This window comes from Chiloscyllium punctatum, chromosome 11, assembly GCF_047496795.1.
Source record: "Chiloscyllium punctatum isolate Juve2018m chromosome 11, sChiPun1.3, whole genome shotgun sequence".
NCBI lineage: Eukaryota > Metazoa > Chordata > Chondrichthyes > Orectolobiformes > Hemiscylliidae > Chiloscyllium > Chiloscyllium punctatum.
In genome coordinates, this window is record NC_092749.1 from 96,822,989 (window position 1) to 96,895,077 (window position 72,089).

General features: G+C 40.8%; 1 protein-coding gene across 9 annotated transcripts; it reads left to right on the forward strand.

Annotated features, from left to right (window-relative positions):
• Positions 1–22,004: 22,004 nt before the first annotated feature.
• Positions 22,005–59,721, forward strand: tab2 (TGF-beta activated kinase 1 (MAP3K7) binding protein 2). 9 transcript variants are annotated; one of them, XM_072581329.1, is made up of 9 exons: positions 22,005–22,161; positions 35,460–35,539; positions 44,104–44,270; positions 46,087–46,279; positions 49,581–51,177; positions 52,389–52,549; positions 53,006–53,099; positions 57,396–57,476; positions 57,914–59,721. In XM_072581329.1, exons 4-9 carry the CDS (start codon positions 46,178–46,180, stop codon positions 58,057–58,059), a joined length of 2,181 nt encoding a protein of 726 aa, XP_072437430.1. In that variant the 5' UTR covers positions 22,005–22,161; positions 35,460–35,539; positions 44,104–44,270; positions 46,087–46,177; the 3' UTR covers positions 58,060–59,721. The 9 variants fall into 9 exon arrangements, with proteins under 9 accessions (XP_072437430.1, XP_072437433.1, XP_072437428.1 ...); XM_072581327.1 differs by having other exon boundaries at positions 22,006–22,161; positions 35,456–35,539; XM_072581334.1 differs by having other exon boundaries at positions 22,006–22,161; positions 35,456–35,539; positions 46,087–46,186.
• Positions 59,722–72,089: the final 12,368 nt, after the last annotated feature.

Here is a 72,089-nt window from a genome sequence, read left to right on the forward strand (position 1 = left end):
AAATTTTTGTGATCCATCTGAAGTAGAATGAAACCTAGTTCCCAGTGGAAAGGATTTAGATAAGATTGTAAATTAATAAGATGAGAGTGGGAGAGTACTGAATGAAGTATGTTCAAAAGCTGAGCCTGGCAAAAAAGTCTTGGATAACAGTCAAATGTCTGCAGTTGTTAGCAGAGCACCAGTGAGGAAAGCAGATGAACCATAAAGAGTTGATGTCAAAGATGTTTACATGAAAATGGTTACACAGCAGCCAGAAGGACATGGCTGAAAGAAAAGGCAAAGGTAGAAGGTACAGTTTTGTAAAGGACAGTCTAAAGTATAAATAGTTATTACAGTTCTGTTGGAAGGAAAGTCGTGCATTGGTATAAAAGGGGCAGATGAATGAGTGGATTGCCTTATTCTGAAAAGCTAGAAAGGCTAGGCCTGTAACTTCTGAAGTTTAGAAAAGTTAGAGGTGACTTAATTGAAACATATAAGATCTTGAGGGCAATTGACAGCATGGATGTTGAAAAGATACTTCTTATGGAAGAATCTAAAACTAGGGGCAGTAATTTAAAAGCAAGAAGGTGCAGCATTTAAAACAGACAAGGAAACATTTTATTCTCAGAGTGTTGTGAGTCTTTGGAATTCTCTTCCTCAAAAGGCAGTAGATGCAGAATCTTTAAATATTGTTATAGCAGCATTCGGTAGATCCTTGATTACCAAGAGGATGAAAGATTATCAGGGATGTGTAAGAATTAGAGTAAAATCAGATCAGATATGATCTTATTGAATGGCTTAGCAGGTTCAAGGGCCAATTGGCCTAGTCTTGTTGCTTTTCCATATGTTCAGATCTTGTCAGCTATGAGGTGATCAGATAAAGAAACTGTAGCAACAATATTGCACCTAACTTAATGGATCAGATCCAAATGCATCAAGTACACACCCTGTAGTTTGTGAAGAGATGGAACCAGAAATACTGATTAGTGAATAAACATGCAATTAAGAAGCTGGAGAAGGCCAAAGTGGTAAGGAAAGACAAAATGGCTGCTGAAGCTGAAAAGATTGGAGAAGCAGTGCAGCCAAAACTAGGAAATAAATTGTTGATCTGATCTGGAGAAGTGAAATTTGCACAGATGATTGGCTAGTTTCAGAAGTGGTGATATTGCCAACAATTCTTGACGCCCAAAACTACACAAAGCATAGAACAATTAATCCGACAGTCAATGAAAGAGAAGTGCTCCTAAAGATTTAAGGGCTTTCATATTTCATCACAACAGAAATTGTTAGGGAACTGTTCAGTTATACTACATGCAAAGGGACTTGCAGATACCATTCTAGTGTTGCGCAATATAATTGAGAAGTGTAGGCAAAAGTGAGTACTGCAGATGCTGGAGATCAGAGTCAAGATTAGAATGGTGCTGGAAAAGCACAGCAGGTCAGGGAGCATCTGAGGAGCAGGAAAATCGATGTTTCAGGCAAAAACCCTTCATCAGGAATCATTGAGAAGTGTGTCAAGCAGGTAAAATAAAGATAGAGTCGTAGATTCATACAGCACGGAAACAGACCCTTCGCTCCAATTCATCCCCGCCAACCATAAATCCCAATCAGACCTAATCCTATTTGCCAGCATTTGATTCATATCCCTTCCTATTCATATACCCATCTAGATGACTTTAAATGTTGTAATTATACCCACCTCCACTAATTCCACTGGCAGCTCCTTTATACACACACTATCCTCTGCGTGAAAATGTTACCTCTCAGGTCTTTTTTATATCTTTCCCCTCTCACCTTAAACCTATGCTTTCTAGTTTTAGATTCCCCCACCCTGGAAAAAAGGCCTTTACTATTCACCCTATACGTGTCCCCCGTGATTTTACAAACCTCTATAAAGTCAGGCCTCAGCCTCTGACCTTCCAGTGAAAAAAGCCCCAGCCTAATCAGCCTCTCCCTAAAGCTCAAACCCTCCAGTCCCTGCAATTTCTTGTAAATATTTTCTGCACTCTCTCAACTTTAACAACATCCCTCCTATAGAAGTGCAACCAGAATTGTACACAGTATTCTAAAAGTGGCCTCACCTACGTGCTTTACTGCCATAACATGACAGCTCAACTCCTATACTCAATCTTCTGACCAATGAAGGCAAGCATTCTTCACTGCTCTGTCCACCTGCAACTCCAGTTTCAAGGAACTATGCACCTGCACCCCTAGGTCACTTTGTTCTGCAACACTCACCAGTGCCCTTCTGTTAACTGTATAAATCCTGCCATGGTTTGCCTTTCCAAAATGCACCATCTCAGATTTATCTAAATTAAACTCCATCTGCCACTTCTCAGCCCATTGGCCCATCTGATCAAGGTCCCATTGTGATCGGAGGTAACCTTCACTGTCCACCCTCCATTTTGGTGCCATCTGCAAACCTACTAACCATGCCTCCTATATTCACATCCAAATCATTTATATAAATGACAAAAAGCAGTGGACCTAGCACTGATCCTCGTGGCACACTCGTGGCAACAGGCCTCCAGGCCAAAAAGCAACCCTCTACCATTATCCTCTCTCTCCTACCTTCAAACCATTTTGTATCCGTAGAATCCCCCTGGATTCCATGTGTTCTAACCTTGCTAACCAGTTTACCATGCAGAACCTTGTTCATTGCTTTGCTAAAGTACATATAGACATCTACTGCTCTGCCTTTATCAATCTTCTTTGTCACCTCTTCAAAAATCTCAATCAAATTTGCGAGCTTGTTCAAGTTAGTGAACAAAATGTTGGTATTCTTTGTACAGTATGCAAAGGCTTTTGATTCAGTCTATCATGTAGAGCCATGGAAAGGTTTCAGTGAATTTGGCTACTAAATCACTTAACCTGGCTCATTCTGAGACTTTATGAACAGACAACAATTGTGCACTGGTTGGAGGTAAAACAGAACCATTCAGTTTTGATGAAAATTGACAAGGATGTTTGCTTTCACCAATACATTTCAATGCCGTAGCAGAAAAGATCATGAGAGATATCAGCTCTGCTTTCCCAGAAAAAGTCAAAACAACAGCAGTTTAAAAGGGAGAAGAGCAGACAAAGGAAGCACATGGTGAGGACAGTGCAGGAGAGAGAGAGAGAGAGAGAAAACCTGCACAGTTACCGCCTTTGCTGTTTGAATTTGTGTATCGCTGGACATCGGAGTGCATCTGGGAAAATTAACAAACAGTGAAATTCACAACTAATCTTGGAGGAACTGTTGGGCGAAGTTCACAGCACAGAATCAGTTAATTGTTGTTTTAAGTCTGTCCAAGAGAAAGGCTGCACGAGTGGGTACGGTGGATTCTTTCTTGATTATATGTTTTTGGAGATAAGTCTCTTGATTAAACTTAAAATAGCTATTAATTTAATCTGGGGCAGTGTTTGTAGAGAAATAAGACGGTGTTATTTTCTCGGTCTGTAGATTGTGAAAGAGCAAAAATGGCCTTTGCAGTGATATGTACTTCTTGTCACATGTGGGAGTGTAAAGAGAGTTAGATTAGATTACTTACAGTGTGGAAACAGGCCCTTCGGCCCAACAAGTCCACACCGCCCCGCAGAAGTGCAACCCACCCACACCCCTACATTTACCCCTTACCTAACACTACGGGCAATTTTACCATGGCCAATTCACCTGAACTTTAAGGGTTACTGCGGATTATATCTGCCACAAATGCTGTTGGATGCGAATCTTATCAGATTGAATGGATCGGTTGGAGAGACAGATAGAAGCGATGAGGAATTTGTAACAGCAGATGTGATGGATGGCAGTTACAGAAAGAGGGGGAAAGTCTCAGACACAGTCACATAGATGGGTTAATTCCAGGAAGGGTAAGAGAGGTAGGCAGCTAGAGCAGGAGTCTTTTGTGGATATACCCATTTCAAACATGCTGTTTTGGAAAGTGTAGGGGGTGATGGATTCTCAGGGGAATGTAGCACAAACAGCCAAGTTTCTGGTATTGAGACCGGCTCTAATGCAACAAGGGGTATGTCGGCTTCCATGAGATCAATTGTATTAGGGAATTCTGTAGTCAGAGGTACAGACAGACATTTCTGTGACCAGCAGAGAAAAAGCAGAATGGTGTGTTGTTTCCCTGGTGCCAGGATCAAGGATGTCTCAGAGAGGGTGCAGAATGTTCTCACGGGGCAGAGGGGCCAGCAGGTGCTCATTGTCCACATTGGAAGGGAAAAGGTTGAGACTCTGAAGGGAGATTAGAGAGAGTTAGGTAGAAATTTAAAAAGGAGGTCCTCAAGGGTAGTAATATCTGGATTACTCCCAATGCTACGAGCTAGTGAGGGCAGGAATAGGAGGGTAGAGCAGATGAATGCATGGCTGAGGAGCTGGTGTATGGGAGAAGGATTCACATTTTTGGATCATTGGAATCTCTTCTGGGGTAGAAGTGACCTGTACAAGAAGGACAGATTGCACCTAAATTGGAAGGGGACTAATATACTGGCAGGGAAATTTGCTAGAACTGCTTGGGAGAATTTAAACTAGTAAAGTGGGGGGGTGGGACCCAGGGAGATAGTGAGGAAAGAGATCAATCTGAGACGGGTACAGTTGAGAACAGAAGTGAGTCAAACAGTCAGGGCAGGCAGGGACAAGGTAGGACTAACAAATTAAACTGCATTTATTTCAATGCAAGGGGCCTAACAGGGAAGGCAGATGAACTCAGGGCATGGTTAGGAACATGGGACTGGGATATCATAGCAATTATGGAAACATGACTCAGGAATAGGCAGGACTGGCAGCTGAATATTCCAGAATACAAATGCTACAGGAAGGATAGAAAGGGAGGCAAAAGAGGAGGGAGAGTAGCATTTTTGAAAGGGGATAGTATTACAGCTGTGCTGAGGGATGATATTCCCAGAAATACATCCAGGGAAGTTATTTGGGTGGAACTGAGAAATAAGAAAGGGATGATCACCTTATTAGGATTGTATTATAGACTCCCCAATAGTCAGAGGGAAATTGAGAAAGAAACTTGAAAGGAGATCTCAGCTATCTTTAAGAATAATAGGGTAGTTATGGGAGGGGATTTTAACTTTCCAAACATCGACTGGGACTGCCATAGTGTTAAAGGTCTAGATGGAGAAGAATTTTCTGATTCAGTATGTGGATGGACCGACTAGAGAAGGTGCAAAACTTGACCTACTCTTGGGAAATAAGGCAGGGCAGGTGACTGAGGTGTCAGTGAGAGAGCACATTGGGCCAGCGACCATAATTCTATTTGTTTTAAAATAGTGATGCAAAAGGATAGACCAGATCTAAAAGCTGAAGTTCTAAATTGGAGATAGGCCAATTTTGACAATATTAGGCAAGAACATTTGAAAGCTGATTAGAGGTAGATGTTCGCAGGTAAACGGACGGCTGGAAAATGGGAAGCCTTCAGAAATGAGATAACAAGAATCCAGAGAAAGTATATTCCTGTCAGGGTGAAAGGGAAGGCTGGTAGGTATAGGGAATGCCGGATGACTAAAGAAATTGAGGGTTTTGTTCAGAAAAAGAAGGAAACATATGTCAGGTACAGACAGGATAGATCAAGTGAATCCTTAGAAGAGTATAAAGAAAGTAGGAGTATACTTAAGAGGGAAATCATAGGGCAAAACGGGGACATGAGATAGCTTTGGCAAATAGAATTAAGGAGAATCCAAAGGGCTTTTACAATATATTAAGGACAAAAGGGTAACTAGGGAGAGAACAGGGCCCCTCAAAGATCAGCAAGGCGGCCTTTATGTGGAGCCACAGAAAATGGGGGAGATACTAAATGAATATTTTGCATCAGTATTTACTGTGGAAAAGGATATGGAAGATATGGACTGTAGGGAAATAGATGGTGACATCTTGCAAAATGTCCAGATTACAGAGGAGGAAGTGCTGGATGTCTTGAAACGGTTAAAGGTGGATAAATCCCCAGGACCTGATCAGGTGTACCCGAGAACTCTGTGGGAAGCTACAGAAGTGATTGCTGGGCCTCTTGCTGAGATATTTGTATCATCGATAGTCACAGGTGAGGTGCCGGAAAACTGGAGGTTGGCAAACGTGGTGCCACTGTTTAAGAAGGGTGGTAAAGACAAGCCAGGGAACTATAGATCGGTGAGCCTGATCTCAGTGGTGGGCATGTTGTTGGAGGGACTCCTGAGGAACAGGATGTACACATATTTGGAAAGGCAAGGACTGATTCGGGATAGTCAACATGGCTTTGTGGTGGGAGATCATGTCTTACAAACTTGATTGAGTTTTTTGAAGAAGTATAAAAGAAGATTGATGAGGGCAGAGCAGTAAATGTAATCTATATGGACTTCAGTAAGGCATTTGACAAGGTTCCCCATGGGAGACTGATTAGCAAGGTTAGATCTCACGGAATACAGGGAGAACTAGCCATTTGGATACAGAACTGGCTCAAAGGTAGAAGACAGAGGGTGGTGGTGGAGGATTGTTTTTTTCAGACTGGAGGCCTGTGACCAGTGGAGTGCCACAAGGATCGGTGCTGGGTCCTCTACTTTTTGTCATTTACATAAATGATTTGAATGCAAGCATAAGAGGTACAGTTAGTAAGTTTGCAGATGACACCAAAATTGGAGGTCTAGTGGACAGCGAAGAGGGTTACCTCAGATTACAACAGGATCCAGACCAGATGGGCCAATGGGCTGAGAAGTGGCAGATGGAGTTTAATTCAGATAAATGCGAGGTGCTGCATTTTGGGAAAGCAAATCTTAGCAGGACTTATACACTTAATGGTAAGGTCCTCGGGAGTGTTGCTGAACAAAGAGACCTTGGAGTGCAGGTTCATAGCTCCTTGAAAGTGGAGTCGCAGGTAGATAGGATAGTGAAGAAGGCGTTTGGTTTGCTTTCCTTTATTGGTCAGAGTATTGAGGACAGGAGTTGGGATGTCTTGTTGCGGCTGTACAGACCATTGGCTAGGCCACTGTTGGAATATTGTGTGCAATTCTGTTCTCCTTCCTATCGGAAAGATGTTGTGAAACTTGAAAGGGTTCAGAAAAGATTTACAAGGATGTTGCCAGGGTTGGAGGATCTGAGCTACAGAGAGAGGCTGAACAGGCTGTGGCTGTTTTCCCTGGAGCGTTGAAGGCTGAGGGGTGACCTTATAGAGGTTTACAAAATTATGAGGGGCATGGATAGGATAAATAGGCAAAGTCTTTTCCCTGGGATGGGGGAGTCCAGAACTAGAGGGCATAGGTTTAGGGTGAGAGGGGAAAGATACAAAAGAGACCTAAGGGGCAACTTTTTCACGCAGAGGGTGGTACGTGTATGGAATGAACTGCCAGAAGATGTGGTGGAGGCTGGTACAATTGCAACATTTAAGAGGCATTTGGATGGGTATATGAATAGGACAGGTTTGGAGGGATATGGGCCGGGCGCTGGCAGGTGGGACTAGATTGGGTCGAGATATCTGGCTGGCATGGACGGGTTGGACCATGCTGTACATCTCTATGACTCCTAAGATTCTGGAGCCAGTATTGATGGTCACAATATCTGGTAAAATCGTCTATGCCAATGACAATACTCTAAGTGCCAAAGACAATCAAGAACTCTCCATAAAGGCTCAAGAATTGAGAAAATTGAAACTCATGTTTGTGTTAAGATCAGCTATAATACAGGCTCAATTGAATTCAAGGTGACAGCAGTGTCAATTCAGCCTGCAATCATTGTGAAGTGTACATTTAATTTCAATTTCTGGAATAAAAAGGGATCACAAATGGGGAGAACAGAACTGAAATCAACACAAAGATAGTATCTGATTGCTCTACAACTTGTCAGTTGCATAGAGTGCATCAAGTATTGACCAGCAATGAAGAACACTGCACTCTATAGATACAGGGGTTGAATATATGGTTTCCTTAATATAAGGTTTATAAGAAGATATGTTACAACTTTTAAAATTTGGCTATGGCAAAGAGTCCTTTGAATCAGCTAGAAACAGCATAGAACCAGTTATTTTTTCAAAAGGAAAATCAAAGTCCTGGTACCTCACTGTCTTTTAGTTAAAATTAAATGGGAATTACTAAAGTATAGCTAACAAAAAAGGCAAGGTAGGGTATATCACTGAAGACATAAAATGTGAGAAAAGAACAGGACAGGTCAGAGAAGGATTGGTAGGTGGACAATCTCAGACACTGGATGGAGAGAGATTGAAAGGTGGTGTGCAGAACTGCAGGAAAGAAGCAGAAATGCATACAGTCCCTCATGGACTGTGCCTAATTATGATATGGACAGTGGGGACTTGGTCAAAACAGCATAAGCCTGAAGATGAAAGGCATAACAGTTGTGATTAAAGATCATACCAAACTATGGAATAAGGATGGTTTACTTTAATACTTGCAGAACAATAAGTATAAAATGGCTATTAAACTGATTAGAAGTTATCTAAAATAAATCAGTTGTCCTTCAAAAAGTCTTGGGCATTGGACCCCACCATTATTGCAAACTTTCATCACATTTCCAATCTCCCATCTCATTCCAAAGTCCTTGAACATGTTTTCACTTCTCAAATCTGTTCCCTGCATTCCCAGAATTTTATACTTGAACCTAATCTACGATGGGTAAGTTAGTTGAGAAGATTCTGAGATAAGCTATACATACATTTCAAAAGACAGGGTTTGATTAGGAGTAGTCAGCATGGCTTTGTGAGTGAAAGTTCATGCCTCACAAATTCGTTAGAGTTCTTTGATGAAATGACTAGAAAGGTTGATGAGGGCAGGGCGGGTAGATATAGTCTATCTGAATTTCAGTAAGACCTTTGATAAGGTTCCAAATGCTGCTCTGGAAGGTTAGATTGAATGGAAAACTGGATACAAAATTGGCTTGATGGTAGGAAGCAGATGGTAATAATGGAAGGAGGCTTGTTGTACTGGAGGCCTCAGGAGTCGGTGCTGGGCCGATTGCTATTTGTTATCTACACCAATGATTTGGATGAGAATGTACAAGGCATGACTAGTAAGTTTGCTGATAATACTAAAATAGGTGGTATCTTTGGACAGTGAGGAAAGTTATCGGAAATTGCAATACGACCTTGATCAGCTGAAGAAATGTGCCGAGAAATGACAAATGGGGTTTAATATAGTTAAGTGTGAAGTCTTGCATTTTGGAAAGTCAAATCAAGCTGAGTTTCATGGTGAATGGTAGGGCCTTAAGGAGTGTAGTGGAACAAAGGGATCTTGGAACCCAGGTTCCAGTTCTCTAAACGTGGAGACACAGGTTGACAAGGCAGTGAAGGCTTTTGGAACACTGGCCTTCATCGTTCACAGCACTGAGTATAGAAGTTGGGAAGTTTTGTTGCATTTGTATAGGGTGTTGGTGAGCTCGCATTTGGAGTACGGTGTTCAGTTTTGGTCACCTTGTTATAAGAAGGATATTATTAAACTGGAAAGAGTGCAGATGAAATTTATAAGCATGTTGCCTGGACTCAACGGCCTGACTTATAGGGAGAGGTTGGATAAGCTAGGACTTTTTCTTTTGAGCATAGGAGACAGAAGGGAGATCTTATAGAGGTGTATAAGATCATGAGAAGCCTGGATAGGGTGAATGAACTCAGTCTTTTTCCCAGGATTGGGGAAATCAAGGACTAGAGGGCATCAGTTTAAAGTTAGACAGGAAAGAATAAAAGGAAACCTGAGGGGGATCTTTTTTAGTGGAATGAGCTGCCAGTGGAAGTGGTTGAGACGGGTATGTTAATAACATTTAAAAGGCATTTGGATAAAGACATGAATAGGAAAGGATTAGAAGGACATGGGCCAAATGTGGGGAAATGGGGTTAGCGTGGACAGACATTTTCATTGGCATGGACCAGTTTGGGCCAAAGGGCCTGTCTCTGTGCTGTAGGTTTCAATGACTCTATGACTGTCTTGTTAAGTTTCCACTTCTGCCACTGTATAGAAATAGCTTTTACTAAAGACACAAATTATATCCTATATGATCATGACATTGACAGATTTTTCATCCTCATCATTCTCACTCTGTCTGCAGCGTTTCTCACAGATGACCACACCATCCACCTCCAACCCTCTCCATTGTCATCCCACTGGGGAGGATCACTCTCGCCTGGTTCCATTCTTATCTATTTAATGGTTTCTCTTAAAAACATTTCCTCTTCTCCCACACCTCATTTTTGGCATGCCTCATGCTGCTCCTGTCATGACTTCTTGCAAACTTTATTGAACCAGAGTTGAGCCCCCAGTTGGATAGTAGAGTAGGGGATATGCTGGGACATAAGGTTACACAATGATTCTGTTACTGATGGTGGCCAACAGTGCCTCATGGATACCCAGTCTTGAGTTGCTAGGCTTGTTCAAACCTGTCCCAGCATGGTGATAGTGCCACCCAACACAATCTGAAGTGTTCTCAATGTGAATGTGTGAATTAGTCTACTTAAGAACAATGCAGTGATCACTCTTACTAATACAGTCACGATCAAATGCATCTGTGGGGACAGATTGGTGAAAAGAAAGTCAAGCATTTTTTTCATCCTTAGGGTCACTCACTACCTGCCATACCATCCAGTAGCACAATCTTTTCAGACCTCACCAGCTCCATCAGTAGTGCTGCCAATGAACCACTCTTGGTGGTGGACACTGAAATCCTCACCCAGAGTACATTCACTGCGCTACCACACTCAGTGCTTCTTCCATGTGTTGTTCAAGAATGGAAGAGCATAATGTCATTAACTGAGGGAGGACAGAATGTGATAATCAGCAGGAACCCATGTCTGAGAGTCCAGAGTCAGAGTCAATGATGAAACTTCCAAGACAATTCCTGTATACCACTGCCTCGCCTGCTAGTAGGACAGGACATATTCAGGGATGATGGTATCTAGACATTGTCATATTCATGGCTTGAGACCTTATTGGCAATGTCAGGCATTTGATTGGAGTCACATGTAGACCAGACCAGGTAAGGTTAGCAGATTTCCTTCCCTGAAGAACATTAGCAAACCAGATGGGTCTTTATGACAATCGACAGTGGTTTCAGTAGTCACTGTTAATTCCAGATATTTATTGTATTCAGCATCTGCTGTGGCAGAATTCAAACCTGGGTTCCCAGAACATTTCTTGAGTCTCTGGATTAATAGTCTAATGATAATACCACTTGGCCATCGCCTCCCCACGTATTCGATTCTGGTCACCAAACCTCAAGAATTATGTCAAGATCTTGGAAGAAGTATGGAAATAATTTATTAAAATGAGATCAAGAAAGAGGCACTTCAGTTACAATGGAGTGACTTGAGAAGCTGGACTTGTTCCCTTGTGCCAAATAAAGAGTAAAAAGAGTTTGCTAAAAGTGTTCATTATTGTGATTTGTTCAATATAAATGAGGAGAAGCTACTTCCAGTGGACACAAGCTTCAACTGAGTGGCAAAGAACCAGAGGCAACATGAGGAAATATTTTGTTTACAATGAGTTTCTTTGATCTAGAATCCACGACATAAGGAGATGGAAAAGCCTACTCAATAGTAAAATCAAAACAAAAAAGACCGTGTAAGTACTTGAAAGGAACAAATCAGAACGCAACAAGGAAATAGCAGAGATTAATTATACAGCTCTATGAAAGAGCTGACAAAGGCATTTCACTGAATGGCCTTCTTCTCTGGGTGTATTTTTTTTATTTCTATGAAAGGACTTCCAGTAAAGATTTACTCTCTTCAGTCTCCAAGTTGTGTCTGAAAATGTTTGTGGTTCCTGGTCCAGCTTCAGGAGAAGTAAGGCAGCATGCCTGAATTTCCAATTAGATCTCCATCCTTCAAGTCAACCAAATATTGAATTTTGCAGCCTACCCACTGTGTTTGTAGATGTTTAAGGTTACTAACTAAGTCTTTATTCCCTGCAACTTAATTTCAAATCGAAAAACCATGTGGAACTTCACTGTATCCATTAATGGAAATACTAGATGCTGAATTTGCATTACCCAAATTATGTAGCATCAAATACTACAAATGATATTAACATTTACATTACACTGCTGACTTCCTATGAGGAGACACAAGATACTGAGAAAATTAACATCTTGCTGAAGAGAAACAGAACGTCAAGCCATGGTATCATGATCATAATTTCTTCTTAGTTAACACATTTAAATAATATTAAGAGTTTGTTCCTTCAGTTTACAGGAGTTAATAAAATTGCATCTTGCTGAACTGGAAGTTGAAACATTTGTTGTCTTCTTTCTTTCTGGGCTCTTGCGATTGCTGCACAAATATTGGCCCAGCAAATCTCAAAGTTTTCCTTCCGTTTTCTGATGCTTGATGTTCAAAATCAGTTTTGCTGCTTTTCTGGGTAACTTTTACAGGCAAATGATTCACTAAATTATTTGTCTAGCAAATAGGAGTCAGCGTTCAGCCCAAAGCATGTTTCATCATTTAATTAGATCACATCCAATCTGTACTTACATTGAAACCTTGGACACATACATCCTCAAAATAAAATCACAAATAGAACAGAATTGCAAGATACATGGCTAATTACTAGCACCCAGGATTGGCTGCACACTGATAGGCTCCTTTGATCTGCAACTTAAAGACATAAAGTTTTGCTTGAAACACAACAAGGCAAAAATCACAAGGTACTAGCTGCTTTGAAGATCACACTAAACGTCACCGCAGACAACAAGTACCTTGTGGATCAGAAAAGGTGAAACCACAAGGTTCAAAACTGGAACCTGTTCTATCCCATGACCAGTTCCATGCAGAAGGACAAGTGCACCAGATATATGGGAACACCTCTACCTGCAAGTTCTCCTCCAAGTCACTCAGCATCCTGACTCGGAAATATAAGCACCATTCCTTCATTGTTGCCAAGTTAAAATCCTGGAATTCTCTCCCTAATTGCAATGTGGACAACACATGGACTACAGCAGTTCACCACCACTTTCTCAAAGGCAAATATGAAACAAGCAATAAATGCTAAACCAGTCATTAACACACGCATCGCACAATTAATAACTTAGGTCAATGGTAAGGCACATCATAAGCATTTCTCTCTCTCTCTCTTTCTTTCTCACACTAGTTTCTTTTAAAGAGATGCAGTGATTATATCGTTTGAGGCGTATTAACCCACATCAAGCATGGACAAGGTCAAGTATCAAGCATCATTACAAAGTCTCAGTAAAGAAATGAAACCAGACAAACCAGCTGACAATAACCTAGGCACCGAAAAAGACAATAATAGAAACAGTCCTGTCAACCCTACAAACCTCCTTACTAACACCTGGGGACTAGTGTCAAAATTGGGAGAGTTGTTTCACAGCTTAGTCAAGCGTCAGCCTGACACAGTCACACTCACAGAATCATTGCTAACAGACAATGTCCCAGACACCAGCATCACCATCTCTAGATATGTCCTGTCTCACAAGCAGGAAGGGTCCTGCAGAGGTGGTGGCACAGTGGTATACGGTCGGAGGGAGTTATCCTGGAAGTATTCAACATTAACCCTGGGATCCCATGCAGTCTTATGGCTTCAGGTTAAACATGGGCAAGGCAGCCTCCTGCTGATTACCATGTGCTGTCCTCCCTCATTTGATTAATTAGTACTTGAGGAAGTAATAAGCAGGATAGATAAAGAAGCAGCATTGGTGTAACAGTTTTGGATTTTCAGAAGATGTGATTAGGTACCACATATTAGATTACTTAATAAGAACGCATGGCGTTATAGGTAATATATATTAAAGTGGCTAAATTAATAGAAAACGAAAAGTTGTGAAAAAGAAGCCATTTTCAGGATAGTAACTAATGGAATGCCACAGAGATGAGTGATAGAGCCACAATTATTTACATTATATATTTATGACTCAGATAAAACAGTTCATGTACTATAACTGAGTTTGCAGATGATACAAACTAGATGGGAAGGCAAGTGCTGAGGATGACATGAACAGTCTGCAGAAAGATACAGACAGGTTAATTGAGTGGGTAAAAAATCTGGAAGATGGAACAATATATGAAGTAATGTGAGGTTATGTACTTTGGCAGGAAGAATAGAGGAACTGAACATTACTTAAATGGAGAAAGCTCCAGAAAAAAGGGATTTGGGATTCTTCATCCATGAATTCAAAAATCCAGCATCTAAATTCAGCAGGTAATATGGGAAGGCCTATATTTCAAAGGGAATGGAATATAAAAGTGGGTTAGTTTTGCTAAATCTATTCAATGCATTAATCAGACCACAGCTGGAATACTGTAAGCAGTTTTGGACCTTTATCTAAGATATACTGGCAGTGGAAGCAGTCCAGATAAGGTTACTAGCCTGATAGCAACACTGTCTTATGAGAAGAGGTTGAATTGGTTGGGCTTGTACTCACTGAAATATAGATTAATGAGAAACAACCTTATCAAAGCATGCAAGATTCTGTGGGGACTTTACAAATGTGGAAAGGTTGTTTCCCCTTGTGGGAGAGTCTCGAACGAGACGGCATAATCTCAGAATAAGAGGTTGCATATTTAAAATAGAGGAAGAATTTCTCTTCTCAGAGAACAGTGGGTCTTTGGAATTCGTTTCTGCAGAGGGCTGTCGTGGCTGGATTATTAAGTACATTCAAGGCTGAGATAGACAGATTTTTAATTAGTAAGGGAATAACAATAAGTTATAGGGAAAGAGCAGCAGAATGGAGCCAAAATCTCAATGAATAGTTTAGCAGATTCAATGAGCTAAATGGCCTCTTGCTGCTTCTATAGCTTTCTCCTATATTTTTCTAATCAACTTGTTCAGAAATGTTACTACATACATATGGAACAGGTTGAACCCAGGTCTCTCAGTCCAGGATAGGGTCACAAGAGGGCCATCTCCTTCTGCTTCTATGGCTTATGACCTTAAATGGGGATCAGTAACTCACCTATAAATTTCCCTCAAATGATCAATTAAAAGCCAGAGCACAACTCTGTCAATCAATTAAAGATATCAGATAGGCTTGAAGCTTGAGGGCCAATTAGGGGCCTCTCCACTCGAAGGATGCAGCAAGATCCCACAGCAGGTAAGTGAGAAACAGGGAGCAGCCTAAACCAGAGCCCTTCTAAATTTGAAAGTATGTCGGTGGTGCACAGAATAGTCAACAAGTAGCCCACACTTGCATGCATTTGACCACTTGTGTGTTTTGTTTCACAAAAACAAAAACACTCAGAGTACAACTACTTATTATTGATGGTAAGTCACTTGGTAATTACTTATTGTTGGTAGTGGAAAGCCACAAACAACAGATTGGTGAGCCTGATATCAGTGGTGGATAAGTTATCGGAGGGTATTCTGAGGGACAGGATTTACATTTATTTGGAAGGGCAAGGACTGGTTAGGGATAGCTAAAATGGCTTTGTGCATGGGAAATCTTGTCTCACTGACTTGATTGAGTTATTTAAACAAGTGACAAAGAAGATTGATGTGCTGTAAGGATTGGTGCTGAGTACACGGCTTTTTGTCATTTATATAAATTATTTGGATGTGCATATAGATGGAACGGTTATAAAGTATGTAGATGATACAAGTGGTGGTGTAGTGCACAGTGGAGAGACCTTGATCAGTTGGGTTGATGGACCAAGAAGTTCCAGATGGTACAACAAATCAGGGCAAGACTTATACACTTAATGGTAAGGTCCTGGGGAGTGTTGCTGAACAAAGAAACCTTGGGATGCAGGTTCCTTCAAAGTGGAGTCACAGGTAGACAGGATAGCGAAGAAGGTGTTTGGTATGCTTGCTTTTATTGGTCAGTACACCGAGTATAGGAGTTGGGGTGTTATGTTGCAACTGTCCAGGACATTGGTTAGGCGACTTTTTGGAATACTGTGTTCAGTACTGGTCTCCCTGCTTTGGAAAGATGTTGCGAAACTTGAAAGGTCGCAATAAAGCTTTACAAGGATGTTGCTGGGTTTGAGATATAGAGAGGCTGAGGCTATTTTCCCTGGAACATTTGGAGGCTGAGGAGTGACCTTACAGAGGTTTATCAAATCATGAGGGGCCTGGATAGGATGGATACCCAAGGTATTTTTTTTTCAGGATAATGGAGTTTAAAACTACAGGGCATAGGTTTAAGGTGGGGGGAATGATTTAAAAAGGACCCAAGGGGCAACAGTTTCACGCAGAGTGTGTTGCGTGTATGGAATGAGCTGCCAGAAGAAGTGGTGGAGGCTGGTACAAACATAACACTTAAAAGGCATCTGGATGGGTATATGAATAGGAAGGATTTAGAGGGATATGGGCCAAATGCTGCCAAACGGGACGAGATTAATTTAGGATATCTGGTCAGCATGGATGAGTTGGACCGAAGGGTCTGTTTCTGTGCTGTACAACTCTATGACTCAACTTTGTGCTTTTTGTCTAAAGATGTTCAGTACTGACACAATGGGAAATTGAAAAATGGGCTGTACTTATACTCCGAGCTATCTGCTCATTCACAGCTACTGAGGAGTCCTTTTTCAAAAGCCTGAATTGCTTATGTAGGTCATCGTTAAAAAGAGGTCTACTGAATTTACCATCTTTAGACGGGCATGGGAAGAAACTATTTAATATTCTTGCATACTATGCATGGAAAAATATTCTGATGAACTGGGTGTCTGAGAACCTGCCGGGTTTGCTGGGATGGCAGAAATTAATTATGAAGCACATTCCCTTGGACGCGTTTACAAACAGGGTGCATCACGTAACAGACCATTTTTATAAGACATGGCAACCCTATTTGAGTTATTTTGGATATAGATTTGTCAGCTATCGTAACGAAGGTGTTTGTTTAACCAAGATGGTTAGGTTTATCAAGCCCTGGGCCTTGGAGGGGATCTTCTGATTTAGTACGGGTATATATACAATGCTTCCGTTCCTTTGTTTGAGAGCACTGTGCCGAGCATAGCTGTTCTGTGTTTTTTTTAATCTATTAAATATTTACTTATTTATTGGTGTTGCTTTGCACAGTGTTCGGGTTTGTTTTGTATTATAGGGTAGGTTAGTAGTTAGACAGTAGTTGTATTGTAATTTGTTTTTCTTTTATTATACTGACAATTGTTATTGTATTTTACAATAATTTTATGTTTGTAAAGTTAAAAAAATTTGCTAATAAACATATTTCCAAAAAACAGAATTGTGCACATTTTTGTGACCTTTCTAAAATGAACTGACTACACATTACAGGTTTACAATCATTTGTTCCTGGCGCTAATTCAGATTGTCACAGCAACTGCCACCTACACCACCTAATGTAAACCTTACCACTTGACGTATGTCATTGTTCACGCAATCAGATTTTGTCGCATACATTTAATTTCAAACTGTGTTTCTGCTTGCTATGCCTTGTTATTCTTTGATGTTTGAAATAATCACACTTTTTAATATATGCTAGAGCTTAGTTTAAATGTATTTTTCACTTCTCTCCATGCATGTGGCAAAATGATAGTATATTGTTTTGGCTTACTAACTAGTGCAGTAATGAGTGATGCAGTATTGTGTATATACATACTTTTGACAATAGAGTTCCTAAGTTGTCTGCTTTCATAAGAACATAGGAAATTGGAGCAGGAGTAGAATATTCAGCACCTCAAGCCTGCTGTCTTGCACCTTAAAGATCCTGGCTGATCTGCTCAGAACTCAAGTCCTCTTTCATGTCAATTCCAAACAGCCAGCCACTAGTCCACATTTCAAAAATCTATCTATCTTTTCAAGTTATTTCCATAAATCTCTGGGGTACAGAATTCAAGACATTCACTACTTTCTGAGAAAAGAGATTCCTTTTGCTTCTTAAATGAGTGTTCCTTCTTACTGTATCTACATCCATTAATTTGAGTTTCCACATCTTCTCAACATTTACCCTCTCAAATCTTCTGAGAACAATGTATGTTTCAATACGATCACCCTGATTCTTCTAAATTATAATGAATATTTGCATATTTTGTTTAGCCATTCTTGAATCATTCCAGGAATCAGCCCAGTGAATTGCTTTTGAACTACTTCCAATACCAGCATATCCTTTCTTTAAAACAGGGACCAAAACTGTACACTGTACTCCAGGTGTGGCCTCACCAACACCCTGTACCGTTTTGTCAAGACATCCTGTTTTTAAACTTGAATTATATTTCTATTTACTCTCTGTACTTAAATGGCACTCAGTTCCCTCATTCTCCCCCTATCTATGCCCTTTCCCACACAGGGAGCAAGTCCTTGTACCTACTAGATAGGGCATTGATTGAGGTTTCTCCAAAGCTAAATTCTACAACCAACTACCTGAGTTGCTCGCAGTCAAAGCTTCCTTTCCCTGATCATGGAGAAAATTGGATGCAATTAATCTAAGGGGTGTGATTTCTCCCAAAATCCAGGGAGCTCTCTTGTCCCACGCTGATGTGTTGCAATGTCCATAGCTTGGACTCCAGCTCACCAACTGGAAGGTTACGGGCGGCACAGTGGTTAGCACTGCTGCCTCACAGCGCCAGAGACCCGGGTTCAATTCCCGCCTCAGGCGACTGACTGTGTGGAGTTTGCACGTTCTCCCAGTGTCTGTGGGTTTCCTCCAGGTGCTCCGGTTTCCTCCCACAGTCCAAAGATGTGCAGGCCAGGTGAATTGGCCATGCTAAATTGCCTGTAGTGTTAGGTAAGGGGTAAATGTAGGGGTATCGGTGGGTTGCGCTTCGGCGGTTCGGTGTGGACTTGTTGGGCCGAAGGGCCTGTTTCTACACTGTAAGTAATCTAATCTAATCTAAAACTCTGATCTGAGGTTCCTCAAATAGCCAACACTTGCTGCAATTGTGATTACCACATACACACCAATGTCCATCAGCTCCTACATACTATATCTGCATCACATCATCTGCCCAGCCATCTCTATTCTGTTTAATATGCCAAAAGTAGATTCCTAATTGTATTCTACAGCTGTAACAATGTATTCTGATTTAGAACACTTGACCAATCAAAAGAGACATGGGGAAAAAAATACCACTCTAACACTTTTTTCCTGTGATGTTGCAATTCGAGTCTGACAGGTTGAAAGCACTTTCTGAACAGAGTTCTTATCTCCTGCCATCGCTACCCTTCTCATGTAGGCCTTTTCCTCCAGATTGCTTCACAGTGATGTTTACTTGCTGCACACTCCTCCCAGTTGATCTTATAGTGTCGCTGACTCACTGCATACTCACCCAGTCCTGTTTTACTTGAGGTAATCACTTTGTTGGTTGATTACCTTTCTCCATCTTTTCCTGCGAATCAACCATTCCTCTTCCAATCCCACAGTGATTAAATCTTTCATCACATCCCTCCATATTTTCTTTATCCTTTCTCCTCTTCTTGACATCACTCACCTCACTCCATTTACTTCTCCTTTTATGCAACAGATGACTACACAATTTCAATGTCTTCTTGGTTACTTTCTTTGCTCCTTTAATTGTCATTAACACTTCCTGGTTACTTGTTATTGATACTATCCTACATCACAGATGTAAGTTTGCTCACTGAGCTGGAAGGTTCACTTTCAGACATTTCTTCACCATACTAGGTAACATCTTCAGTGAGCCTCCAAACGAAGCACTCCTGAAGTTTACTGCTTTCAATTTATACGTTTGGGTTTCTTTGGGTTGATGTCATTTCCTGTTCTTTTTTCTCAGGGGTGGTAAAAGGGGTCTAAGTCAATGTGTTTTTTTGATAGAGTGGTAAGCGGACCCCATTTACCACCCCTGAGAAAAAGAACAGGAAATGACATCAACCCAAAGAAACCCAAACGTATAAACAAAGCAGGAAACATCAGGGGTGCTTTGTTCGGAGGCTCACTGAAGATGTTACCTAATATGGTGACAAAACATCTGAAAATGAATCTTCCAGCTCAGCGAGCAAACCTACATCCAGAACCTCCTACCTGAGCTACAAATCTTCTCAAAACCTGCTGTCCTACATCATTACTGCAACATCCATCTCAGCATTCACATCACAGTAGTTATTGCCCCTCCATTCTTCACACTGTCTCAAACACACCACTTTTACTCTTCCCCACATTGCCTAATACTTTCATCTCACATTCTTTCTTCATGACCTGTAATAGATGTACGCACTTGGTAGGGATTCCATCAATTCCAGCAAATTTCCAGACTTCACCTGAGGCATCTGGTCATAAGCCTGCTCCACATTAATGCAAACAGTCTTCATGTCATATTGGCCTTGCTGACAAGGCCCTATTGATTGCCTTAAATGGTATCAGTGGTGCTTCCTCGAGGCATGAATTTAAACTGACCTTCATGGATTTTCACTATTTTTCTCAAACTCTGGTCGGTGACTCTCTCCTATACTTAGAAGGTAATGCAGTAGGACATAAATTCCTCAATAATTTGATAATGGATTATATCATCTCTAAGTCATTTTTGAATAATAGCACAGCACAATACTGTGCCTTTCTACCCTGGATTTGTTTTGAGGAACAGTAGCCATTTGGTGAGATCATTTGTTATGAAATTAAGTGGACGTCAGAAGGAAGAAACAGGATAATTTGTTGATTTTTAAAGAAATGTTCGGACATCTCAATAGGATATATGGGACCATCAGTTTAAAAATAGGACATATGATCACCTGAATTCACTGAGATTGGCGAGTGTGTCCATGCTGCACAGTAAGGTAAAGAAATCGGTCCTTTTCTGACAGCTTGTTCTATTATAGCCAACTTAACCAAAACAAACACCTGATCTACCATAGTTTAAAAATTAATATTCAAAGGCTCCTCTGGCTTACACCAGCTCAGAGAAGATGATGGCATCTTGGTAACATCACCAAATTAGTAATCGTGAGACACAGCCCAGTGCTCTATGTAAATATAAGCAAAGTATGGTGGAAATTCAGTATATCTGTCAGCATCTGTGGTGACAAAAACAGAGTTAACTTTCAATTCCAATGACTCACTTTCAGAACTGAAGATGGTGTAATCAGAATGGATGCCAGCATGCATTACTGGGATGTTGTTGGACATGAATCCTAAAGACAATAAATTACCAAAGCAGAAATTGATATGCTGCATTGTTCCAGCTTGCATTGAGCTTTAAACAAAGTTTAGCTTGGAAGCAAAATGATGCATTGAAATAGCAAACCCCAGCCAACATAGAGGAACCTACATTGTACTTCTTTCAATCTAGTCTACAATACACAAACTACTGCTTCATCTATAAAATGTCTTTGGGATAGTGAGGAGGTAGAAAGTAAGTGTTACACCTTTTGTAATTGCATGAAAGATGCCAATGGATGGGCAAGGATAAAGTGTTAGATGTTGTACAGAAGTAGACCAGAATACCATCACCAAACATATCTTTCCCTCTCTGCTGTCAGCATTCAGGGAATGTCAGAAACATTCTTGCCCCCCTCCTCAAACCCTGGTCCACCATCCTTTACTCAGGCATTCCTGCCTTGTTTGCATAACTTTCCTCTCAACAGAGCTCTCCTATTGTCTTTTACACCAATCAATTTTGCACCTACATTATTCGTTTGCTACAATTAGCAGTCCTTCTTTGTTTTGCACTGGGCATCCTCCCTGTTCACGAAGACCATTAAAAACGATTATTGTCCACTCCTCCCTTCAGTTCTGAAGAAGTCACTGGCCTCGGAAAAAAAGGTTAACACTATTTATCTCTCCACAGACGCTCTTGGTTTCTGGATTTTTTTTTCAATGCTCTGGGGACATGGCAACTAGAAGAATTCAAATAAATAAACTGGATTTTTAAGAAACAAAATACTACTATCATCGATTGTTGTAAATGGAAAGCCATCTCCTTCATTTTAGGGAAAGGAATCTGTCTTTCTTACCTGTATCTGGCCTACAAAGTGACTCCATAGAAAAATACTGACTCTTAACTATCCTCTGAGGCCCCGTAGGCAGCAAGCCAACAAATGTTGAATTTATAATGACACTCGGATCCCATGAAATAATTGTTTTAAAATGATACGTTTCACGCAGGGAGAGTGATTTGAAAGGCCTCTCTTTGATGGGACATGTTTACACCTGAAAGGAGTCCACCTGCCCCTTATCGCGCGCATGTTGCCCAGTCACCTCTCGCGAGAAGCCGCTACTCTCGCGAGGCCTGGCGCCTGCCCCGCCATGTTGTGCTGGTATTTTGGTTTCGCTTGGATCGGTGACGGCCGCGGGTAGGAGCGGCCCGGCCGAGTGGGTGGAGCCGGCCGCTATCCGATTGGAGACGCGGGGGAGGAGCGGCGGTGACGGTAAGGGAAGTGGGGGGGGGAAAGAAGGAAAAAAAGAAACCGGGGTTGATGGTGTGGCACCGCATCCCGCGCAACCCGGAGCGGTCGCCCGAGGAGGCGGGCCGGAGACCGACCCCCTGCAGCGGGGCCCTGGAATCCGGGACTGTCCGAGCGGAGCAACCTGGCTGTCAGAGGGTGGCCAGCTCTCACTGGGGGTTATTGCTGCCATCACCAGGTATAGGCCCTCGTGCTCCCTTTAATGTCGGTCAGCTCCAAGGCCCCCTCAAACAGTGTGGTCAGCTCCAGGCCCCCTGAGCAGTATGGTCAGCTCTGGGTCCCTGACAGTTTGATCTGGATGTACAACACCAGATCTTTGTCACTGTGGCCTGAGGGATCTGCCCTTGGTCTACTGTCACTGTTGCCTGAAGATCCTGCCCCAGGTCCCCTGTTAGTGTGGCTCGAGGGTCTGACCCTGGATCCATGTTAACTGTGGCCTGAGGGTCTTGCTCCATGTTCACCCTCTCCCCAACATTGGTCTGAGCATCATGCCCCATGCCCTGCAATGTGGTCTGGACTTCCAGTTGATGTGGTCTAAGCCCCCTCCTTGGACCCCTGTTGGTGTGGTTCGAGCACCCTATCCCAACTCACTCGTCATTTTAGACCAATGCTCTGCCCCTGGTGTGAGTCGTGCACTGTGGGCCTTGCCACAGGCATTATTAATGAGTATCTTGACTTGTCATGATGACAGGCTTTGGATTGTTCCTAGGATTGGGTGGGTGCAATTTGTAATTATTTGTACTTGAAATAGATCAAAATTCTCTTGTCTAACAATATTACTTAAGAACTGACAAATTTCCAATCTCATTACTCCATTGCCTGAAAACTACTATTGAATTAGTTTCCATTTTCAGTATCGCAATTATTGATCATTTTGTTTTGGTTCCTGTGTTTCTTATCTTTGAATATGTACTATAATTGCTGTAGCCTTTGTAGGAATTTCCATGTTGGGAATGGTGAATGATAACTTGTGTTTTTAAGCCATGTTGATTGCCAACCCATTTCAGCACTTTGTTTTGTTGTATTTACTTAGAATTTAGTGATATTTAAAAACAAATTTTTTTAAAAAAAGCTTGTATCTATATAACACCTTTTCTGCATGTTCCAAAGCGCTTAACCAATGATGCAATGTAATCACTGTTGTAGAAAATCTGGTAGTTAAGGTACATGTGGCATGTTCCCTCAAATGCTATTGATTGATAAGATAACACATTTTCTAGAAGCTTAATTGAGAGAGAAATATTGGCTAGGCCACCAGGGATAACTGCCCAATTCATCTTTGAAATAGTTCTTGGGATCTTTTTATCCATCTGAGAGGACAGATTAAGCCATGGTCTAACATCTCATTTGAAAAGTGACACTCCCAGCAGTGTTGCACTGCATTGGAGTGTTATCCAGGATTCAGTGCTGAAGTGTCTGGACTTCAAGAGTAATGTGCTAATGCTGAGCATAAGCAGCATTTGGCTAGACTGTTCTTTCTGTGAACCTTAAACCTAATCTCAGTGTGAGAGGGCCAGTAGCCCTGGCATTTTGTGAGAGGCGAACCTTGGAAGTACATATGTGCAGTGTTTTGTAAAATTGTTTTTTGGCCAGATTATTTTGGGAAATTATTCCTGCATGTTGCAAACTAGTGAACATGTTTCTGACATTAGTCTTTTGGTTTATCATAGAATGTTTGAAATAACAACTGAGCATTCAACCTTTGGAATATGTTACACTGACTTGTTCCACAGTGAACTACCTAGAACAATCCCACTGTCCTTTCTCAGACTTCTTTTTGTTTTTCCATTATCAGCAATTGTCTAATTTGATTTTTTTCTTTAAGACAATTTAATTCCTTTGATCACAGTTTAGAGTTATAGAGATGCACAATATGGAAACAAACCCTTCTGTCCAATTCGTCCATGTCGACCAGACATCCTAAATTAATCTAGTCCCATTTGCCAGCATTTGGCCCAATTCTCGTTAAGCCCTTCTTATTCATATACTCATCCAGATGCCTTTTAAAAGTTGTAATTGTACCAGCCGCCTCCACTTCCTCTGGCAGCTCGTTTCATACACAGACCACCCTCTGCACAAAAACATTGCCCCTTTGGTCCCTGTCTTTCCCCTCTCATCTTAAACCTATGCTGTCTAGTTTTGGACTCCCTTACCCTGGGAAAAAGACCTTGACTGTTCACCTTATCCATGCCCTTCGTGATTTTATAAACTTAAGCTCATTCCTTAGGCTCTGACGCTACAGGGAAAATAGCCTCCGTCTATTCAGCCTTTCCCTATAGCACAAACCCTCCAACCCTGGCAACATCCTTGTAAATCTTTTCTGTACCCTTTCAAGTTTTGTAATATCCTTCCTATAGCTCGGAGATCAGAATTAAACGCAGTATTCCAAAAGTGGACTAACCAATGTCCTGTACAGCCAACCCCTGTGCTCCATGCACTGATCAATGAAGGCAAGCGTACCAAATGCTGCCTTCACTATCTTGTCTACCTGTGACTCCACTTTCAAGAAGCTATGAATCTGCACTCCCAAGGTCTCTTTATTCGACAACACTCCTCAGGACCTTACCAACATGCAGCACCTCACATTTATCTAAACTAAATTCCATCTGCCGCCCATTGGCCCATCTGGTTGTGCTCAGAGGTAACCTTCTTCACAGACCACCAATTTAGGTGTCATCTGTAAAATTTTCTAACCATACCTCCTATATTCACATCCAGGTCATTGATATAAATGACAAAAAGCAGAGGGCCCAGCACCAATCCTTGTGGCACACTCTGGTCACAGTCTGAAAAGCAACCCTCCACGACCACCCTCTGTCTCCTGCATTCGAGCCAGTTACCTATCGAAATGGCATATCTCTCTTCCATATGATCTAACCTTGTTAACCAGTCTACCATGCAGAATCTTGTCAAATGCTTTTCTGAAGTCCATATGGATCACGGCCACTGCTCTGCCTTAACCAATCCTCTTCTTCAATTCCTCAAAAGTCCAATCAAGTTAGTGAGACACGATTTCCCACACACGAAGCCACGTTGATTATCCCTAATCAGTCATTGTCTTTCCAATTGCATGTAAATCCCATCCCTCAATCCCCCCTGTAGCTTGCCCACCATAGGTTCAGACCTATAGTTCCCTGTTTTTCCTTACCACCTTTCTTAAATAATGGCACCATATTAGCCAACCTCCAGTCTTCCAGCATCTCACCTGTGGCCATCAATGATACAAAAATCTCAGCAAGGGCCAGCGATCAGTTCCCCAGCTTCCCACACAGTTCTTGGGTACACATGATCCAGTCCCAGGGATTTATCCACCTTTTATGCATTTTAAGATATCCAGCATCACCACCTCTGTATATGGAAACTTTTCAAGATATTGCTATTTATTCCCCCAAATTCTCAAGTTTTTATATCCTTCTCCACAGTAAACACTGATGCAAAATACTTGTTTACTATCTCACTCATCTCCTGCCGTTCCACAGTAGATGGCCTTGTTAATCTTTGAGGGGCGAGTGTGTGGTGCTGGAAAAGCACAGCAAGTCAGGCAGCATCCAAGGAGCAGGAGAATTGGCGTTTTGGGCATAGGCCCTTCATCAGGATTCCTAATGAAGGGCTTATGCCCGAAACTTTGATTTTCCTGCTCCTCGGATGCTGCCTGACCTGCTGTGCCTTTCCATCACCACACTCGCAACTCTGATCTCCAGCATCTGCAGTCCTCACTTTCTCCTAATCTTTAAGGGGCCCTATTCTATCCCTAGTTACCCTTTTGCCCTTAATGTATTTGTAGAACCCCTTTGGAATCTTCTTAACCCTAGTTGCCAAAGGTATCTCATGTCCCTTTTTCTGTCCTCCTGATTACCCTCTTGAGTTATTATCGAAAGAATGAAGGGCAGATAATTCAGTTTCCATGTTAAATTTTTTTTTCTCATCTCCCTTTTTAATTATCTCTGTGGGTATTTAGTGCTGTATTGATGTTGTCACTGGATTAGTAATCCAAAGGCCTAACATTGCTCCAAATCCCACCATAGAGTTGGTGATTGAAAGTTCAATTCCAGTTAAATAAATTGATTTAATAAAAGTTCTGGATGGAAAACTGGTTTTGTTTCATGCACCATTATCATTGAGTAGATCTGTGCTGTCTTCACCTAATAAGACCTTTTTGTGACCTTGGACTTTTCAGACTACTATTTATTTTCTGAAATGGGCAAGCAAACTACCCAGGTTTAGCAAAATCTTAGAGAAGAGTCAAAAAGAATTCATGCTAGACAGACCACTCATTAATGCATCAGAAGCAATTATGGAAAACTCGGCCTTGTCAACCTTGCAAAGTCTTCCCTATTGGCCTTTGGGGACCTGTTCCAAAAATGGGAGAATTGTCTTTCAGACTACTCGAACAACAACCAGACATAATCTGGACAACCATAAGACATTGTGGGCTGTCAGAGGAAACAACCTCAACATATAAACTTGTGGCTCGGCATATCCTTTGCACTGCCATTCCCATCAGCCAAGGAGATCAACCCTGCTTCAATGAAGAGTGAAGGGCAGGAGACTAGGAGTAACACCGGTCATACCTAGAAATGAAGTGTCAATCTGATGAAGCTACAACATATTACAACTTACATGTCAAACAGGCTATAGACAGAGCTAAGTGATCCCAACAGATCATATCAGAGCTTTGTGGTTCTTCCACGTTTGATCCCGAATGGTGATGGACAATGAAAGAACTCGCAGGAAGAGGAAGCTGCACAGATATCATGATCATCAGTGATATGGTGGCCCAGCCCACCAGTGCAGTAGACAAGGCAGAAGTTTTGCAGCTATCATCAGCTAGACATGTAGAGTTTTGCTCTTGTCCTGAGGTTCACAGATGTCATTTTTAAGCCAATTTAATTCACCGTATGTTATCAAGAAACAGCTGAAGGTATTGGATACTTTGAAAGCTATGGCCCTGGCAACATAATAAGTTGTGCTTCAGGATGAGTTGAGCCTTTCATTAAGCTATCTCAGTATGGCTACAAAACTGGTGTCTGCTTGGTGATGTGGAATATTGCCCATGTATATCCTGTTCCTATAAAGCAGAGTAAATCCAATGTGGACAATTAATGCATTGTCAGTTTCCCCTCAGTCTTCAGCAAAATGATGCAAGCTGACATCAACTGTGCTGGCAAATGGCTCTTGCACTTCAATAATCTGCTCACATGATGCTCAGTTTGGGTTCTATCAGAACCATCCAGCTCTTGACCTCATCACAGCCTTGGTCCCAACAGGGACAAAAGAACTGAATTCGAGAGCTGAAGTGAGAGGGAATGCAGGATAGCATTTGATCAAATGTGGTAACAAACTTAATCCTCTGTCACAGAATGAACAGTCCAGAGCCATGCTAAGCTTTTTTGTGGATATGGATTTGAATCATTCCATGGCATTTTGATAAATTTGAATTCATTAAATATTTTGAATTATTTTAAACTGCTACTCCACTGACAACCATTAACAGTTGTTGTAAAATCCCATCTGGTTCATTAATGTCCTTTTAGGGAAGCAAATCTGGCTTCGTCTGGTCAACATGTGACTCTAAACTCTCAGCAGTGTGATTAACTGTTAAGTACCCTATGAAATGGCTGATAAAACTACAACAAAATCTTTTAAAAAGGAATAAAACTGGATGAACTACACAGCATCTGCCTTGGCATCAGAAGCATGAATGGCTGATACAGCCATGTTGATTCTGTGAAGTCATCTTACCAAAATCTGGGAGTTTGTCAAATTTAGGAGAGTTGACCTACAGACTAGTAAAACAAACACCTCACGTGGTCGTACTCATAGAAACATACTTTACAGACACTGTCCCTAACACAATTATCACCATCCCTGGGTTTCATGTCTCACTGGTGGGTCAGACCCACTAGAGTTAACAGCGCCATGGTATGTGGTTGGAAAGGAAATTCACTGGGAGTCCTCAACATTGACTCCAGATTCTGTGAACTCCTATGGCATCAGATCTTTGACAAATAGAATTAAGGAGAATCCAAAGAGTTTCTACAAATACGTTCAGGACAAAAGGGTAACTAGGGAGAGAATAGGGCCCCTCAAAGATCAGCAAGGCGGCCTTTATGTGGAGCCACAGAAAATGGGGGAGATACTAAATGAATATTTTGCATCAGTATTTACTGTGGAAAAGGATATGGAAGATATGGACTGTAGGGAAATAGATGGTGACATCTTGCAAAATGTCCAGATTACAGAGGAGGAAGTGCTGGATGTCTTGAAATAGGTAAAGGTGGATAGATCCCCAGGACCTGATCAGGTGTACCCTAGAACTCTGTGGGAAGCTAGAGAAGTGATTGCTGGGCCTCTTGCTGAGATATTTGTATCATCGATAGTCACAGGTGAGGTGCCAGAAGACTGAAGGTTGGCTAATGTGGTGCCACTGTTTAAGAAGGGTGCTAAGGACAAGCCAGGGGACTGTAGCTCAGTGAGCCTGAGGTCGGTGGTGGGCAAGTTGTTGGAGGGAATCCTGAGGAACAGGATGTCCATGTATTTGGAAAGGCAAGGGCTGATTAGGGATAGTCAACATGGCTTTGTGGGAAATCATATCTCACAAACTTGATTGAGTTTTTTGAAGAAGTAACAAAGAGGATTGATGAGGGCAGAGCAGTAGATGTGATCTATATGGACTTCAGTAAGGCGTTCGACAAGGTTCCCCATGGGAGACTGATTAGCAAGGTTAGATCTCACGGAATGCAGGGAAAACTGTTTGGATACAGAACTGGCTCAAAGATAGAAGACAGAGGGTGGTGGTGGAGGGTTGTTTTTCATACTGGAGGCCTGTGACCAGTGGAGTGCCACAAGGATTGGTTTTGGCTCCTCTACTTTTTGTGATTTGGATGCGAGCATAAGAGGTACAGTTAGTAAGTTTGCAAATGACACCAAAATTGGAGGTGTAATGGACAGCGATGAGGGTTACCTCTGATTACAATAGGGTCTTGACCAGATGGGCCAATGGGCTGAGAAGTGGCAGATGGAGTTTAGTTCAGGTAATTGCGAGGTGCTGCATTTTGGAAAAGCAAATCTGAGCAGGATTTATACACTTTACGGTAAGGTCCTAGGGAGTGTTGCTGAACAAAGAGACCTTGGAGTGTAGGTTTATAACTCTTGAAAGTGGAGTCTCAGGTAGGTAAAATAGTGAAGAAGGCATTTCGTATGCTTTCCTTTATTGGTCAGAGTATTAAGTACAGTAGTTGAGAAGTCATGTTGCGGCTGTACAGGACATTGGTTAGGCCACTTGGAATATTGCGTACAATTCTGGTCTCCTTCCTATTGGAAAGATGTTGTGAAACTTGAAAGGGCTCAGAAAAGATTGACAAGGATGTTGCCAGGGTTGGAGGATTTGAGCTATAGGGAGAGGCTGAACAGGCTGGGGCTGACATTATAGTAGTTTACAAAATTATGAGGGGCATGGATAGGGTAAATAGGCAAAGTTTCTTTCCCTGGGGTCGGGGAATCCAGAACGAGAGGCCATAGATTTAGGATGAGAGGGGGAAGATATAAAAGGGACCTAAGGGGCAACTTTTTCACGCAGAGGGTGGTACATGTATGGAATGAGCTGCCAGAGGAAGTGATGGAGGCTGGTACAGTTGCAACATTTAAAAGGCATTTGGATGGGTATATGAATAGGAAGGATTTGGGGGGATGTGGGCCGGGTGCTGACAGGTGGGACAAGATGGGGTTGGGATATCTGGTGGGCATGGACGGGTTGGGCCGAAGGGTCTGTTTCCATGCTGTACGTCTCTATGACTCTCGGTCAAACATTGACAAAGAAACCACTTCTGCATTCCCGTCAGTTAATAAATCAATACACTCTTCCATGTTGAACATCACTTGAAAGAAGCATTGAGGATAGCAAAGGTGCAAAATGTCCTCTGGTTCGGGATCTCCTATATCCATTACCAAGACTGGCTCACTGGCACCACTACTAACTGAGATGGATGTATCCTAAATAACATAGCTTCTAGTCTGAAGCTATGGTGAGGGAAAAATGTACTTTATCTTTTTCTCACCAATCTACCTGTTGCTGATGCATCTGTACATAATGGTATCTGTGGGAGTGACCACCGCACAACCCTTGTGGAAACTGTCCCATCTTTGAGGATATCCTGCATTGTATTACGTGGCACTCCATATTACTAAATGGGGCAGACTTCAAAAGGTGTAACAGTTCAAAATTGGTTATCTATGAGCTGCTGTAGGCCATCTGCAGCAGCAGAACTGTATTTAGTCTTTAACCTCATGGCCTGAAATTCTCCTGCCAACCATTACTGACTAGGTCAAATTAAATTAAATTTTGCTGGTATAGTTAGGGAAAAACTGCAACCAGAGGGCACAGATTTTAGGTAAGTTTTTTAAAAATTGTATTCCTTCACAGGAAGAGGGTGTTACTGGCTGGGCCAGCATTATTGCCCACATCTAATTGCTATATAGCAGTTAAGTGTAAACCACATTGCTGTATATCTAGAGACACATTTAGGCCAAATAAAGTAAGAATGGCAGCTTCCTTCCCTAAAGGACCTTAGTAAAACAGATGGGTTTTTCTGACAATTGGCAATGGATTTATGCTCATCATTGGACTCTTAATTCCAGGTTTTTATCGAATTCAAATCCACTTTCTGTCATGGCATGATTCGAACCCAGGTCCCCAGCACATCTAGATCCGTGGACTATACCAGCAATAGTACCAGGTCATCATCTTCTGTGAGGAAAGGAAAAGGAATGGAACTAGTTGATTAGCTCTTTTCAAAGAGCCCAAACAGGCACAGTGGGCAAGATAGATGTCTACTTTGATGTCAAATTCCCTTTGCATGCTAAGCTGCACTGAAGAAGCCTGGACTTCCTCAGTTCCTTTCAATTTAAATCCCTTTACAGGTATTGCTGTCACTATCTACTAATATTTTCTCTCTTGTCTGATAACACTTCCATTGGAGTTCCTTTTTCATTCAGATGCAAACCTAAGAATTTCATTCCAAAACAAAAAGAGCAGAGAAGGGGTCAATGTTAATTTTCTGTAGGTTTTAGTTTTGTATTTTAAGTATGTACTGAGTTTCTAGCAAATAGAAACATTTCCTACATGCAAAGGTTAGTTGAAATTTTATTTATTAGCTATGAGTTCAAAATACGTTGTTAGAAGTCCTTCAGTTAAAATGAGTTGGACTTCTGATGTACCCAAAACTGAAAAGAGGGGACCGTTTTGAACACAACTCCAGAATTAAGAATATTAGATCCAGGAAAGTTCTGTGAGAAAGTGAGGGCTGCAGAATATGGAGATCAGAATCGAAAGTGTGGTGCTGGAAAAGGATTCCTGATACAGGGCTTATGCCTGAAACGTCGATCCTCCTGCTTCTCGGATGCTGCCTGACCTGCTGTGCTTTTCCAGCACCATACTCTTGACCAGGAGATTTCTGGCCTGTTTAAGATGTTAAAGCATCTGCGCTGAGGATGGTTGGAGGATGTTTGAAGGGCCAACCTTGATCGAAGTAAAGGGAAGACTCAGCCCTTAGGTGAATCTTTTGAATACTGTTCTCTGACAAAGTAGTTAATCTTCCGACTTCAGTATTTGTCTTGGGTTGATTAGGATGCATGTCTAATGAGTATGGAAGGCAAGTGGATCTAAACAGTCCAGCTTGATATTGTGTGAAAGTAAAATTGCCAAAGTCTTACCAGACAATAGGGCTGTTCTCTCATTAAAGAGAGATAACTGGTGGTAGTTTACACACCTCGGGCAAGGGGAGAGGTTAAAGAGAGTTCTTCTGCGAACATGGTAGTCTCAGCTGGTGCGGGAATTGAACCCACACTGTTGGCTTCTCTGTGGATCACGAACCAACCATCCAGCCAATTGAGTTAATTAGATTGTTAAGTAACTGAATTCAATGTACTTTTAATATGTTTAATATAATTCTGTTTATAACAGTGCAGGTATGAGGATTCATGATCGTTGATTTGATCACAACCTGAATGAAATAGTATACTACTATTTTGCATAGTACAATTATATTAATTTAAACCATGAATGTTGTACTTTCATTCTTCTAGTAATTACTTGGGTATTTTGATCCTTAAAAAAAAATTAGTTACTGATTTCCATCAAGATCATAACTCTACTGTACTTGAACAGCAATATTTCTTTTTCCTTCAAACCCCTTTTAAAATCTTAGTGTTTCAATTTTATTTATTTTCCTTCTGGCTTTCAAAGTGTATGAAACTTTTTTTCTATCTTGAACTGCAGCTGTCACCTGTCCGCTTATGCTGCCTCTCTATCTTTCATATTTCAAGATCCCCAAGGCTATACCTCTTCATTCTAAGACATCAGCAAATATAAATGCTGATGCCTCAGTTTGTTAGTCCAGATCAGTTATTATTGGGTAATATGAGCAATTCCAACATACAATGAAGTGTTCCACAGAGGTATATCTTGCACTACCCAGGTGTTTCAGTAAATTCCTGATTCCCTTTATTTTCAAGTGACCAAATATTTCCTATGAGTCTCTTCAAGATCATATTCCACAAGCAGTATTTTTTAACCAATGGAGCACATTCACAGCATTTCTGTTCAATTCTTTTGTTATTTCTTCAAATATTTCTAAGGTTGACCAAGTATGACCTACCTTTTGGACTTTTGTGCTGACTAGTTTTGGATTAGCTCATTTTTCGCTATGACCTTAATTTTTTCATATATTCTGGATCCAGTAATTTGGCAGCAACTAAACTGGCACATGTTTCCTTTCCACAGAACTTTGGAAAACTATAGTTATAACCTCCTCAATCAGGATCCTACAATTTAAACCATCAGGTCCCTGCAATTGTCTCATCGTTCTTTGAAAATGCTCTCAACTAATTACCCCTACTTGAATAGCGTACGTTTTTGCTATGAATGACCTAAAGTCTCATTATTGCATTCTGATTGAAATGAATCTTCTCATATTTGTAATTTTGTAATATTTTGCTGTATCCTGGCTTTCTCCAATGTTCGCCCTTTAAGCTTGAGCGCCACAGAAGTTTGCAGCACACAAGGAAGCTATTTGCCTCTGTGTCTGTCTTGGCTCTTTTAGAACAATCTTAGAAACATTCCAGCTATTGTATACGCTCCCCAAATTGCATACTTTGCTTTGCTTCAGATATCAAATTTTAGCTTTTGAGTGGACCCTGTCTCAAACACTTAGCATGGCTAAGTATTCCTTCACACAATGGTGCTAATATCTACTAAATTCTCTCTCGTAACATTGATCTTATCTACTCCCCCTACACCCCCTTCAAACTAGAGGAAATTGTCTTTTACTGTGTACCATATCAAAACTTTCTTTTCAACAAACAACCTGAATGAAATCTCCTGGCCTTTTCTACTCGAGTAGAAGCAATTCCAGCCCCTTGAGTATTTTTCATGGCTGTGGGTTCTTTTTCCCCATTGGCTTATTGGCAAATGTATGCTCTCTCTGGCACCAATGTCCCTTTCTCACAGGATTCCAAAACTGAAATGTTGACTTGTGCATATTTATTATGATGTTGGGGAATGGGGAGGAGATTTAGAATAAGGTTGTCCAAAAGGATCCTATCCAGCAAGTAGACCAATGTTAAAAATTATAGGGAAGCGAAAATGATTGATCCTGCAATGAGCCAGTCCTCCAAATACAGGCTGGTTCTCTGCATGGTTTGCTTCTGGTTGATGTACTAAGAAGAAAATGTTGCATTTGCACGTGGAATTGTGGGGAATAAGCTGCCACTTCAGGAGAGAGGAAGAGGCTGCTGGCTAGGATGGGGAGAGGGTGCAGAGAAATGTCTCTTATCGAGTGAAATGGGGCTGAAAAGGCTCTTAGTGACTTTAGGCAAGACAGGAAAGTGCAATTTAAAAGGCAGCATGCTTCCGGACCCATTTACATGAATTCCTAGCTAAGGCGACCACAGTGTGATTGTTAGTTAAAGCCAACATCTTTGCTAGGCCCTTTCCCTTCTTTAGTGATCAGAATCTACAGTCTAGTTTGACTCTCTCTAATTCTGCTTATTAAGTGAAAAGGCAATAAAAAGTTTTTTTTGTTAGCTGTATTGTTTGATACTTTTTAATGGTCGTGTTTGTTAATTACACTTTTAAATTATAATTTTATTGCTTTGACACTTTTCTTGTTTGATGTTTTCTTCATATTTCCACTTTTTAAAAGAATTCATATTGACTATTATGCTAACCCTAATATTTCTGGAATTTGTTTATCAGCCCTTTGCATGGGCAGAAAAAAAAATCAAATGTGGCCCATCACATGAAAAGGTTACGCACCCCTAATTTAGAAATTGAAAGTAGCAAGAATGAGGAGTTGGCTTTTTTGCTGTGTTACCCACTTAGTATAATGTAGGAGGATAAATATGTTTTTTGCTGAATATGAGGAGCTTAATGGGCATTGTTGAGTTGAATCACTGATTGGAAAACTGTTCATCCAGTGTTTTTTCTCTGATCAGATCTTAATTTTATTAAGTGGTCTCTTACTCATGGTTCTCTAAAAGTGAAGGTTGGAATATTGTGGAATTGAGAGGTTCAATAAAACTTTTAGTGTTGGAGACCCCATAAAGCTGCTTAAATCATGGACATAGTTGAATTATATGAAGACTCAGTAGATTATGTAGACTCAGTAGACCAGGCTGAGGAATGATGTAAAGATAGGTGTGTACATTATTTTTGTCAAACCTAACAATTGATTGTACAGATAGGAAATTGTAAGTAAAAGATAGGGTGAGGTGTTTAAGGTGGCAGTTCTGGAGATGAGTTTCCAGTCTTTAAGTGGAATGGAGTTGTGAGTGAGATGCTGTTGTCCAGTCATCCTAGGTGAACAATGTGATAGGCTTACTATAATTTGCTTCAGCATTTTAGCATGGGCAATATTCTGTTAATGGTTTTGTATGCTTCATAAGAGTGAGTCATTCAGAAAGGTATAGAGTGCTTGTTTTGTTTTAAGCTTTTCTGTCTTTAAATTGTAATGGGAAATTCTGAAAGAAGTTGAGAAAATATTTTTAAAATAGATTTAAGGATTTTAAGATTAATTTATAAATTTTAAAACAAGTTTGAGGAAATGGTGTGATTTTCATATTTGAATTCTTCAAGGCAATGGCAGCGATGAGAAGGAAAGTCAGTTAAATGTTTTTGTAAATGTATACTGTATATATAAAAAAAACGCAAGTTAATCTGACTTAATACATTTCCTAATTCCCCTTTTGATTATCTATGTAGACAGATTTCTTCTGAATCTGGGCGATGCGGTTGAGAGGGCCAAGAGCAGAAGTCAGTAACCTGAGAAGAATGAATCAATCTGAGGTAAATAAAGATGAAAGACAGACTTGCACTTAAAACATCTTTCACAACTTGGAACATTCCAAAAGCTGTACCGCCAATAAAGTGCTTTTGAACTGTAGCCATTATTGTAATGAGAAATGCAGCAAGCATTATACATGCACAGCAAGCTCCTACAAACAAAAATGTGAAATTGATTATGTTGCCTATTTTATTGATTTTGATTAAGCATTGGCCAGCTCACTGGGGAACTTCTCAAAATAGCATGATGGGATCTTTCATGTTCTCTGCAGAGGGCAGACTGAACCTCTGACAATGCAGCATCCCTTCAGTTCTGCACTAGAGTGAGAGTCGTCGATTATGTTCTAAAATTCCTGTAGACTGTCAGGCTAAAAGTAGTGATATTAAGCATGATAGAAAATGTGACAGTGAGTTGCGAAACATTAATAAAGGTTTGCAAAATTTTCAGGATACTTTTAGGAGAGTCATAAAGTCTGCAAGACATTTCATATATGAAAACAGCACACGGACTTGATTTTTGTTCACTGTTTGTGTCATGCTTCCCTTCTACACCTTGGGTCATGCTGCAAAAGCAAGATTGAGTTTCCTGCAGTTGATATTGAGATTTAGTAATTGTGGTCCACTCATAGGGTAACTAATGCAAATAAATGAGAAATTTGAAATAGAATAAAAGTGAGTGGTTATTTCTTTCCATTTCAACCCACTGACTACAGGAACAAAATAAACTTTCTCGTAAATTTCAAAAAAACAAATTTAGCAAGAACAATTTAATTCATATTTTATGTTCAAAGCTTCAGCCTTTGTCATAAGCTTGTGATGCATTCCTGTAAGATCTATCTTTTGTTGAAAGTATTGGTTGCATTATGTATTGCTTTTCATCCTGCATTGCAGATATTCTCTTGAGTAAAAATGAAAGGCTGGTGTCCCCTCATGCAAGTTCAGATATGTCAGTTTATGGAAAAAAAGAAGCATGCAGAAATATGACTAGACAAAGCAAATTTCTAGACAACATTGATATTTAGTGTGCTGTTTTTTGTTCCATTTAAGATGCAACGCTTAGTTTTACGTCTGGTCAATATTTAACACTCAGCTAACTAAACAAATTAAACTGTTTTAGTTACATTGCTGAACACAGGACCTTATGAAAAATTGATGATCACACTTGCTACATTACAATATGATTGCATTTCAAAATTACTTTGTCAGCAGTGAAGCAGTTTGGCCCTGTATATCCAAATCTTTCTTTCTGATTTAGTCAGAGAGAGGGAGAAACAGATGGATGATTCACAGCAATTGGGTTTATTTTCACTCACCATTTAATTATGGAACAATGATTGCAAAAATTGTATTTATTGCAATTTATTTTTCTTAGTGGAATAATTGTTTCTGAGCTCATGATTTCAGGGTTTCTCCTCCGGCCCCAAAATAATTTTAAACTTAGTTGGAAGAGACGTTTGAATCTCTGAGAAGAATGTTTTGCGGGGTGTATTTTCACCTAAGCTTTTAGTTTCTGCCAATTGATTGGTGCGTTCCCACATTAATCATGGCAAAACTCCAATCCTCAGGCACCGAACTGGAAAAAACTGAAATATTTGAGTTATGATCTGTAATGAACTACTTACAAAGGTTCAGGAACCAGGTTCAGTAGTAATAGATTCAAAACAGAATGTCTATCAGGAGGGAAATAGTGCATAGGGAATGAGCAGGGATCTCTGACTAAATAAATAACTTTTTCATAGTCACCACAGCCTATGGGACAAATTGGTGGCTTCTTCTGCAGTAATGGTTTGGAGATGCCGGTGTTGGATTGGGGTGTACAAAGTTAAAAATCATGCAATACCAGGTTATAGTACAACAGGTTTAATTGGAAGCACTAGCTTTCAGAGCGCTGCTCCTTCATAAGTGGTTGTGGAGTACACCACCTGATGAAGGAGCAGCACTCCGAAAGCTAGTGCTTCCAGTTAAACCTGTTGGACTATAACCTGGTGTTGTGAGATTTTTTTTAACTCTTCTGCAGTAAGGTACTTTGGGTGAGATTACTGAATTCTTCTTGACTGAAACCTAAAAACAGTGTAAACCATAAGCTTTGGTACTTTTATCTGAGGTGTATAATCTTATCTGCGCTTGATATAACCAACATAGGCACAAATTATTGTAAATGCTGGAATCTACTGAAAACAATAAATGCTGTACATCACAGCGAATTAGACAGCATCCACAGAGAGGAAGAGCAAGCTAACATTTTGAGTCTGGATGACTTTTCAGAGCTAAAGTGAAGTGTGGAGGGGACAGAAGTTTGAGAGGGGTGGGGGTAGTGGCAGTAGGGTGCTGGTGGAGAAAAATGTTGATAGTTCAGATGTGAGAATGGCAGAACAATGATGTGCCTGTAAATGTAGACTGGGTGACTGCTTTGCGGAACGCTTCTGGTCTATGCGCAAGCAGGACAAATGCAGACTGGTGACCGCTTTGTGGAACATCTCCAGTCTTTGTGCAAGCAGGACCCTGACTTTCCTGCAGCTGATCATCTTAACACAGCATCCTGCTCGAATGCCCATGTGTCTGTCCTCAGCATACTGCAATGTTCCAGTGAATCGCAGCGCAAACTGGAGGAACCACATCTCGTCTTCAAACCTTACAGCCTTCTGGACTTAATATTGAGTTCAACGCCTTTAAATTGTGAACCAACTCCCATTTCTTCTATTTCTTTTAGCTTGCCATCATGGCCCCACCCATTCCACTTTCAAGTCTGGCAGGAGACACATCTTTGCTCTACCATTCTCGCATTCCAATCACTTGATCTCCATTATTAACCTTTTTTCCTCCATCAGCATCCTACACCCTCTACCCACCCTCCACTCCTCCCAAACTATATCTTAAATGCTGTCCCCTCTGCACTTCACTTCAGCTCTGATAAAGAGTCATCTAGACTTGAAACATTAGCTTGCTCTTTCTTTCTGGCTGATATTATGATTATAGAATTGGTGATAAGGCAAGCCATTCAGAGAATTTGCCACTGAAATTTCTAGGCATTGAGCTACTTTCAAAGTAGCCTAAAAAGTGCTGACTGAGTGAAGCAGTTTTGATCTTTTAAGATGGGGTCAGTTTTGATGGTGGTGAAGAATTGACCGCAACAGTAATGTGACGGTCAGGACATGGCATATTCAGCCCTGCTGTTAGCTTTTTATTAGTTTCATTAATAGAATTCCAGCAAAGGAATAGTTTGGAATTTTGCATTTAAATTCAACAAACAAACATTGAAAGTAAACATTGCTTTAACCCCTCATTTACAGTCTCAATTGCAGAACTTTCTCATTTCTATTCATTCATGCACCTTATGCACATAAAAATACGCACATAATCTCACTAACTATTTCACTTTTTCTTTTTCACATTGCTCACAATTACTGCAGAGTCATTAGTTCTTCCACAGCATTCATTCACAATGGAAATAGTATTTTAGTTTGCCCTTAAAAATGTTTTAAAAATTCAGAACAAAGTATTATTCAGGCTCCAACATTTGGAAGACTGGCTTGTGATTATTGCCGTAAAAGAACAAATCGTACAATGTTTGCGGCTCAGACAAGCGTACATTTGGCCCTTTAATCTCCTGTGGGCTCTCTGCCAGAATAGTTTAGCTAGTCTCACTCCTGGCCCTCTTCCTGTAGCCCTGTAAATTTCTTGAAAGCCAAGATTTAATCTGCTTCAACCAACATTTCAAGGAGTGTATTTTGGACCCTAACCACTCACTGCATTTGAAACTAAGTGTTTCCTCATGTCATCTTTTTGGCTTCTTTTGTTTTATACGCCTATCCTGTGGCTATTGATCTTTCCAGTGATGGAAAGAGTTCCTTTCTATCTACTGTCTAGGTCCTTCATCATTTTGAACACCTCTAGTAAATCTCATCTCAAATTACTCTTCTCCGAGGAGATTAAAACAGCTCCTTCAGTATATCTACAAAAATGGGTAATTTTTCATTCTTGTTATTCTTGTTATTTTTTTCTGATTTTTTTCCCATAAACCCTTTTTAAAGCTAGAATCATAGAATTGACACACTACTCCAATTGGGGACAACCAATGTTTAATAAAAGTTCTTCATAACTTTTTTTGGGTGGGGTGCAGAGTGGTAATGACATATGGCAAACTTTGTTTTAACAAGCACCTTATCAACCGACATACTTGATAAACTGGCAAAAATCTATATACATCAAATACCATGATGTCTGAGTATTTGTGCTGTAAATAAAGTATAACAGTGTGTATACCCACAGCATTACATTTTGATTTCTTACTGTGTTTTAATGTTGATTTTTAGGAGGTGTGTTTTTGTGTTTACATAGTTTTTTTTTAAGGGATGTTGATGTCTCAAAGGTTTGCTTTACTATGATTGTGTACCTCTTGATTATTTGGACTATTAAGTCAACCAGCATATTCCTGGTTTCATAGGTGCTGGTTCATAAAAGCTTTGCTGTATTTGTATTATTTCTTTCAGTTTGGATTTTAGAATAGTGGCATATGAGGTTAGTTGCTTTTGTGAAGCATTTTTATTTTGAAAACTAGTTTAAACAGTCGTTATGGAACAGTGATGGAATATAATATGTTGTCAAAGAGCAGAGACTGTCTGGAGTGCTAATGGAAGAATGTTTGTACTGTGGAGTGTAAAAACATTCAGGGCCATTGGCTTGTTTATAGATTCAGAATAATCAAGTCCTGATTTTAGTTTAGAAAACCTAGAGATAAATTTGAGCAACTCAGAACAGACCTGACTGGGGTCAAAATATTTCTCTCTTTTCAAATAAAGAATTTAGAACAGTTCTGTAAAAGCACAGTTGCCTCAGTAGAAAAGTTTAGTTTGTACAACTTCCAGAACAGGACTGTTTGGTTAGAAATCCGCAGTTTATATAAAAGTTAAGAGAGTCTCTACTCTCAGTTTTGTACAAATTCACATCAGCAGTATACTTCGCAATACACAGGACAGAACTGGGACAAATCAGCTATGTTACCATTTGAAGCTAAGGAATTGATAGAAATGAGACAGAAAAGAACAAAACTAGCAAATAGAAAAGAAACCAGATGCATGAGAGATTAGGATCGAAAATAGTGGAATTCTGCATTGATTTAAGGGCTGTACAGTGCATAGTGGAAGGATGATGTGTAGTTCCTAGAGTTTCCATTGAGCTTCCTTTGTGCCTTCTAAAAGGGCAATCCAGAAGGAAAGATAGAGAATCGAAAAGACAAGCAGCTCAACGAAACTCTGTCATGAGCAATGAATACAGTATATTAAATAAAAGGATGAGTAAGTCAATATTTTGCCTGAGAGGAGTATTTGGGGTCTTAAGTAATTGGAAGAAGGTATCAGGCAAGTGTTGTGTCTGAAGTGCTTGTGTAGAAAAAAGCTACAGGAAGGGAATTGGTGTTGGCAATGATTTAAAGAGTAGACCAGCGTCTGGGGAGGGAATTGTCTTGTTGGAATACTGGAAAGGGAGGGAAAATGTGTTTGGTGGCATCACAGTGCAGGTGGTGGAAATGACATGAGATGATCCATTGAATAGTGAACCTCATGCTCATTTAATATCACAGCTATGCTATCTACTTGTATGTACACATATCCTTTTCGGTTCCTAATTATTCCCAAGCACCCTCTTATTATCTTAGGTTCACTTTTATGTATGCTGCCACTCTTTTTCTCAAATGTTTTCTTTGTCTTTTTAACCTTTCCCCTATTAACTTCATATAGTCAGCTTAGTTCTTCTTCGTATCAACAATGTGATATGAATCTAACAGCAGCTGCTCTTCCTGCTTCATCTTACTCAATCTCTTTTGCTAATCAGTGAACCCTGGCTTTGAGTTGCCTTTTCATTCTCTTCTCTCTCTTCAGCACCCCCCCCCCCCGCTAAAAAAAGCACAGAACCTAATTTTACCCAAACTATTTCTTCTTTAAAGATGATCCAGTATGGTATGGCTTATCAAGCTTTGATTCCAGTTTATCCATCTCCTTAAATTAGTCTCAGTAGCTGCTTCTTATCCGTAAATGATGTAAACCATAGCTGCTGCTTATCCGTAAATGATGTAAACCATATGGTACATGGGAGTAGTGGAGTTTGGTGTTTGTTGGTAGGCATAGACATGGTGGACTGAAGGACCTGTTTCTATGCTGTATAATGCTTATGATCCCTGACCCCCCAAGTGTTCACAAATAATGCTTGTTTCACTTCACCAAATTCATTTCCTAGTACCAGATCCAGAAACATCTTCCTTATTGGGTTAGAAATGTAGTGCTAAAGAAAATTCTCCTAAACATGCTTCACTAGCACATTTACTGCCTGTACATCATACTGTTATTGCCTCCATTATCACCAATCTTTGGCTTTTGCAATGCTCTGTAATTTCCTTGCATATTTGCACATGCATTTTTCCCATTAGTCACTGGCCTGCAAAATATATCCATTAATGTAATAACATTTCTATTTCACCTTAGCTGTAACATCAGATCTGCCCTTGAATCCTGCAGGGCATTCGCTCTCTTTAGTTTCCATTAACTGCACAATAAAAGACTTGCACATACTTCCTGTTATGTCGTACTTACTTTCTATTGGGTGACATTTTGTTGATTGGTCTAAAGTAAAATAGTTGCAACTCCGAACTGATTAGCTCCTGGATTTTGAATTGGGTATGCCATTGATACAGATTGAGTAAGTATTGAGGAATGACCAGTCAGGAGAACCAAATACAGTATAGCACAAAAAGCAAAATAACTGCAGATGCCAGAAATATTCAGAAGGTCAAGCAATCCCTTTATTATAGGAGTTTTAATACTTCAGATGTAGAGTTGGACTCTAAAAGGATCCAAAAAAATTCAACCTTTTTAAATGACTAAGTGTCCTTTGCTAGTTATTCCTTCAGCAACTGAATTTTTTTAAGTGCAAAGTAAGGTTTGTAACAAGGACTTCTTAAAATGTGCACACTTCACATGAAAACTATATTACAAATTATTTTTGCACCTTTTTTGTATAAATTCAAATATTTGTAATTTATGCTTTTTTTATTTGATGTTTTTGTTAAAGTAAGGAGTAGGAGTAGGCCATTCAACACTTTGGAACTTGTTCTGCCATTTAGTAAGATTTACCTCAGACAAACATTCCTGCATTTTCTCATATTCCTTAATCCCCTTAGTATCCAATAACGAATCCATGTATTTAAAATACACAACAACTTAGCATCTGCAGCTGTCTGGGCAGAGATTTCCAAAGGTTCATTATCTTGCAAATGAAGAAGTTTTTCCTCCTCTCAGTTCTAAATGATGGGGCGTAATTACAATGTTTAAAAGACATTTAGATACATGAATAGGAAAGGTTTGAAGGGAAATGTGTCAGGAGCAGGCAGGTGGGACTAGTTTGGGATTACGTTCAACATGGACTGGTTGGACCAAAGAGTCTGTTTCTGTGCTGTATGACTGTTATGCCTCCGTGAGGAGCATGTATAGGGTAAATCGACAAGGTCTTTTAGAGTTGTTGAAAAGATTTGTCGCTTTGGCTTTGGATGGTCATCCACAGACAAGGTCTTTTCCTCAGGGTGGGAGAGTGCAAAACTAGAGGGCATAGGTTTAAGGCGAGAGGGGAAAGATTTAAAAGGGACATAAGGGGCACCTTTATCACAGAAGGTGGTGTGTGTATGGAATGACCTGCCAGAGGGAGTGAAGGAGGCTGGTACAATTACAACGGTTAACAGGAATCTGGATGGGTATATGAATGGGAAGGGCTTTGAGGGATATGGGCCAAATGCTGGCAAATGGGATGAGATTAATTTAGGATATCTGGTCAGCATGGACAAGTTGGACTGAAGGGTCTGTTTCTGTTCTGTATATTTTTATGACTTAATGACTGTCATAACACTCTAGCTTGGGGCAACATCCTCACACCATCTACTCTGTCAAGGTCTTGAAAAATTTTATATCCATAAATGAAATTTATTTTCATTCTCGTAACCTCCCTGTGCTACTCTCGGCTTTGGCTTTATTCTGATGCTCGATTCCAATTTCAGTCTTGCCATTTTGTTGAAAGGTTGGTATGAATATTAAAGGAAGGGGTTTATATCATTTCCAAAATTGTACTTGGAGACTTCGCACACCCTCAAACTTGAATTTGAATTTTATACATTTAACCAATTTGCATGTATGCTGTGGTAAACGTTTTTAGGAATTTTTCTGTTAGTTTGTGCAAGAGTGTCTCTACATGCTGTAACACTATCTGTTTGGTTGTTTACAAAATAACTTGAAGAAAATATAAAGACCAGATTGCAGAAACTCTATTTTGCATCAAGTGCTTTTTAAGAGTATCTGCATGCCCCTTACAACTTGACAGACAGAAATGATCACATACTCGTCTGGTTTTATTTATACTTAGATTACAAAGAATCTATTTTCCTCAGTGGAAAAATTAAATAGTATCTCTCTCTCTACAACAGTATTTTTGTTTGTGTCTTTTTGTAATAATTTTCAATTGAAACCAGACAATGAATTTGAATAGGTTTTCAGATCCACTTCAAAACATTTCATTCTTTTTAACTTCAGAAAGCAAGTCAAGCTGAGAGAGAGAGCTGCAGAGACAGACATTCAAATTGTTCACATTTACTGTTTGGAAACAGTGATTTGTTTTCATAAGATTTGTTTAACCAGCTGCGGTGGGTGAGTGAAACATCAATTATCAGTTGAATGAAAAACCACAGATGCCTTATGAGGTAATTCATTTTTTTGTAAATTAACTTGATGAGGGGGAAAGAGGTATTGTGAGTACTTGGGGAAGTTGGTTAGTCAGGAATCAAGCTAGAGTTGAAATTTGGGTGATACTGATATTAAGAAGTTCAGATGGTGACTAATAAATATTGAGTTCCTATGTATTTGGGGCAAGTGGAAAGTTGTTGAAATTAAGAGTAGGAACGTTGGCATTAAAATTTGGGGAGAAGGGTTTCTAAATTAGAGTGACAGAGCAGCAGGCAAAACTATCTCATATTTTATAAGTTTTTAAGGACTTGACATTTCTTATTTGCATCATAATTGTTTTATTGTTAGGTTTTGAAATTAGGAAAAGTAAGGACTGTAGATGCTGAAGATCAGAGTGAAAACCTGTGGTGCTAGAAAAGCACAGCAGGTCAGGTAGCATCCAAGGGAACAGGAGAATCAATGTTTTGGGCATAAGCCCTTTCAGGGTTTTATGCCCGAAACATTGACTCTCCTGCTCCTCGGATGCTGCCTGACCTGCTGTGATTTCCTAGCGCCATAGGTTTTAAAATTAGATGACTAATGTAGAGAAATAGATGTGGGGAGCTGCAAAAGTTTAAGAACTGGGCAGGCTTCTTGGAGGAGATATTGAAGAACTATGTAAGTGCAGACCCGGGAATTTGGCTCTGGCAAAAGCGTTTATCATCACTGATCCCTAAATGAACTGTTAAATTTAATCATGGCTAAATTTAATGATACTTCAAATCAACTTCACTCAATCTGAGTGAATACTTACCCTAGCATTCGGAAGGTAGCAGATCATGTGTTTCTGGCTGCAGTTGGGGGAACAGCTTTCAATACTTTAACAATACACTTGACCACACTACCCCACACATCCCTATTAACCCTTTTTCTGTGGTTTCTAGCTTTTGAGCCCCTCAGAGTTGCTATTTGTGTCTGTACAATTAGGTATCCAGTACAGCACGTCCGTCAAGTAGCATAATACCCTGAAGGAGGCTTTTACTACAGATCATCTTCCTCTGCCACCACAATGCACCCCCCCCCCCCCCCCCCCCCCCCTCCGAACCTGCAGCTCATTATGTGGTTATTACTTGCCCTACTTTGCTAACTATGTCTTTCTTGGTGTAAAGTAACCATCTCATTTAAGGTGTGTTTCTGAGATCACCCACGCTCACTTCCTGGTATGGTGGTGCAGTAGCTCCAATTATACTCTAAATCACAGAATCTTGAATTAGATGAGTTTATCTCCTCATTTTACAGCTTTGGTAGTCCCAGACAGTCATGTTTCAAGACCTCTTAGCTTGGAGTTTTTGTCCAACATCACAATAAGAAGAAAAAATTTAGCTCCTTAAGATTGTAATTCAATTTGAGATTTACTTTTCTTCTCTACTAATCTGTTATGAAAATTTCAATTGACCTCCACCTCAACATTTTTTTTGGATGGAGAGAGCTGTGGTTAGGTGGGTGATGGTCGACGGAGTACCTGATTTATACTGAAAGCAAACAAATGCTGGAAATCACAGGGTCAGGCAGCATCTGTGGAGAGAGAGCAAGCTAACGTTTCAAGTCTAGATGACTCTGCAGAGCTCTGCAAATCTGAATAATTTGCTCTTGATTTAAGCTGTCCTATATGTGAACTCAATGTGCCTTTCTACTGCAATAATGTACGTGTAATAAGCTAAGTAGCGTTCTATATTGCTGTTAGTCCATGAAGTTTGCACAGATTCATGATGGTCTAAATGACTAGCTTAAACTGTCAAAGGTGAGTTCACATGTTTCTAGTATTTAGAAACTAATTAAACCACTTTCTTTTAGAAAATGCCTGATGGGACACGAGAGCTTTGCTGTGATTAAGGCTTGCACCTTTGAGCCAACGCAGTGCCACACTTGACAAGGCAGAATACGAATGGCCCAGGCAAGTCAACAAATTGATATTCAGGTTCTGCATGACCTGCGGCAAAAGTTCCCTGAAGTACCTGAGTGTGTTGTCTCCCACTGTATCCTGCAGGTAAGATGCTGTAAAATCAAAGACACTGATTTCCATAATCTTATAATTGTAGTTATTGGATCAATGATGTGAGACCTTGCGGAACGTTTCAGGGAACACCTCTGGGACACCCGCACTAACCAACCCAACCGCCCCGTGCTGAACGCTTTAGCACCCCCTCTCACTCCACCAATGACATGCAGGTCCTTGGCCGCCTCCATCGCCAGACCCTGGCCACACAACGCCTGGAGGAAGAGCATTTCATCTTCTGCCTAGGAACTCTCCAACCACACTGGATGAATGTAGATTTCTCCAGCTTTCTCATTTCCCCTCCCCCCACCTTATCTCAGTCCCAACTCTCTGATTAAGCACTGCCCTCTTGACCTGCAATCTTCTTCCCGACCTCTCCACCCCCACCCCCTCTCCGGCCTATCACCCTCACCCTCACCTCCTTCCACCTATCATATTCCCAGCACCCCTCCCCCAAATTCCCTCCCCCCTACCTTTTTATCTCAGCCCGCTTGGCACACCAGCCTCATTCCTGAAGAAGGGCTTATGCCCGAAACGACGATTCTCCTGGTTCTTGGATGCTGCCTGGCCTGCTGTGTTTTTCCAACACCACATTTTTCAACAGTGATGTGAGAACCAATGCATTTTATTTGCAGACCCTATTAAACCTTATTCATCATGGCAATGTTTGTTTGTAAAACTCCAGTAGGTGTACTCACAATACACACTCACACCACTTCTAAGATTGTTCTAAACTCCTTTCTCTCCCTCATATCCCATCATTTCCATCTTCACCCCACATTGCCTGATGTACGCCCACTCTCCACCTCAATCCTGCCTCTCTCTCCTTCTTCCCCTTCCCTTGTTCCTCCCCTCACTCCCCCTGTCTCCCTGCTTCTCACTCACCTCTCTCTTCCCCTGGTCCCATGCTCACCTCTCTCCATTTCCCCTTATACAGCCTCTTCTTTCATTTGAACTCTCCTAATTACCTCTTCTCTCATTCTCCCATCAATCCACTTATCCCAACCTACCCTAGCTCTTCTATCCTTTCTACCCCCACCTCTCTTTCCTCCTTTCCCTCCTTCCCTCTGTCCTTCCTTCAGACCCCCCCCAACTCCCTCCTCTTTTTCACCCGCCCTAACTCTCTCCGTCCTCACTTCCCTTCTTCGTCTGTGACCCCCATCCCTTATTATGAACTGTACACGTATTCACTACCGCTAACCTAACATAATCAGGTGAATTGACATTTGGAAAGCCGAAGGGTGAAATTGATAGCTGAAATTTTGAAGTAGTTTGAACAATGTGTTTTTTTTTCTTCTTTTGGAATTTAAATAAATTATTAGCCAAGAATTTAAATAACTTTGTATTCATATTTAAATGAATAAATTTGCATTTTCCCACATTATAATTCTATTCTACTTTAATAGGAAGTGGCAAAAAGTTGGGGAAATAGAATTATAATATGGGAAAATGCAAATTTGTTTATTTGGAAAGGGGAACAAAAGAACAGAATATTATTTAAATGGAGAAAAACTGCAGAAAGCTGCAACATAAAGGGACTTGGAGGTACCTCTGCACAGAACACAAAGGTAGCACAGAAGTGTAGCAGGTAATCTGAAAGGCTAATGGAATGTTGGCCCTTATTTCAAGTGGTTTAAAACATGAATAGAAAAATCTTACTGCAACTGTACAAGGTGCTGATGAGACCAGATCTGGAGTACTGTGAGCAGCTCTGATCCCCTCATTGGAGGAAAGATATCATTTTATTAGAGGCAGTTCAGAAAAGGTTCACTACGCTGATCCTTACTATGGAGAATATGAGGACTGCAGATGCTGGAGGTCAGAGGGTCGAGAAGTGTGGCACTGGAAAAGCACAGCAGGTCAGGCAGCATCCAAGGAGCAGGAGAATCGATGTTACGGGCATAAGCCCTTCATCAGCAATGGGAGAAGGGGTGGGAGTGGATTGTGGGTGGGAAGGGGGCTGAGAGATAAATAGGATGGTGGGGTTGAGGCTGGGGAAGATAGCTGGGAAGGCGATAAGTAGATGGAGGTGGATGGTGATGGTGATAGGGTGGAGCAGCTAGGTAGGAAGGAAGATGGACAAATAGGACAGTTCAAGAGGGCAATGCTGAGGTGGAAGGAGGGGAGATGAGGAAACTGGTGAAATCAACATTGATGCCGTGAGGTTGGAGGGTCCCTAGGCGGAAGATGAGGTATTCTTCCTCCAGGTATCGAGTGGCTAGGATTTGGCGGTGGAGGAGGCCCAGGGCTTGCATGTCCTTGGCGAAGTGGGAGGGTGAGTTGAAGTGGTTGGCCACAGGATGATGGGGTTGTTTGGTGCATGTGTCCCAGAATTCTTCCCTCAAATGTTCTGCGAGTTGACGTCCTGGCTCCCCAATGTAGAGGAGACCACACCGATTGTAATGGACACCATAGATGAGGTGTTTCGATGTGCAGGAAAATCTCTGCCGGATGTGCAACCAAATGGCATCAATGTCGATTTCACTAGTTTCCTCATCTCCCCTCCCCCCACGTCATTCTGGATCCAACTCTCCAACTCTGCACCACCCTCTTGAACTGTTCATCTTCCTTCCTACCTATCCACTTCACCCTCTCCTCCAACCTATCACCGTCATCTTTCCCCACCTCCACCCTCCTATTTATCTCTCAGCTCCCCCGTCACCACCCCTGATGAAAGGCTTATGCCCGACACCCCAATTCTCCTGCTCCTCGGATGTTGCCTGATCTGCTGTGCTTTTCCAGTGCCACACTTTTCGACTCTGATCCTTGCTATGGAGGGACTGTCTTATGAGGAAAGACTAAACAGGTTGAGACTCTACTCACTCGAGTTTAGAAGAATGAGGGGTGATCTCATTGAGAGATATAGAATTCTTAAAGGGCTTGACAGGGTAAATGCAGAGAGGATGGTTCTCCTTACAGTAGAGTCTATAAACAAAGGGCATGGTCCTCATAATAAACAGACACAAATTTAGGACTGAGATGAGGAGGAATTTCTTCTCTAAAAGTGCTATGAGTCTTTGTAACTCTGCCACAGAAAGCTGTGGGGAACAGATTCTTTGTGTATATTTAAGGCTGAGAGAGATTCTTGGTCAGTAGGGGAATCAAGAGTTATGGGGCAAGGGCAGGAAAGTGGGTTTGAGGAATGTTGGGCAGTCATGATTCTATTGAACAGCAGAGCAGGCTCGAGCAGCCAAAGAGCCTGCTCCTGTTCCAATTTCTTATGGTCTTGTGGTCTTACTAAGTGGCTGCATTAATTTGTTTCCTAATTTTCTGTTGCTGTTTTGTTTTCTAGAACGGTAACAATTTGGATGCTTGCTGTAAGTTCTTATCTCAAGAAAGCACCAAATATCTTTATGGAGAAGGGGACCTGAATTTTTTGGATGAGTCCAGCATTTCTGGGCTTCACAATCACATGTCTGAACTAAATCTAGATGTCCAGTCCCAGAATGTGTATCAGCACTGGAAGGAAAGGAGTCAATTGAATGGAAACAGAACTGTGCCTCATGGTGTCAGTGATGGAGCACTTCCAACTGCTCTAACTAGCTATGAGCCTACACAGCAACCACAGGTAACACCAACACAGTTGGCTGCAGGCTTAAATATGTTTGGAACTATGGATATGAGTCGCAGCCCTTCTTCAACGCAGCAACTTGGACTTCTTCAGCCATTGGGCTCCAAGGGACTATCGAGTACAGCCCAACAAATACCCAGGTTCAACCCAATTACTGTCACTCTAGCTCCCAACCTTCAGACTGGCCATAACACTCCTACATCTTTGCACATACGAGGTGTGCCTCCACCTGTACTTAATAGCCCCCAAGGTAATTCTATCTACATTAGGCCTTACGTGACAACACAAAGCAGTTCAAACCGCCAGATGTCACAGCAGCCTGGCTGGATAGCTGGGCAAAATACCAGCACTCCTCAGTACAGTCATAATCAACAACAGCAGCTCTTCCAAGCTCCACAGTACTCACAACCGCAGCAGATGGAACAAGTGGCAGGCTTCTGTGCTCCTGCTACTTCACAATGTGGTTCAGCATATACCTCATCCCAACAGTCTGTGCACCCAGGCCAACAAAACCACCAGACGTCTCATGTGTACATGCCTATCAGCTCCCCCACAACGTCTCAAGTTCCTCCTTATCAGTCCTCAAATAATGCACATCCTTCAATTTACAGTCAATATAATATTCAGAACATCTCAACAGGGTCACGGAAAAACCAAATTGAGATCAAACTTGAATCACCACAGAGGAGTAATGCAACAATGCTGCGTCCCTCCAATTCTCGCACAGCCCCTTCACCTTCCATTAGCAGCCAGTCGGGAGGCAGGAGTCAACCCACAGTTTACATTTCTGCAAGCCCCCCATCATGTGAGGAGATAGTTGGACGCAACCAGCCGAAGCTCTATATCTCGGCAAATTCTACATCCGGTGATGAGCCGGTTCTGCGAAATCAGCCCACTGTGTACATATCAGCAAACCCAGGTTCAGCATCTTCCTCCCGAAGTGCTGCAGGACAGATTAGCATGGGTCCACAGCAGGGTGCTTTCATTCAACCCGCCTACATCCGTCATCACCCACCCAAGAGTCGGAGTGCAGGCAATTGCAATACTGCCACTTCTCCTAGAGTGGTGGTCACCCAACCCAATACCAAGTACACTTTTAAGATTACAGTTTCACCAAATAAGCCACCTGCCATTTCCCCTGGGGTTGCATCACCAACATTTGAACCTTCTAATCTCTTAAGCCTACCCGATCATTATGTGGAGCCTGAACCTGTCCAGCATTTGCAACTAGCAACTGATCCTGCTTCAACTCGTGACAATCGAATCAGTGAGATGCGAAGGATGAGTGCAGGATCTGATGATGCTGCCTATACAGAAGGTACTGCGAATTTTAGAAGTTTGTCTTTTTCAAGTTTTAATTCTTCTTGTTTCAGCCAGTGTCTATCACAATGGGTTTCTTTTCAATAGGTTAAAATTGAAAGGCAATAGATTGCATGCTATGCTATTGTATTCCTTGCAAGGGGCAATAGATTTCTGCAAGGACTTGATGAATGGAAAATTATCCTGTACCTTTGGAGTATGGTAAAATCTGCTTGGAAAGAGCAATAACTTTGACTGGTCTTTTTAGGTGAAGATGTCAATGAGTACCTCCTCACGACTTTATATAGTTCTGTTTTTTGCCATACTGTCTTGCCTTGCCAGCTATACAGTGGGACAGCAAAGTTACTGAAATATACAGAGTATGAATAGTACAAACTTAAAGCTAATTCAAGTTTTTTAAGAAAAATTGCTGTATTAAGTGTTTTATTTACGGTACAGTATTGAAGCTTGATGTGATGCTCTACTGTAATCCTGCTATACACCAAGATTATATGGCTACTCCTATTCTGTTAATATTGCAGCATGCCTACTGAACACCTGCTGTCACCTAATTTTGCAGAAGTCCCTCCGTTCTCCATATTGTAATGACAGAATTATGCTGCTTCTCATAATATTTTGAGTACTGAAATCCCTGCACTGCATATTCTATCACTGCTACAGATTGGCTTTAGGATTGATTGGTTAATATGTGAAGATAATAGTTCAAACTTCAGAGTTTAGGTTTAATGATTCAGAATGTGATATAGTTGCTGTAAAGATTGTGACTTAAAGTTGAATCGTACATAAAAGTAAGGCATTAATATTAATCTAAATATACTAGAAAAGGCAAAGAGAAGAAGTAACTTGGCCCTGGCTCATTTGAATGAATTGACATGTAAAGTTGAACATGGCAAAGGTTTGCTGCTACTATTAACATTTACATGATGTGCAAAACAACATTTTGTACTTTTGAAATCATTTTTATTGTACCAGTTTGTCTTTAGCTACACTTTTTCTCCTCAAATAATGGTAATTTGAAAGAAACTAATACCAAGTATTGGATGTACATTAAGATAAACCTATTGATTTGAAGTAATTAAAAACCAAGAAAAGTCTGACCAAATAAAAAGGATTTTAAAAAATTTTGCGCTTGGTTCATTATGTTGTACAGAATTATATTTTGTCCGCTACCCAGTGGTCTGTAAGTTGATTTGCTGATATGCTTTTCAGCTTTACTAGTGCATCAGAAGGCCAGAATGGATCGACTCCGTCGAGAACTTGAGCTGGAGAAAAGAAAGCTAGACAAACTGAAAAGTGAAGTTAATCAGATGGAAAGTGACCTTACCCAAAGACGCATGAAACGATCAAATTCGGCCTCCCAAATCCCATCGGTACGATTAACAATTCAGTAATGCTTTCCAAATTTACTTGCCTTCGTTTAAATCTGAGCTGTTCACATTGGTTTATGTAATACAAAATAACATTTTAAATAATTTTGTTTTAAGTTCATGCTGTAAAGGTGTCACTTGTTCAATCTTACAGTTGTATTCGGTGCTGAAAATTCTTGAAAAGTGGGGTTCCATAATTTGGTAAACTCAAATTTTAATTAAAGTTAGTAGGGACCTTAACTTAACAATCATTGGATTCCCTTGGTAAATGTTCAACTCAGCCTTCAGTTCATAGTAAAATAGTGACATTTCAAACTTTGTTTCTGCCTTATAAAACTGCAAGTACGCAGTAATTTGAATTGAGTACGGTAAATGATCTAAGACATTAAAACTATAATCTGATATCATAGATATTTGTTGTCTTTGAAGTTGCTGAGATAATGCACCTTGGTCTTTCAGTTAGAGGAAATGCAGCAGCTGAGAAGCTGCAACCGCCAGCTGCAGATCGATATAGACTGCATAACAAAAGAGATTGACCTGTTTCAAGCTAAAGGTATGTATAATTTCAAATAAATTGAAGCCATTAATCTGGTGTACTAACCAGTTTTCTTTATAAATAGCTTAATTATATTTTTTCATAAATGTCCACTAGTCTATAAGCAACACCTTGTTCTCGCTGTCTCCTGAAAGGCTCTGTTTGCTGGATGTTCAGGGACTGGCTTTCCTCACATCTTTGTCTCTGTTTTTTTAATGTCCTTTTATTGAGACTGTTGACTTCTCCTTTCAGTAAAGGATGAAGAGGGTGACCTACACAAGAGGTAGAAGGATGTCACTTTCCCGAAGTGGTGGGGGGTGGACTTGTAAGGGAATCAGCCAGAAAAATTGAGTTACATTTGAAGAATAGTAGAGCAGGTTGGAGAGGGAGGTGATGGTTTAATGTTGTTATAGCAAGATTACTAATCCAGAAACCTAAGTTTCATGGGACTCCAGACCAACAACATGGTTGAATCATAACTGCCTTCTGGGCAATTGGGGTTGATCTTGTCAGTGGCATCCATATCCCATGAATGATTTTCTTTTACAAAAATCACTCCTTATCCTGTCCTGCTACCTTTCAATGATTCCTGGACCTCCAAGCTTGATTCCTGCACCTCCAAGCTTGATTCCTGCACCTCCAAGCTTGATTCCTGCACCTCCAAGCTTGATTCCTGCACCTCCAAGCTTGATTCCTGCACCTGCAAGCTTGATTCCTGCACCTCTTTTATAATATCATTTATTTTATGTTATTTTTCTGCAGTCTTTCTACCAAAATGAATCCCTTCACATTTCTCTGCATTAGGTTTCATTAGCCACTTGTCTATCCATTCCACCAGCTTGTCAGAGCTTTTGAAGATCTCCCCAGGATTCACCAAAGTTCTGTCTCATATGCCAAATTAGAAATTGTGGTCTGTACACTAAGGGCTAGATCTATATTAGGAAGAGCAGGAGTCCGACCATCAATCCACTATAATCCTTCCCCTCGTCTGAAAAAGCTGTTTATTCACTGTCAACGGGGGTGGTACCAGGGGACTGGAGAGTGGCGAATGTTGTGCTCCTGTTCAAAAAAGGGAATAGGGATAACCCCGGGAATTACAGGCCAGTTAGTTTTACTTCGGTGGTAGGCAAAGTAATGGAAAGGGTACTGAGGGATAGGATTTATGAGTATCTGGAAAGACACTGCTTTATTAGGGACAGCCAGCACGGATTTGTGAGGGGTAGGTCTTCCCTTACAAGTCCTATTGACTTCTTTGAGGACGTGACCAAGCATGTGGATGAGGGTAGACAGTGGATGTAGTGTACATAGATTTTAGTAAGGCATTTGATAAGGTTCCCCATGGTAGGCTTATGCGGAAAGTCAGGAGGCATGGGATAGTGGGAAGTTTGGCCAGTTGGATAGAGAACTGGCTAACCAGTTGAAGTCAGAGAGTGGTGGTAGAGGGTAAATATTCACCCTGGAGCCTAGTTACAAGTGGAGTTCCGCAGGGATCAGTTCTGGGTCGTCTGCTGTTTGTAATTTTTATTAATGACTTGGAAGAGGGAGTCGAAGGGTGGGTCAGTAAATTTGCAGACGATACGAAGATTGACGGAGTTGTGGATAGTGAGGAGGACGTTTGTCGACTGCAAAGGGACTTAGATATGATGCAGAGCTGGGCTGAGGAGTGGCAGATGGAGTTCAACCCGGTCAAGTATGAGGTTGTCCATTTTGGAAGGACAATAAAGAATGCGGAATACAGAGTTAACGGTAGGGTTCTTAGTAAGGTGGAGGAGCAGAGGGATCTTGGGGTCTATGTTCATAGATCTTTGAAAGTTGCCACTCAGGTGGATAGAGCTTGTAAGAAGGCCTATGGTGTATTAGCGTTCATTAGCAGAGGGATTGAATTCAAGAGTCGTGAGGTGATGTTGCAGCTGTACAGGACCTTGGTAAGGCCACATTTGAAGTACTATGTGCAGTTCTGGTCGCCTCATTTTAGGAAAGATGTGAAAGTTTTGGAGAGGGTGCAGAAGAGATTTACCAGGATGCTGCCTGGCATGGAGAATAGGTCGTACGAGGATAGGTTGAGAGTGCTAGGCCTTTTCTCATTGGAACGGCGAAGGATGAGGAGAGACTTGATAGAGGTTTATAAGATGATCAGGGGAATAGATAGAGTAGACAGTCAGAGACTTTATCCCCCAGGTACAACAGAGTGTTACAAGGGGACATAAATTTAAGGTGAAGGGTGGAAGGTATAGGGGGGTTGTCAAGGGTAGGTTCTTTACCCAGAGAGTGGTGGGGGCATGGAATGCGCTGCCTGTGGGAGTGGCAGAGTCAGAATCATTGGTGACCTTTTAAGCAGAAATTGGATAGGTACATGGATAGCTGCTTAAGCTAGGACAAATGTTCCGCACAACATCGTGGGCCGAAGGGCCTGTTCTGTGCTGTATTGTTCTTTGTTTTTTGCTTCTTTTGACAGCCAAGTTTATATCACTATTGTCACTTTGTTTTTATTCCACGTACTTTATCTTTGTTCTCTTTGTTATTGTGCATTGTTGTCAGCAATCACTTGCTAATGAGTATGAATGTCCACTGAGGAAATTCTGTATCGCTGATCATGGGTGCTGTGGTTCCGTGTGTGGCTGATGAGTTTGATTCTAGATCCATATCAGGTATTTGCAGGTGTTTCCTGGAAGTGAGATTGGAGGTTGCTGTTTCAAAGTTGCTGTTGTAAAATACCTGATCTGATGCTTTTTTGGAAGTCCTTGTAAAGTATTAACTACATTAACCTTGTCTGATACCGCAACCTGCATTGCTCAAGTGAGTCTCAATTTATTTCCCAAGTAATTTTTCCAGAAGCTTCCCTACCACTGAGGCTCAATTGACTGGCCTCTAGTTGCTGGGTTTATCTTTACACTGTTATTCTCAATAGGTATAACATTTGCAGTTCTCAAGATTGCTAGTACTACCCTGAAGGAAAATTACAAATTGCCTCCAATTTCCACTTGCACTTTTTTCTCTTTAAGGCATTTCATTCAGTCCTTAAACCTTATTAACTTTAAGTACAGGTAGTTCTTGAATAACATGCATTCTGGCAGCGCAATTTGCTTATAACATCGCTGAGGAACTAAGGAATGGTATTTTCGAGCAGTCTTGCCTTTTGTTTGCAATCGCGATTCCAGCAGTGATTGTTTCCCGTGTTTTGTTCTGTGCACTGGCTGATCTCTGCCCGTTTCTGCACATGCACTGATGTCAGCTGCCAACAGAGCAGCTTTCTGTGAGAGGTGCTGTGCAGAGAGAGCTTTCTGAGAGAGATACATTGAGCAGCTTCCTATAAAAGGTACACTACTCCTAGATTACCCCTTTTCTTTGAAAAATGGAAGGGTCTAATGATAGGCATGTTAGCAAGAAGCGTCCTGGTGATAAAGTTGTGGGTGGTGAACACAAAAAGGCTATAACACTGGAAGAGAAGTTAGATATTCTGAAGTGTTTTGAGTGTCAGGAAAGAATACGTGACATCGGAATGACGGAGTATACCTATGTACCATGGTGACCCTCTGTCCCTGCATTAACAATATTTTTTAAATGTACTATTAATTTTACTTTTGTTAAATATGATGTATACCTTCATTCAGGCTACTATAGTTTGTTAGACATTTGGGTGATTTTTGAGCAATTGTAAGTGATATATTTTGCTGGTTTTCCCATAGTTTTTCCTACTTTTCCCATAGGCCCCAGTATTTAGATTAAGCGAGTTTTGCTGGAACGCAGCTATGGCGTTATAGGAGAACTAGCTTTACAAGCAGTCTAATATCACCTCTGTATCAACTTCAAACCCTTCTTGTTTCTGAACTAACTCCTCTTCTTTCAGTATGATCTGAACAGTGTCTTCCTTAATTAAGAGAAATGCACAGTATTACTTTATTACCAAAATCTCGTCCCTGTCCCAACACAAATCCCCTTTTCAGACCCTAATTGGCCGCCCTCTTATTGTACTTGCACTGTATGTCTTTAGAACATTTTCAATTCCCTCTGTAAGCTACCAGTATAATTTCTTTCTTAGCCTGCTGTTTCTTGTATTATCCACCTGACATTATCTTAAGCACATTATTTTTGCTGTACCCCTCCCCTTAATGGGAATATGCTTTGACTGTTTTCAACTGTACCTTTAAAGGCAGCCCATTGTTCAGTTAGTTTTTAAGCTGCTAAGTTTTTATTCCCAATTTATCTGAGCCAGATTTGTTCATCATGATACTTGGGTTATTGAATATTTAATTCTGTTCCTAGATGTTCCACCTTGAAGCACTGTGTGATATAACCCATTATCTCTCTTTGCAGGACCACACTTTAACCCCAGTGCTATCCACAACTTTTACGATAACATGGGATTTCGAGGTCCTGTGCCACCTAAACCGAAAGGTAGGAGAGCCACTCTAAATGAATTTAGTGGAACTTGCATTATGAAAGGACTTTGTCAACTATTCTCAAAATCACCCTTTTTGACCAAGCTTTTGGTCACCCTTAATCATTCTGTCATATTTGAAATTTTAAAAAAAATATTTGCTTCACAGGAAGGATAATAAGATTTTCTTGTGTTGAATTTTTTAAGAAGTGCATTCAAACAAGTTTTTAGAAGAATGACAAGGTGCTGACCACCAAAACTAGTAAAACCTGGAGATAAGCTAAGTCAAGAAGTGGTGATTATAATTTGATTTGGGTAGGGGAGGGATGGATATGATTAAATCATTTTTAAATTCTCAACTAATTTTCTTGCATTAATCCATTAAATTAATCAAATTTGAGAAAGTTGGGAAACCATTATTTTCAACACCATTTAACATTTTTGTTTCCAACAGAGCAGAAACCTGCAGCTAAACCATCAAAACCAATAATTGATCCAGAGGAGGATGAAGGGGCTCAATGGAACTGTAGCACCTGTACCTTCCTGAACCATCCAGCCCTGATTCGCTGTGAACAGTGTGAGATGCCCAAGCATTTCTGAGCCATAACGCTCCCAGTGAAAGAACGAATGCCTCAACAGATGCTGGGATAAAGGAATTGTTTACAAAGACTGTAGTAACTAGCAGATACAATGCTGGAAAGAATTTTAGTATGGACCAGGTGGTCTTTTTCATGGAGATTATAATTTCAGCACAATGGTTTTTGGGATTGAACGCACAGCTTCAAGATTCAGCAGTCGAGTGCTGGGGCCTGAGCTAATACCAGGTTTGCCCATACCAGATACACCTTCACCAAGCAAAAGAGAAGTTTTTCACAAAGCCACATCTGTATGAACTGCTGTGGGTCTTATTGTCTCTTCTGACCTATCTTCCACAATTTCCTCCCAAGATGCATTTTTAAAGAGAAAACATGTAACAAATCTCAGGACGCTACAGATGGAAATGATTAATACATTTGATAAGTAAAAACAACTAAATGAGCTGTAAGAACAGCAGAGGGCTTTTGTAAAGCTAGACTTAGAGGAGCACCTGAGAGTGGGTGGAACAGAATGTGTGCATCACTAATAAACCTCACTGCTCTGATCACCTTTCTGCTCCAAAACTTTCATAAAATTCAGCTTTGGGATGACCAAATGCTCCAATGTATCCTACAATGCATACAGTCTACTCTTCAAGCTTCCTGTACTGAGCCCTACAGATCCGGGAAGTTCCAGGTTGACTCCTACCTGTGTGCTCAGTTAGCTCAGGTCAGTAGGGATGCTGCATGTACAAGAGATGGTGAAGAAAACATCAACAATTGCTGCTCCTAATTCCTATCTGTTAACCCTTCTGCTGGAAAGAGAGAATGCATACTCACCTGGTGAGAGCAGGTTAGGGTTTGGTTATGATGACTGGCCAACTAGCATTCACATGAAGAATGGGTAATCAGGTGGACTGGCACTGGTGAAACCATGTGTGCTGTTACCAAACCTTAGAGGAGGTGGGGAGAAATTTGGGGAGAAACGTTTCTTCTCTTTTCCTCTGTTCCCGAGTTTCCTGTATTACCTGTATGTATCATGCTTTAGACATTGGTAGATAACTTCATTGAGCGGTTTTTAGTAAAATCTTTTTGTCTCGATCACCTTGATACCTATGAGAAGTGAAGCCTTAAATTAACTTAAGAAAACAAAGCTATGTATAAAGCAGCTTTCAGTGGCCTTTCTGTACAGCATTTCTATAAATTATGCTCTTGAAGAGACCTACAAATGCAGTTTCCAAGACAACAGTGTGATGTTCTTGTGAGAAATATATATATATATTTTTTAAAATGATATGCAGTGCTTGATCAAGACTCTCCTGGCACTGTATAATGGTATAGTGCTTAAGTACAGCTTTCAAAGAGGAAAGAAGAATGAGGTCAACAGCTGAGGTTTTTAATAGACCAGGTACACTCAGTTGCTGTATCATGCACTCTTTGCATCTAAATTACCTGCTATTTTCAATTTTTGTAAGCACCAGCTTTCTATTTTGTTCTGTTGTTTATGTTGTTGAATTGGCCTCACTTGATAATTCTAAAAGTTTTAGTACAAAAAAAGTGTTTTACAGTACGATTAGAGTATATATAAAAACATATTGTCACACAGTGGTCTGAGCTTCATCTGCAGGTCTAAATGAAAATTGATTGGTTTTACGTTTTATTAATAAAACATAATGGGATATCTTAAGTTGAGTTTTCCATTTTAATTAGGTACGTCGTCTTTTTGGCACAAAAGCTATTTATCGAAGAAGGAGAATTTGAAATTTTACTTGAATATCACTGAGTTTGTATAGGCATTTGTGAGAGAGATTCCCCATTTATGATTATCTTCTAGTATGATGGAGAGAGATCACCATAACTCAATGCTCCAGGATCTTGAATGGTATTTGTGGCAGAGAGTGCCCATTACGTATCTGCTGTAGCATCTCAGGTACTCTAGATGGCAAAGGAATCTCCTTATATCTCAATTTAGTGATATTGCTGGTACTAGGTTTAAGCTCAGCACAGACTACAGGAATAAAATGTTCCTCTTTGATATATGCATATGTATTGAGAGGAAATAACAATGAAAAAATAAAATCAAAGGACTTATCCCTTTCGAGAGCTATTCAAATTCATACATTTTGTTTTTCTTTGAAAATGCCAGGCAATACCCAGATAATTCAGTATAATACAGCAGATCTGCAAAAACATGAGCACTTTTGGATCTAGGAGGTAAGCATGTGACTTTTTAAATCACAGAATCCAGTGACTAAATATGAAATTGATCTTCAGTTTTTTTTTTAAGGGTTGCAGAAGCATTTACCATCTGAGACCACAAAACACTTTTTCACATTTTGAATGTAGTTTTTACATTTGTAATGTACGCATTATTATTAAATAATTGCATATTTTAAATATAAATTATTCCACATATAGGGAATCAAAATTAGGATTCATAAATATGAGATAGCCATGAATGAATTCAAAAAATAATTTAGTAGGGAGTACTTAGAATGCTGAGCATGCTGTTTGATTGAGTGTTTGGAGCAAAATATAGATGCCATTAGGATTAGATGAGTAAGAGAGGGAAGAGGTTTGTGTTGAAGCCTTAACACCAATGTTGTCTGACTGGGCAAATTACACAGATTTTCATGCTGTAAATTCAAAATCCTGAAGCTGATAAAAAAAAAATTCCCAAGTTTTCATGTTATAATTTCTGAAGAAACTGATAACATCTCTGACATCCCAGTGAAGCTAATGAATGAAGGACGCATGAGGATTGAGATAATCTGTTAGCATGGATTGAGAATTGATAGGACAAAGGTCCCAAATTCTTCAATCTATCTTCATAACTAAAAGCTTCTCACCCCTGGAACCGTTCTCATGAAACCTCTTTGACAATCTTTCCAATCTGCTCACATTTTTCCAGAAGAACTGTGCCCAGAACTCTACACAGCATGCCAGTTGAGATCCAACCTGTATCTTCTACAGGTTCAGCATAACTTTCCTACTCTTGGACTATGTCTCAACAAACAAAGCCTAACTGCTATACTCTCCAACTGATCTGTCCCCTTTAATGACTTACGAGTGTAAAACCCAGGTCTCTGTGTTGCAGCACATCATCCAGAGTGGTGCCCTTTATTTTAGATTCACTCTACCTTTATAACAAATGTATCGCCTTGCAATTCTATGCATTGAACCTCATCTGTCCAGTCCCCCAATTGTCAATGTCCTTTTGAAACTCTGTGCTCTCCTCCTCTCAGTTTACCATACTCCCAAGTTTTGTATCAAATGCAAACTTTGAATTTGTACCGTGCACACCATATCAAGAAAAGCAACAGTCCAAATACTAGCCCTTAGAGAATGCTCCTACAAACTTTTCTCAAAGCTCAAAATATCCATTAATTATTGCTTTCTGTTTCCTAACACTCAGCCATAAATGCACTGTAACCATAGTTTAAACATTTTATTTTATCTCTTTTTCTGACTCCACCCATTAATTTAGAGATATATTCAGTGTTGTCTCCTTCAGTACTTTGTGCACCCTGGTATTTCTTCTGATAGACTTCCCTGGCACCCCCATCTCTACCAATTTAATTTAAACCCTCCCTAACAGCACTAGCAAAGCACCTCTCAAGGATCTCAGTCCCAGCTCTGTTCAGATGGAAACCATCTGGCTTACAAAAGTGCCCTCTTATGCAGAGCTAGTCCCAATGCACCAATAATTTAAATCTTTCCTTCCACATTTTCACGTCTTATCTTCCTATTTGTACCTGCTTGCGCTTGCATTAGGAATACTACAGAGATTGCTATTTTTGAGCTTATGTTTGTTCATTTTCTATCTAGCTCCCAAAATTCTGAGAACTGGACCACATTCCTCTTCCTATGTATGCTAGCGGTATGAACATGACCCACAATCTCTGGCTACTCACCCACCCCGCTGAAGAATATCCTGCAACTGCTCTGTGACATAATTAACCCTGGCCCTAGTGAGGCAACGCATCATCCTGGGCCACAGAAACTCCTAAGAGTTCTAACTGACAACTTCTATCACTACTACTCTTCCAATCTTCTTCCTCCTCTCCTGTACAGCTTAGGCATTTGCAATATACCAAGCTCAGCTCTTGCTGCGCTCCTCGGAGGAACAATTCCCTTTACCAGTAACTAGAGCAGGAAACTGGTTAGTGAGTAAAATTGTCTCAAGTAACATTGTCTCTGCCTCGTGGATATACCACTCCGACCATCACTTTAACTCCAAATTTATGCAGCTCGTGCTATTTTCTGCACATTTTCTCGTCTGTTATGTGAAGTGACTATGACTCCCCATGTACCAGAAGCTGGACATTCTGCATGGCCAAGCTCCTCTGGCATATCTTAAGCTTGCTTTTAAACTATGTACTCTAACCAGATTTGACGATAGAAAGTAGAACTCCTCCCTTTTCCTGTGCCTATAGGTTGTATACTTAACAGTAAGAAGCAATTCCTAGAGTGGAAAAAGGTGAAACAAAAAAATGCAAAGGGAGTACTTCCTACCTCTCCTTCCCTGAATCCCTCAACTTGCCAAAATCCCAGCTGCATGTTCAAGCTGCACTCAATGCTATGCCACACTGAGACGCAGTATTTATGTTTTAAAGCTAAAATGTTAAGATAGCCCCCCTGTAGAAATAAGAGTTTTAATTAACTTCCTTCTTTACTAATTACACTGTTCCACTGTAGATGGTTTGTATGCACCTGCTCCCAAAATGTAAACAGTAACTTTCAGTTAAATGTAAATAAATTTAGATTTCAGGAAGCAAATAAGATTTTCCCACCTCTCAGAACTTACAGTTCTCCATTCAAACCGCATACAGTGCTAAGTTGCATCTCCTAATTTTTGTTTCTGATTCATATGGTATGTTTAGACTTTTAAAAATTGAAGTTGCATATATCAGGAACTTCTGATAGAAGTTTATGTTCATTCAGTGTCAAGCCTGCAACAAGTCAGGTGTTTCCTTGACTCACCTTAATGTTCCTGATACCTGCCTCAAATGCTGACAAGACTTTCCCCAGGTTGTAATATCGTGCCAGCACGTTCACCAGAGTCAAAGTTTTCGGGTTGTTTTCTCTAGAGATTTGAGTTTATAATCCAGGCAGCTATTTGCAGTTCATTTCTGACTGAGTGCTCTTTACCAATTAGGGATGGGCAATGAAAAATGCTGGCCAGCCGTGCCATATCCCATGCATGAATAAAAAGAGACTGCTTTTTTCAGATGAGATGTTAAACTGAGGGGTCTCGAGTGAATTTAAAATATTCCCAGCACAAATTCAGAGAAGGGCAGGGTGGTATGCATTCTCCCTCAACCAACACCACTATAGAAACAGAGTCATAGAGATAGTTAGCATGAAAACAGACCCTTTGGTCCAACTGCTCTTGCCAACCAGATATATTTAAATTAATCTAGTCCAGCACTTGGCCCGTATTCCTCTAAACAGGTCCTATTCATATTCTCATCCAGATGACTTTTTAAATGTTGTAGTTGCGGAGGCTACTACAATTTCCTCTGGCAGTTCATTCCATGTATGCACTATTGTCTGTGTGAAAACGTTGCCCCTTAGGTCCATTTTAAATATTTCTCCTCTCGCCTTAAACCTATGCCCTCTAGTTTTGGTCTCCCCCACCCTGGGGAAAAGACTTTGTCCATTTACTCTATCCATGCCCCTTGTGATTTTATAAACCTCTGTAAGGTCACCCCTCCACCTCCAGTGCTCCAGAGAAAACAGCCTGGCCTATTCAGCCTCTCCCTATAGCTCAAATCCTCCAACCCTGGCAACATCCTTCTAAATCTTTTCTGAACTCTTTTTGCTATAAAGCACTTTGGGACCTCTAGGGGTCATCATGAAAGGTGCAATGTAAATGTGCTTTCATTAACTAGCAGCAAAAGTGACATTAAGTTGCTGTTGCTTTGATTACTACAATTATGATATAACTTTGTGGTGCATGATGAAAGTGATCTTATTTGACATTTAATTCTCCACCTGTAAATTACATGTCTTTGGATAAACAGGATAATTTAGTATTAATTATATCAAGAGGTTTATAAAATCACAATGAGCATGGATAGAGGAATAGACAAGGGTTGTATCCTAGGGGTATGGGGAGGAGTCCAAAACTAGAGGGCATAGGTTTAAGATGAGAGGGGAAAGATTTGAAAGTGACCTAAGGGATAACTTGTTCACGCAGAGGATGGTGTATGTATGAAACAAGCTGCCAGAGGAGACTGGTACAATTACAATGTTTAAAAGGCATCTGGATGGGTATATGAACAGGAAGAGTTTAGAGGGTTTTGGGCCAAATATTGGCAAATGGGACTAGGTCAATTTGGGATGTCTAGTCAGCTCACAAGTTGGACTGAACGGTCTGTTTTACTGCTGTGACTTGTATGCTCAGTATGTTCACACTATTCTTTCCCTAGGTGGCAGTGTAGGCTTGTTTTTGGTATACTATCGATAATGTTTGTGTTTTTTTCAGTGGCTATAATAAATTAGATTATTGTTATTAACAGAACCTTGTGAATTAGGTGCTTTGCTGCTTCCATTTTGGATCATTCAATCTTTGATTGCCTATCCCTGATTTTTCTTGTGGTTGTGAGCTGCTACCTTGAATTGTTGCAGTCGTTGTAGAGAACATGCTCCCACCGTGCTGTTTGGGTCATTCCAGCAATACTTCATAATGTTCAGCTTATCTAGAACTCAGTTGTGTTTATCCTAACTTAAAATGACTCCATGTATTAATATAGTGGCAAGAGAAAACCTGATGAATGGTATGCTCCCAGAAAACAGAGGATCAGAGGGACTTATGTACTTGGAGAAAGTGAGGACTTACGTACGTGTCCACTGGTCACTTTTTAAAGGTATTGGGTTTAAGAGCAGGAAGGTTATCCTGAGACTACATGAAATGTTGGTTGGGCCACAGCTAGAGTAATGTGTGGAGAAGGTGCAGAGAAAATTTACCATTTAGTTATGAAAAGAGATTGAAGAGAGTATTTTGAAAAGGCATGGAATTTGTAAATGTCGATTTTCAGAGATATTTGCTTATAAAAGTAGACCAAGTTACCCTGCAAGTACAGAAAGCAATTAGGAAGGCCAATTGCACATTGGCCTTAATTGCGAAGTGATTGGAATACAAAAATGAAGTTGCTCCCCAGTTGTACAGGACTTTGGTGAGACTGCACCTGTGTGAAGTTTTCTTTTCCGTATCACTTGCAAATGTAGGTTCAGTAAATTGTTTCCTGGGATGAGAGAGTTTTCCTATTACTGGCTGAGTAAATTGGGCTTTTTTTTTGAGTTTAGAAAAATTCAAGATACTGAAAGGATTTAGTAGATTAGACTGGGGCATCCAGAACACAATACACAATTTCAGCATGATTCGGGCAAAGAGAGAAATTTATATAAGTACTATGAATCTTAGGAGTTCTAAACCTCTGAAGGTAGTTTATTCGATACATTTAAGGTTGAAATTGACAGATTTTTGTTTTCCCAGGGAATCATGGGATTTGAGACAGCAAGAAGTGGAGGCAGGAGGTCAGCCAGCTATGATTGATTTACTCAGATTTCTTATGATCCTGAATGGCTGTTTGTCCCATTCTGAAAGGTATTGAATATTTCAATGACCACAGACCCTAACGATCATTCAAGCGCTTAGCCAAGCCGCAACACTGGTCTCTACCTTTTACAGTATGGAAAGTTGACCAGGTATGTCCACTTCACAAAGCAGAGACCAAATAAAAAATGGCTAATACTGCCACATCAGTCTACTTGCAATCATCAGCACAGTGTGAGCTGCCATCGATAGTGGGCTATCAAGTGGCAACAACTGAAAAAAACCTAAGTTTGGATTCCACCAGTGTTACTTAGCTTCTGACCTCATTATAGCACTTGGTCCATATACAGACAAAATAACTAAACTCCAGAGATGAGATGAGAATGACTACTCTTGATATCAAGGCAGCATTTGATGGAGTACAGCATCAAGGAGCCCTTGTAGAACTGTGTTAGTGAGATTTGGGGTAAAACATTCCACTGTTGTGCAGTCATGCTACCACAAATGGTGTTTGTAGGAGATCAACCATCTCAGTCATAGAACATCACCGGAGGAGTTCCTCAGGTCTGTGCTATTAGCTAAGTTTCTTCAGCCATTTCTTCAATGAGTATTACTCCATCTTAAGGTTAGAAGTAGGATGTTCACTGATATTTTCAAAATATTCAGCATCTCATATGACTCTAACTCAGAAGACGCTAATGCTTCTGAACTGGACCAACAATATAAGCACTGTCTACAAGATTATTAGGTCATAGACTGGAAATTCTGTAGTCAGTAACTCCCCTCTTGACTCGCTGAAGCCCATCCACTAACACAGAGAATCCTGGAGAAACTCAGCAGGTCTGGTAGCATTTGTGGAGAGAGAAACAGTAAATGTTTTGATTCTGGTATGACACTTCTGCAGACCATGTTGACTATCTCTAATTTATCTGTACCTCTTCAAGTAACAGTTAACCCTATCCCTCATTCTGTTTTTATACACTTTTTAAAAATCATAATGATCTGAAATTTCACTTCCCAGCATTGCCTTCTCCATTTATTCTTCCTCCTCATATGCTGGGCTTTATTCTCTGATTTCTTTCTTTCTGCAGCCTCTTCCCTCACATGTATTCCATTATCTCTAATCCTGCTTGACCTGAAATATTCAAACTTGTCTTAAAAGCATGTAGGTAGGATGAGGGTGTGGGCTACAGGTAGATAATAGCAATCGTGAGGAGTTCTTGACAAATGGGAGGCATTGCATTCATTGGACTGCCAGCGCAGCTGTGCATTGACTCCAGCTCAGTAAGATGGGAGGCTACTAGAGACATCAGTCCAGTCTAGTATCTGTGCACTGTTTGGTCTCCAACAGTAGGGGGTGCTGTAGTCATTGGTCTACTCCAAAACCAGTTACTTGGCTGCCAGAAAGGAAGATGTGTCACAGGATTAGATGGAGCAGAAAGGTTCAAATGAGCAATGGCAGTAGCTTGGAACTTGCTTCCATCCTTACAGCCCATTGGCTTTCTATTAAGGAAGACTCTATTAAGGAGTACTGCAGATGAATATAATCTTAAGAAATAACAGGTAGTAGACCCCACACAAATTTGCCCTGCCTGCTGTCTAGTCATCTCCAGAGCCCACTGTCTCCTTCTCCAGTCCCTCACTCTCCCCTTCAATCAACCGAGATTGTGCTCAGGTTCTTGGATTCTAAAGAAAAGGGTCAACTCTGTAGTCCAATGGTCATAGCATGAATCTAGAGACAATAAGCTCAACAGAAAGTAGGGCAGAAGGTAACAGGCTGGGCACAGTAGTCTGAGAGATCTATCTTCCTTGACTCTGGGTGCTGAACTGTGGAATGAACAATGTGAATTGTCAAAAGTAATTTACGATAATTTCACTATCAGTAGCCTTAAATTGAGATACGTACATAGTCTGCATTCTGTAGATTTTCTGTAGAACACATGAGAAATGTCCTGTTTGTCCTAACTACAGTTGATACAAGCAAAGGGTTGGAATGTAGTCCAAACCGTTCCTCAGTTTTTATTTTTATTCAGAAATTGTTCTTGTTAAGCATTGAAGGATCCTGACACTTTTATTTGGATCTGATTTTTTTTTCAGCAACTCAAGCCTCTCCCATAACCACATGAAGGTAAAACAATCCAACTCTTTTTGGATTGGTTTTCAGGAAGATCTTTTTTCATTTCGAAGAATGCCCCGCTGTAAGCCCAGATCTGGTTGATGTGACAAATTGACAACATCATATACATGTTTCATTATGATAACTGTATTCCTCATCTTCATTAGCCAATTTATCTTGAAGAGACTGGGAGAGTTTGAGCACAGAAAAAGGAGGTCATTCAGCACTCAGAAACATAGAAAACAGAGCAGGAGTGGCCATTTGGTTCCTTGAGCCTGTTCTGCCATTCAGTATGTTCATGACTGATCATCCAACTTGATACTTTGTTCTTCCTTTCTCCCCAAACCCTTAGATCCCTTTAGCACTAAGAACTATGTCTAACTCATTCTTTACAACATTCAGTGTTTTGGTCTCAACAGCTTAGTGTGGCAGAAAATTCCACAGGATCACCACTCTGGCCATGTCTTGATGCATTTTTCCCTTTCCCAATCTATCACTATTCAGATAATCTGCCTTCCTGTTTTTACCGCTAAAGGGGATAATCTCACGTTTATCTACATCATACTCATCTGCTATGCGTTTGCCCACTCGCTCAACTCATCCAAATCTCTCGAGCATCTCTGCATCCTCCTCAACAGTTCAACCTCCACCCAGCTTTGTATAATCTGCAAACGTGTATGAAATAACTTCAAAGAGGTTGGTATCCTGTCACCAAGTTGTCTTTTATTTATACATGCAGAATCCTCGAACCTGATCTAGCTCCCTCCGAACCAGCTCTCGGAGCAAATAGGATGTCTGACACTCCTTATCTGTTAGACAGGGCTCCCTGATTGGAACTGGTCCTATCAGGGAGCTCCTTATGAGGTCCTCTTGGCTGACCTTGATACAGTCACCACATCCCTCCTCCCTCTGAGTCTGAGGAGATAGGCCAGTTCTTTTTTTGTTTTGTAGCTCCTAGTGTGTTTTAGCAGTGGGTCAGATTCCTCCAACTCTGCCTCTGATATGGGCAGCATGTAATGTGCAATTTCTTGCCTCTTGTGCCTGGAAAGTCTTGGAAGAAATCCATTCTCTTCTTCAGGCGGCATAGGTGTTGAGGCGGTGACATCCACCATGTCCATCTCAGATTCTGAGGTATCTTCAACGCTTGACAGAGAAGGAGAACCCACAGGTTCCAGAACAGTCAGAAAGGCTGTCAAGATGTCAGGCACATTTTGCTCCTGCACAGTTCGTGAGTTTGCAGCTTTTATATGTTCCACGTACTTGTTCAGGACCATCACATCCACCCAAACTTTATATATTATTGGATCTGACCTTGTATCAACCATGCCTTTTATCCATGCACAGGGCATTCCTGTGGTACCTCCATCAAACTTTGTCCTCTGAAGTAAATTGTCTCTCTCACTTAGTGGAGTCTTGTGTTCTTGATGTATTTTCCACCCCCTCCCCCTCACCCAATACATCCAGGAAGATCCAATTTAACCCGGTATGGAGTGTTCTCCCCAGTAGCGATTCTGCTGGAGCTATCCCTGTAGTTGCATGCGGGGTAGGCCCAATAATCAAATAGGAACCAGGACAGTTTGGTACCTATTGAAGCTGTAGGTTATTTCTTTAAAGCTTGCCTTCAAAATTTGGACTGCCCTTTCTGCCAGGCCATTGGACAATGGATGGTGTGGAAAGGGAGGTGATTGAGGAGAGTTTGTCTATTGAGTCAGTATGGGTGGAAGTCAGAAACAGGAAAGTAGCAGATACTTTATTGGGAGTTTTCTACAGAGTTGCCAAGAGCAAAAGTGATACGGAGGAGCAGATTGGGAGGCAGATTTTGGAAAGTTGCGGAAGTAACAGGGCTGTTGTCATAGGTGACTTCAACTTCCATAATATCGATTGGAACATCCTCAGTGCTAATAGTTTGGATGGAGCAAACTTTGTCAGGAGTGTCCAGGAAGGATCCCTGACTCAAGGGGATGACTAGAGGGGAAGCCATATTGGATTTGATGCTTGGCAATAAATCAGGCCAGGTGTCACATCTCTCACTGAGACAGCATTTCGGTGATAGTGATCACAACCATAGTCATGGAGAGGGATAGGAGCAGACGATATGGGAAAGTAATAATTGGGGGAGGGGAATTACAATGCTATTAGGCAGGAACATTGGAGCATAAATGAGAACAGATGTTCTTAGGGAAATGCACATCAGAAATGTGGAGGTTGTTTAGGCAGTACTTGCTGCAAGTGCTAGATGGATTTGTCCCACTGAGGCAAGGAAAGAATGGTAGGGTGAAAGAGCCTTGGGTGCTGGAGATTAGAGTGGTGCCGAAAATGCACAGCAAGTCGGGCAGTATCCAAGGAGCAAGAAATCCTGATGAAGGGCTCCTGCCCAAAACATCGATTTTCCTGCTCCTCGGATGCTGCCTGACCTGCTTGCTGTGCATTTCCAGCATCACTCTAATCTTTATTTATTTTCTCCCCGTTTAGAAAATAGTCTATGCCTCTTTTCTTCCACCAAGCCTCATGACCTCACAGTTTGCCGTGCTGTACTCCATCTGCCACTTCTTTGCCCACCCTCTTAACCTGTCCAAATTCTTCTGCAGTCTCCTTGCTACCTGAGTGCTACCTGTCCCTCTACCTATCTTTGTATCATCTGCAAACTTAGCCAGAATGCCCTCAGTTCCTTCATCTAGATTGTTAATGTATAAAGTGAAAAATTGTGGTCCCAATACTGAGTCTTGCAGAACACCACTTGTCATTGGCTGCCACCCTGAGAAGAACCCTTTTATCCCCACTGTCTGCTTTCAGTCAGACAGCCCGGCTTCTATCTATGCTAGCACCTTGCCTCTGACACCACACTCAGTAGCCTCTTGTGTGGTACCTTGTCAAAGGCCGCCTTGAACTCCAGATAGATAATGTCCATTGGTTCTCCTTAGTCTAATCTGCTCGTTACTTCCTTAAAGAATTCTAGCAGATTTGTCAGGCATGACCTACCCTTGATAAAACCATGCTAACTCTGCCCTATTTTACCATACACTTGCAAGTATTCCGGAACTTCATCCTTCATTATGGATTCCAGGATCTTACCCATGACCAATGTTAGGCTAATTGGTCTGTAATTTTTTTGTCTTCTGCCTTACTCCCTTTTTAAACAGGGTGTTACATTAGCAATTTTCCAGCCCTCTGATTCTAGTGATTCCTGAAAGATTACGCCTTCACTATCTCTTCAGCTATCTCTCTTAGAATTGTAGTGTGTAGTCCTTTTGGTCCATGTGATTTATCCATCTTCAGGCCATTCAGTTTTTCTAGCACCATCTCCTTGGTGATGGGCACCATATTCAGCTCTTCCCCCTCATTCTCTCGCATCTTCCACTGTGAAGACTGATGCAAACTAATTATTCAGTTCCTCAGCCATTTCTTTGTTCCTCAGTACTATCTCCCCTACATCACTTTCCAGCAGCCCAGTGTCCACTTTTCCCTCTCTTTTGCCCCTTATATTTCTAAAGAAACTCTTACAGTCTTTCTTTATATTACTGGCTAACTTACCCTCCTATTTAATCTGCCTCCTTATTTCTTTTTTTGTTGCCCTTTGTTGATTGTTGTAAGCTTCCCAATCCTCTGGTTTCCCACTGTTCTTCTCTATATGCTATCCCTGACTTCCCTAGTCAGTCATGGTTGCCTCATCCTCCCTGTGCCATGCTGCTTTTTCCTCGGGATGAATCTCTGCTGTGTCTCCTGAATTACTCCCAACAACTCCTGCCATTTCTGTTGCACTGTCTTTCCCGCTAGGCTCCTCTCCCAGTCAATTCTACCCAGCTACTCCCTCATGCCTCTATAGTTACTTTTATTCAGCTGAAATACTGTTACCTTGGATTCTATCTTCTCTCTCTCAAATTGCAGAGTAAATTTGATCATGTTATGATCACTGCTTCCTAAGGGTTCCTTCATCTTAAGTTCCCTTATCAAGTCTGCCTCATTACACAACAGTAAATCCAGTATTGCCTGTTCCCTAGTGGGCTTCATCACAAGCTGTTCCAAAAACCACCTTGTACATATTCCACAAATTCCTTTACTTGCGAACTAATTCCAACCTGATTTTTCCTAGTCCTTCTGCATATTGAAATCCCTCATGATCACTGTAACTTTGCCTTTCATACACATCTTTTCTACCTCTTGATGTACCTTGCTCCCCAACTCCTGACTACTGTTTGGAGGCCTATACATAACTCCAACAGTAGCATTTTTACCTTTGTAGTTCCTCAATTCTACCCACACAGATTCTACACCATCTGACCCTACTTCATTTCTTACTATTGATTTAGTTTCTTTTCCTACTAATAGGGCAACACCACCCCCTTTGCCCACCTGCCTATCTTTTCAATAAGATGTATAT

Bases quoted from the DNA above. Each gene is read 5' to 3' on its own strand.
- tab2 (XM_072581329.1), top strand. From the start codon at position 46,178: ATGGCCCAGGCAAGTCAACAAATTGATATTCAGGTTCTGCATGACCTG. The intron at 46,280-49,580 runs GTAAGATGCTGT...TTTGTTTTCTAG, and splicing joins TCTCCCACTGTATCCTGCAG to AACGGTAACAATTTGGATGC. The intron at 57,477-57,913 runs GTAGGAGAGCCA...TGTTTCCAACAG, and splicing joins TGTGCCACCTAAACCGAAAG to AGCAGAAACCTGCAGCTAAA.